This window comes from Chrysemys picta, chromosome 23, assembly GCF_011386835.1.
Source record: "Chrysemys picta bellii isolate R12L10 chromosome 23, ASM1138683v2, whole genome shotgun sequence".
In the NCBI taxonomy this organism is placed as follows: Eukaryota; Metazoa; Chordata; order Testudines; family Emydidae; genus Chrysemys; species Chrysemys picta.
Window position 1 is genome coordinate 387,833 of NC_088813.1, and position 61,372 is coordinate 449,204.

General features: G+C 51.6%; 2 protein-coding genes and 1 long non-coding RNA gene across 21 annotated transcripts in view; 1 reads left to right on the forward strand and 2 right to left on the reverse strand.

Annotated features, from left to right (window-relative positions):
* Positions 1 to 12,520, reverse strand: part of LOC112061039 (uncharacterized) — a 17,086-nt gene extending 4,566 nt beyond the window's left edge. Inside the window, exons 1-5 of one of the 2 annotated variants that reach the window (XM_065576787.1) lie at positions 11,985 to 12,520; positions 10,619 to 10,801; positions 9,850 to 9,976; positions 5,749 to 5,862; positions 1 to 5,630 (exon numbers count right to left, since the gene is read on the reverse strand). The exon at positions 1 to 5,630 is cut by the window's left edge and continues 4,566 nt beyond it. In XM_065576787.1, coding sequence (XP_065432859.1) covers positions 1,707 to 2,990 — 1,284 coding nt within the window. In that variant the 5' untranslated portion in view covers positions 2,991 to 5,630; positions 5,749 to 5,862; positions 9,850 to 9,976; positions 10,619 to 10,801; positions 11,985 to 12,520 and the 3' untranslated portion in view covers positions 1 to 1,706. The remainder of the gene's footprint in view (positions 5,631 to 5,748; positions 5,863 to 9,849; positions 9,977 to 10,618; positions 10,802 to 11,984) is intronic. The other variant, XM_065576788.1, reaches the window with a different exon arrangement.
* Positions 12,521 to 14,636: 2,116 nt separating this feature from the next.
* On the reverse strand, positions 14,637 to 38,526 carry LOC101952482 (zinc finger protein 501-like). Of its 13 annotated transcripts, none has more exons than XR_010594548.1 (7): positions 38,289 to 38,516; positions 31,627 to 31,715; positions 30,919 to 31,045; positions 29,621 to 29,734; positions 27,075 to 28,567; positions 21,060 to 21,235; positions 18,197 to 18,377 (listed from the first exon to the last, which is right to left on the reverse strand). XR_010594548.1 is itself a non-coding variant. In XM_065576770.1 (7 exons), exons 2-7 carry the CDS (start codon positions 31,702 to 31,704, stop codon positions 18,374 to 18,376), a joined length of 1,872 nt encoding a protein of 623 aa, XP_065432842.1. In that variant the 5' UTR covers positions 31,705 to 31,715; positions 38,289 to 38,516; the 3' UTR covers positions 18,197 to 18,373. The 13 variants fall into 13 exon arrangements, 9 of the variants coding, with proteins under 9 accessions (XP_065432846.1, XP_065432847.1, XP_065432842.1 ...); XR_010594551.1 differs by having other exon boundaries at positions 21,180 to 21,235; positions 26,147 to 28,567; XM_065576770.1 differs by having other exon boundaries at positions 21,180 to 21,235.
* Positions 38,527 to 44,056: 5,530 nt separating this feature from the next.
* On the forward strand, positions 44,057 to 52,117 carry LOC103307050 (uncharacterized). 6 transcript variants are annotated; one of them, XR_010594554.1, is made up of 6 exons: positions 44,057 to 44,154; positions 47,383 to 47,489; positions 47,680 to 47,848; positions 47,945 to 50,942; positions 51,551 to 51,621; positions 51,880 to 52,117. It is a non-coding gene; the product is annotated as an uncharacterized LOC103307050 (long non-coding RNA). The 6 variants fall into 6 exon arrangements; XR_010594557.1 differs by having other exon boundaries at positions 47,945 to 50,350; positions 50,877 to 51,621; XR_010594556.1 differs by having other exon boundaries at positions 47,945 to 48,228; positions 50,271 to 51,621.
* The last annotated feature ends 9,255 nt before the right edge of the window (positions 52,118 to 61,372 follow it).

Here is a 61,372-nt window from a genome sequence, read left to right on the forward strand (position 1 = left end):
GCTTTGAATTAGGTAGGGGAATATTAGTGTTGGGACTGCTTGCCCGTTCCTTTACAGAACTGTAACCGCTGGTTTGCAGCCACGCGGTGGAGGCGGGAGAGGGGCAGCCTACAGGGATCGTTCCCGGGGACAGCCGCGAGGGGGTGGGACAGGGGGCAGAGTTCCTGCTTGCCGGATTGCTGGCAGCAGGGACTGACATTGCTTTCAATGTGAAAGGAGGCCAGTGCTAATATTAAAGTTTTAAGCTGCCACAAGTCTATGGCTTACCATGTCTGCCTGCTACACAAATTCCGGTGTCCTGCCCCGCTTCTCAGATCTGCTGTGCAAGACCCCAGGCACTGAATGCGAAGGCCGAGAATTCGACCTTGTCCTGAGTGCGCATGTGATAGGTGCTGTGCATGGTCTTGTTCACAGAGAAAGACTATGTTCTTTGTTCACAACTACATTTATCTTTCTGAGGAATTCACTCCCTTTTTCCCATTCCCACAGCCACATCTGTGACTGTCTCACAACCTAGCCTGGCATCACACTCCCAGAGGCTAGCGCAGATTAGGCGTAGGAAGAAGAGGACACGGGAGGACATGTTCTCGGAGCTTATGGGCTGCTCCCGAGCCCAGGCAGCACAGCAGACCCAGTGGCGGGAGAACTTGTCCCAAATGCACCAAGCACACATGGAATGGGAGGAGAGGTGGCGGCAGGAAGACCAGCAGGCGACTCAAACGCTGCTTGGACTAATGAGGGAGCAAACGGACACGCTCCGGCGCCTTGTCGATGTTCTGCAGGAACAGAGGCAGGAGGACAGAGCCCCGCTGCAGTCTATCTGTAACCGCCCTACCCCGCCACCAAGTCCCATACCCCCCTCACCCAAAGTGCAAAGAAGGAGGGGCGGCAGAGTCCGTGCAAACTCTCACTCCACCCCTGCAGACAGCTCTAGTAGTAGAAGGCTCTCATTCCCCAAAATTTGACAAGTTCTTTCCTTCCCGCCTCACACAAGCCCCCGTCCAAGTTTCACCTCCCAGTTGCATGTGTAGTTGCTAATAAAAAATACGTTTCTGTTAATTACTGTTTCCATCATGTTCTTTTGGAGGAGCGGGGGAAGGGGGTTGGTAATTGGACAGGACAGTCACCTTTGGCAGGGTACATAGGCGGAGGGCAGGTCCAGCAGCAGGGCTCATACACAGTGCAGTCACTAGTTACCCTGGTCAATCTGGGAGGTGGTTTTCATGTTCTGTGGTGGGGGGTGGGTTGCTCTGTGACTTTGTGGCGGGGGAGGGCAGTTACAGATCTTATGCGGCGGTCCTTATCCTGGATCACAGAGCCACGCAGCAGGGGATCTGTAACCGTCCTCCCCCTGCCACAAAGTCACATAGCCCCCCCCATACACACAGTCCCGATCAGGAGGGGTGACAGGCTCCGTTGAAACAACCAGTCCCCCACAGCGGAGCCTGTCAATCATGGAGTTTAGAAGCGTCATTTGCGTGACTACACTACACCCGCTCCCCACCACAGTCTGCGTCCCAGGTTTAAAACATTCCCGCGAAAACAGTAATAAAGAAAACGGTGTTCATTAACAAAGTAGAAGTGATTTTATTTCTAAACGTGTGTTGGAAGGGGGTGAAGGGGGTATGTAACTGGAGAGGATAGTCAACATTAACTGGGTAAAGAAACGGGGGCAGGTTCAGCTTCTCTGTACACTAACTTAAAAGTCACAGGTTACCCTGCTCAGTCAGGAACCTAGCTTTCAAAGCCTCCCGGATGCACAGTGCGTCCCGCTGGTCTCTTCTAATTGCCCGGCTGTCTGGCTGGGCGTAATCAGAAGCCAGGCTATTTGCCTCAACCTCCCACCCCGCCATAAAGGTCTCCCCCTTGCTCTCACAGAGATTGTGGAGCACACAGCAAGCTGCTATAACAATGGGGATATTGGTTTCGCTGAGATCACAGCGAGTCAGTAAGCTTCTCCATCTCCCCTTGAGACGGCCAAAAGCACACTCCACCACCATTCTGCACTTGCTCAGCCGGTAGTTGAAGAGTTCTTTTTCAGTGTCCAGGGCGCCAGTATAGGGCTTCATGAGCCAGGGCATTAGCGGGTAGGCTGGGTCCCTGAGGATGACTATAGGCATCTCCACATCCCCAACAGTTATTTTGTGGTCCGGGAAGTAAATACCTTGCTGCAGCCGTCTAAACAGACCAGAGTTCCTGAAAACACGAGCGTCATGAACCTTGCCCGGCCATCCGACGTAGATGTTCGTAAAACGTCCCCTATGGTCCACCAGTGCTTGCAGCACCATGGAAAAGTAGCCCTTTCTGTTAATGTACTGGCTGGCCTGGTGGTCCGGTGCCAGGATAGGGATGTGAGTTCCATCTATGGCCCCACCGCAGTTTGGGAATCCCATCGCTGCGAAGCCATCTATGATCGCCTCCACGTTTCCCAGGGTCACTACCTTTGACAGCAGTACATCAACGATTGCCTTGGCTACTTGCATCACAACAACCCCCATGGTAGATTTGCCCACGCCAAAGTGGTTCGCGACTGACCAGTAGCTGTCTGGCGTTGCAAGCTTCCAGAGGGCTATGGCCACTCGCTTCTGGACAGTCAGGGCTGCTCGCATCCGGGTGTCATTGCGCTTCAGGGCAGGGGACAGCAACTCACAAAGTTCAAGGAAAGTTCCCTTCCACATGCGAAAGTTTCGCAGCCACTGGGATTCATCCCAGACCTGCAGCACTATGCGGTCCCACCACTCAGTGCTTGTTTCCCGGGCCCAGAATCGCCGTTCCACGGCATCAACATGACCCATTGCCACCGTGATGTCCTCGGCACTGGGTCCCGTGCTTTCTGAGAGGTCTGTGCTACTCTCAGACTTCAGGCCCTCACCGCGGTGCCGTAGCCTCCTCGCCTGACTTATCTGCATCTGCCTCAGGGAAAGGTGGATGATAAGCTGCGAGGCGTTGAGAACGGCCACAACTGCAGCGATGGTCGCAGCGGGCTCCATGCTTGCAGTGCTGTGGCGTCCGCGCTGTCACTGACTAGAAAAGTGCGCGAACTGATTTCCCGCCGGCGCTTTCAGGGAGGGAGGGCGGGAGTGATGGACGGATGACGACAGTTACCCAAAAGCACCCTCGACACATTTTTTTTACCCAGAAGGCATTGGCGGCTCCACCCAGAATTCCAATGGGCAGCGGGGACTGCGGGAACTGTGGGATAGCTGCCCACAGTGCACCGCTTCCAATATCGATGCTTTCCCCGTTAGTGTGGACTCACAAAGTCGAATTACTGTCCTTAGTGTGGACACACACATTCGACTTTGCAATATCGATTCCGAGAATTCGATTTAAGTAAAATCGAACTACTCTTGTAGTGTAGACATACCCTGAATTACTTGCTCCATTATCTTTCCTGGCACAGAAGTTAAACTAACTGGTCTGTAGTTTCCTGGGTTGTTTTTATTTCCCTTTTTATAGATGGGCACTATATTTGCACTTTTCCAGTCTTCTGGAATCTCTTCTGTCTCCCATGATTTTCCAAAGATACCTCCTCTATTAGCTCCTTGAGTATTCTAGGATGCATTTCATCAGGCCCTGGTGACTTGCAGGCATCTAACTTTTCTAAGTGATTTTTAACTTGGTCTTTTTTTATCTTCTAAACCTACCCCCTTCCCATTAGCATTCACTATATTAGGCATTCCCTCAGACTTCTTGGTAAAGACCGAAACAAAGAAGTCATTAAGCATCTCTGCCATTTCCAAGTTTCCTGTTACTGTTTCTCCCTCCTCACTGAGCAGTTGGACCTACTCTGTTCTTGGTCTTTCTCTTGCTTCTAATGTATTGATAAAAAGACTTCTTGTTTTCCTTTATTCCTGTAGCTAGTTTGAGCTCATTTTGTGCCTTTGCCTTTCTAATCTTGCCCCTGCATTCCTGCGTTGTTTGCCTATATTCATCCTTTGTAATCTGTCCTAGTTTCCATTTCTTAAAAGATTCCTTTTTATTTTTTAGATCATGCAAGATCTTGTGGTTAAGCCAAGGAGGTTTTTGCCACATTTCCCATCTTTCCTACCCAGCGGAATAGCTTGCTTTTGGGCCCTTAATAGTGTCCCTTTGAAAAACTGCCAACTCTCCTCAGTTGCTTTTCCCCTCAGTCTTGATTCCCATGGGACCTTACCTATCAGCTCTCTGAGCTTACCAAAATCCGCCTTCCTGAAATCCATTGTCTCTATTTTGCTGTACTCCCTTCTACCCTTCCTTAGAATTGTGAACTCTATGATTTCATGATCACTTTCACCCAAACTGCCTTCTACTTTCAAATTCTCGAGTTCCGCCCTATTTGTTAAAATCAAATCTAGAACAGCTTCCCCCCTTGTAGCTTTTTCAGCCTTTTGAAATAAAAAGTTGTCTGCAATGCAGTCCAAGAACTTATTGGATAGTCTGTGCCCCGCTGTGTTATTTTCCCAACATATATCTCGATAGTTGAAGTCCCCCATCACCACCAAATCTTGGGTTTTGGATAATTTTCTTAGTTGTTTAAAAAAGCCTCATCCACCTCTTCCACCTGGTTAGGTGGCCTGTAGTAGACTCCTAGCATGACATCACCCTTGTTTTTTACCCCTTTTAGCCTAACCCAGAGACTCTCAACACTTCCATCTCCTATGTCCATCTCCACCTCAGTCCAAGTGTGTACATTTTTAATATATAAGGCAACACCTCCTCCCTTTTTCCCCTGTCTATCCTTCCTGAGCAAGCTGTATCCATCCACACCAACATTCCAATCATGTGTATTATCCCACCAAGTTTCGGTGATGCCAACAATGTCATAGTTGTATTTATTTATTAGCACTTCCAGTTCTTCCTACTTATTACCCATAGTCCTCGCATTTGTATATAGGCATCTAAGATACTGATTTGATCTTGCCTCCCAGTTTTGCCCTGACCCTCCTTTCTCTCTGCCATTATAGCCCACACTCCCTCCTATTTCCGACCCATCTCCCAGGTCTCCATGTTCCCCACTTACCTGTGTACTTTGCTCACCTGTCCCCGTCGAACCTAGTTTAAAGCCCTCCTCACTAGGTTAGCCAGTCTGTGTCCAAATAGGGTCTTTCCCCTCCTCGAAAGGTGAACGCCATCTCTGCCTAGCAGTCCTTCCTGTAATAGCATCCCATGGTCGAGGAAGCCAAAGCCTTCCTGGCGACACTGTCTTCGCAGCCAGGCATTCACCTCCACGATGCACCTGTCTCTGCCCGGGCCCCTATCTGTGACAGGAAGAATCTAAGAGAATACCACCTGCACTCCAAACTCCTTCACCCGTACTCCCAGAGCTCTGTAGTCACTCTTGATCCGCTCAGTGTCACACCTCGCAGTATCATTTGTGCCCACATGGATGAGTAGCATGGGGTAGTAGTCAGAGGGCTGGATAATCCTCGACAATGCCTCTGTAACGTCTCGGATACGGGCCCCCGGCAGGCAGCATACCTCTCAAGATGAAATGTCTGGGTGACAGATGGGCGCCTCCGTCCCCCTCAGCAGAGAGTCTCCGACCACCACTACCGTACGTTTCCTATTCACAGTGGTGGCAGCAGACTTCCCAGCCTTAGGGGTACGAGGCTTCTCCTCCTCTGCTGTAGGGGGTGATTCCTTCTCTCCTGTACCAAGAAGAGCATAACGGTTACCTATTACCACGGCGGGAGGGTTCGGCGTAGGGGTGGTGCACTGCCTGCTGCCAGAAGTAACAGGTTTTGAATTGATTTCATGATTCCTCACCTATGCAGGCACCTCTCAGGATCTCTCATTCCTCTGAATCGTGGAGATCTGGGACCCTCGGCTCTTTGTCTTGTTCCAGGGGAGAGATCACAGCAGGTGTGAAAACTGGAAACTCTGTACGGGGAAAGGAAATCAGGTGGGTTCATGGGAGATTTCTCACCAGAACATTATTGTTTTAGCCCCAGCCCATTTTAAAGTAGCAATAGGCTGAGGCTAGTGCCACAGATGCTCAGATGTGTAGGACATTCCGCTTGAGGAGGGATTTAACTAACCCCCTCTCTGCTGGGAAAACATACAGCCCTACAATCATCCCCAAATGGGGCCCTAAAACACACAGAATGTAATTCCAGGGAAACCACCTGCTTCTTTCTGAGACAGGGAGGTCAAGAGAAAAACACAGCGTCCCAGGGAAGCTGGGAACAGTGAGCATGGGCTGGCGGGGGTTAGGGGATGAAGCAATAGGAGGGAGCATGGTACCCAGGTGTATTAGGTGTTAGGAAAGCCCATGTTGTGGCATTAGGGAATCTAGTGAGTCAGGTGTAATGGGAGGGTCCATGAAAATCCCCAGGGGGTGGAGAAGGCTGGGGAATGAGATGCTGTAATTCAGGAGCAACTGACTCTAGTTCCTCTGGTTGAGGAAGAGGAGAATTGCGGAATCCCACTCCAGGACAGGGACAGGCACTAGGCCTGATAGCCAGCGGGGCGGGGGGCTCAAAGAGACCAGGAAGGGGACAGAGGTTGAGCTAGCCTTGTCACTCACTAATACAGCCACTCCTCTTTCTCCCACTGCTCTCAGCCCTCTCCTTGTCCTGGGGCCCCAGAAACACTCGCTCCTATTGGCTCCTCCTTTCCCAAGTCTTGCAGCCCTGCTTGCTACCAGGTGTCCCAAATGTCATGATCCCCAACCATCTTCCACCCCACAATTCCAAGCGTTCCGTGCTCCCGCCTCCCAGGAGCCCCTGACTAAAAGTGTCCCCCACCCCCCATTGCTAGCACCCCCATTTCCTGGAGCACCACCCTCCCTTTACTTCCACCACCACCAGAACAGCTTAGCAACCCACCCCCACGTGCAATTCACACTAGAGACCGGGAAGTATAAACAGTGAAACAAGCAGTTAAAAATGAAGCTTTACTATGAACTCATCTTCTTGCTATGACGTTCTGGAGTGTTACCAGGGGCGGCTCCAGGCACCAGCGCACCAAGCGCGTGCCTGGGGTGGCAAGCCGCGGGGGGGCCTGCCGGTCACCGTGAGGGCGGCAGTCAGGCTGCCTTCGGCGGCATGTCTACGGGAGGTCCGACGGTGCTGCGGTTTTGGCGGCAATTCGGCGGCGGGTATGCCGAAGGCGCGGCACCGGCAGACCTCCTGCAGGCATGCCGCCGAATCTGCATGACCAGCGGACTACCCGCAGGCGTGCCGCTGAAAGCCGCCTGGCTGCTGTGCTTGGGGCAGCTAAAAACATAGAGCCACCCCTGGGTGTTACAAACAAGACCCTGATATCGCCTTCTCTGTCAGGACACTGCTCCACCCCAGCCCAGCTGTGTAGCGAGCCACCTGTAAACAGGGAACTGTATGGGGTAGGAGCTGGAAAGTAGCCCCTTTACAAACGTAGCCCATTCTAGCTAAATGGAGTCCGCTGGTGACAAAATAATTTGTCTGAAATATGGCCAAGGGGCTGGGTGTTCCTTGTGAGTTCCTAGTGGCTTATGTGTTTGCATTTAGTCATACACGCCTGTATTCGATGCCATGGGGAGGCTGTGAGGCATGCAGATGTGAACACTGATTCCCACATGAATTCTGCCCTAATCCCAGGTGCTGAAAACTCTTCCCCTATCAGGAACTGAAAATAGAGAGTCACATTTCCGGGAAGGGTATAATTTCCAGGGTGTCCCCAGCAGTGGATCGGCCCATTTTCCTTATGGATGTGCTGCTCAGTCACCACACATTTGAATACTTGTGTGACATACACAGCTGGCTTGCCACCAAAAGCCATAAAGCCTCTCTTTGCCATTCCGGAAGAACAAGAATTGTTGTGTCCTACAAAATGTGGAATGCTTGAAATGACAGAGAAGGCCTAGGGAGTAGGTCAAGGCTCCTACATGGGCTCCCTTCCCCCAGAGCTCAAAATGTTCTGTCATTTTGAGCAAAATTGTGATTTTTTCAAGTTACCATGCTCGGTGCCCCTTTTCCACTGCAATTACCCAGTTGTGTCCATGGAGCCCCTGGGACCGGAAGCGTCGCTCTCACACTAGACAGAAGTTCAGTTTTACAAAAGATCCTATTTCTCTTTGAGCTTCCACAAGTCCTTTTCTCTGAGCTCATGCACCGAGCTGTATTGTTTTCTTAAATCGCGGAGACAATAATGTTTTGTTTTATGTCTGCTTGCGGGCAGCTCTGCTCGTATTGCCTGTTGTACCTCAGCAGCCCGTGAACACACCAGCAGGCCACGAGGACGCGTTTCCACGATGATTGTCTGGTTGTCATTTTGGAGAAGCCCAACAACCACGTGCATAAAGAGAGAAGGCTCCACGGCAAATGGAGAGGAACAGGCAGGCTGGGATATGGTTGGTTGGACTCAGACCTGCAAACTGCCATGTGGACACTGGAGCCCAGGTATTCAGCGTGGCTCAAAAATGCTTAGCCTAAGGTCACCAATGAGTGTAGATGCTCAAGTGTGGGCTTTGAAACCCAGGGCTGGCAGCCTCGAGGCCCACTAAACCTGGGATTCCCTTGCAGGATACCCATACCCTAAGGCTGTTTTAAAAAAGGAGCATGTCCAGCAATCTCTTCTCAAGTGAATTGGGTAGCTCAAGAGGACACGCTGTGGCCACTGCACCAGAGATGCCCCATGTATCTGTGTGAGCCCTCCCACCGAGAGCTTTCTGACAATGTGGGTCTTATGCTTTTTTTTTTTTTGCGTTCAGCAAATTTCCCCTTAGGAGTTTGCCAGACCTGTCCCTATAAATTATGGTGCCCTACGCAGCGAGAGCACCTGCTGCCCCCTCCCGAGGCGGGGGTCTGGCCCCTCCCAGGGGGGATCTGGCCCCTCCGCGGGGGGAGGGAGGGCATTGCACTCAAGGGCTGCAGGGCCGCAGAGGCAGGAGCTGTGGGGGGCCGCTTTGGGGGGCCCCACATGGGGCCCAGGGGATTAGCAGGGGGCCTGGCACCAGCAGCAGGAAGCAAAGTGAACCAACCCCAGCCGCGTCGCTTAGGTGAAGGCTTTGGGGAAAGGACGCCCCCCGCACTCACTGGCAGCGGGAAGCGGAGCAACGCAGCTGGGAGCTGGTGGAGTGGAGCAGGCTGGGACCGGGTTGCTCCACTTCCTGCCGCTTCCAGTGAGTGCGGGGTCGGGCCTGATCCCTGCTGCCGGCACAGGCCCTCTGCTAATCCTCCGGGCTGCGTCCATCGCTGGGGGAAGAGGCTTGTGGGGAAGGGGTGGAATGGGGGTGGGCCAGGGCGGAGCAGGGCAAAGGAAGTTGTCCCAGGTCCCACAGCTCCCTAGGGATGGTCCAGCCCCTCTCAGTGGGCACAGCCGGGGGATGGGGCTGGCCGCCAGAGCTGGTGCTGCGCATATGCAGCATGCAGCTGCCTAGGGCACCATGAAATTTGGGGAAATTTGGTGCTCCAAATTTCGTGGTACCCTACGCAGCTGCGTATTCTGCGTCTGCGTATGAGCACTGTCAGCAGTCTGGCGACGTATATGCTAGTGGTCTCCAGGGTTTGCAGAGCAGTAAGTGAAGGCAATGCCTCAGAAGGAATCCTCAGCGGGAGGGCAAAGGCATGGTAAGATTTGGCAAGTCTGTGATGATTTGTGTGGCGCAGGCTCTGAGTGCCAGCCAGGTGTCAAACGTCTGTTTGCTATGCAGGATCTAACCCCACTTTTGACCTTAGCCAAGAGAAGTTGTTCGACTTTGTGCTGCACGGCTCAGGTGCCCTGTTCCCAGAGTGTTCTGTAGTGAGGAGGGCAGGGCTCTAGTGTGTGTGTCACTGGTGTATTGGGGTTTTGTTGAATCAGAGCAGAGTCAAGGTTGCATTATGGGAGAGACATGAACCTTCACTCTGCATTTCCCCTCCTAAGCACCGAGGGGACAGGAATCCTTACCCAGCGAGGTCACGTTCTCATAGTTCTCCTGCATGACGTCTCTGTAGAGGGCTCTCTGAGCGGGGTCCAGCAGAGCCCACTCTGCCCTGGTGAAATACACAGCCACCTCCTCGAAGGTCACCGGGCCCTGAAAGAGCAAGAGCCCCCCACTCAGAACCTGCTGCCACAGCCACAGCCCCACTACTCATGGGGGAGAGGAGCCAATCAAATGGAGACACAGTCAGTGGAGTCGAACCCACAACCAGCTCAGTGCATCCTGGAGGCGTTGGGGGAGAGGAGATAAGAGAGAGCCCCTCGTCCTTCCCAGCAGACAGAGAGGGCAGGGTCCACCCTTTCATCACACACCTACATGCCAGAGGCTGAACTGGAGATAAAGCCCCCCTCCCCGAAGCCCAACACCCTCCTCATTGCCAGCAGCTGGATGTCAGGGGATGGGGCATCTTCCCTCAGCCTCACTGGTGGGAGCCCCCTTCATATGTCATAAGAACCTCTGGTTAGTGGGCTCACCCTCCAGCACTGGGAGTCTGGGAAGTTTCCCCAGCCCAGGCTGGTTTGTTCCCTGTTCCACCAACCCCAGGGGTCTATTCCTAGAATCTAGGCCCCAGATTTAACAAGTCCCAGCAGGTTCATCGCACCTCATCCCACTCCATTTCCCCTCCCTGTGCTCTGCCTGCACCCTCCCATCCTCAGATCAAACTCCCTAGTCACCCCCACTTCTTGTGTATTCACTGTCTGCAGGAACCCACCAGCATTTCCTCAGTATCCCTACCCGAGCGAGCTCTGCTACCGCCATTTCCCTTTCCGGGGCAGGCTGGGAGAATCCGCAGTGACACGTGGGTGTTGTTCTGCAGCCTGTCAGGGGGCTGGGGCTAAAGTCAGAACAGACTTTAGATCATTTCACATCACAATTCTTGCTGGCTCTTTCTCTGCAGAGATGTTCTAGACTCTCACGCTGGCATTTAAAAGTGAAACAGAAGCAATATGTTAACATGGCTGTCTTGGAAATTTGTGTTGGCACAAGAATGATTTCTGATATCTTTGAGTTCCCCAAGCACCTGCAATGCACAGTCCATGCATAGAGGGGCCTTATAAACCACTGAATGCCTGGCCCGGAAAGAAGACGAGAAAAGAAGTGGCTGTTGAAATTGTGGTTTCCTCCCAGCAGAGGGCCTTGTAGGGCAGAAGTGTGGAGAAGAGGTTTCCTGAAGCGATGTGAAAGTCTCATAAGTGAACAGAAAGAGATGGAAAGGGAGCGCCTGGCCAAGGAAAGTGAGATGATGCATCTCGTGCAGATGCAAACAGCTGTGCGGGAGAACATTCTGTTGCCAAGTATCAGGGGGTAGCCGTGTTAGTCTGTATCCACAAAAACAACAAGGAGTCTGGTGGCACCTTAAAGACTAACAGATTTATTTGGGCAGAAGCGTCTGAAGAAGTGAGGTTTTTTACCCACAAAAGCTTATGCCCATATAAATCTGTTAGTCTTTAAGGTGCCACCAGACTCCTTGTTGTTATTCTGTTGCCAAAGTCATGACTAGCCGCCCCATCGAGCCACGTCCTGCACCCAGGGGAGAACACGGATAGTGCAATCTCCATTGACTCCACCCCCTCCCAAGTAGCAGGGCTTTGCCCCCGCTATTCCACCCCCAGGAAAAGCAAAGCGTGAGCTAATGGTCCCTCTGGGACCAGCTCCTAGCACCCAACTTTCATGAGTGTCGGAACCCAGCAACACACACAGAGGTGCATTGAGCACTCGGGCTATGCTCAGCCTCTGCTCCATTGCTCCTACCTTTGCACCATGTTACTGGTTAACTTGTTTTAATCAATTGGAGTTAATTTATTATTTTAAATGTCCAACTCTACTAAAAAAATCAGTCTGGAATATTCCCACCAATATGTAACATTCCCAGGAGCAATTCCTAATAAAATCAAAACTGCAACATATTTCAGTCATTTCTTCACTTTCAGCACTTTCGTTTCCCGCCCTTCCACCTTGCTAAGATCCCCCACCTTCATGCCCCTAATTCCTTTACTATTTGGGGTGTTACACAGGGGCATCTTCTCTGCCAATTCCACACGTTCCAGAAAATCTCTCCCTGTCTGCCACCCACCCATCAGCATGGATCTCCCCAAAGCACCTGGCACAGAGCTGTCAATCTGCATATAGTCCAATGGCTGCTCTCTCCTCTCTGTTGACAAGAAATCTGACCAAGTGCCTTCGCCCTTTGCTACAGACCAAGTCTGTGGATTTATTGGGCAGTTTGATTGGAGCCTGCTGGGCTGTCCGGCCAGAGTCAGTAGAGTCTGCAGAAAGAACACTGAAGCCTAACATCTGACCACACCTCCCACTGCACCACGGACAACCTACCCTGATGTGAACTCTGGGGGAGGGGGAGTCTGATTACGAATGACGTTGCACTGCATCAGCAGTACCCAGTGCATTCTGCTCTGTGCCCTTGTGGCTGGGGGCTAGGGAGGGCGAAGGAAAACAAACAGGTGCTCTGACGACACTCAGTTCAGCGCACTTATGACATCATAGTGCATTTATGACACGTCTGTTTTCCACTTATTTTACATAATGCTTTATGGTAGCTCAGCTGCCGGAGCAAAATACTGTAATTCTTTATTAATTGAGTCCCATATCAGATATTCCATCATCTTGCCTGGGATGGACGTCAAGCTGATGGCTTATAATTCCCACATCACCCCCCCCCCATGTTCCAAGAGTTACTGAAAATCAACTCTGACAGCACAGTGAGCTCCTAAGCCAGATCTTTTAATACTCTTGATGCAAGTTATCTTGACTTGCTGATTTAAAAAAAAATCTCACTTTAGTAGCTGCTGTTTAACATCCCCCAGAAATCCTTTAGGAATGGAAAGCATTTCATCAGCATCATCTGCTATGACCACAATATCCAGCTATTTCCCAAATACAAAACAGAAATATTTTCTCTGCATTATTTTTGACAATTCTACCATTTCCATCTAATAATGGACCATAATCATTTTTAGAATTTCTTTTGTTCTTAATATTCTTTAAAAAACCCTTCATAACTCCTCTGTATCATCCTTAACTCTGCTGGCCATAGAGTTCGCCTGGTGTTTCTGTCCTTCCCCTTTCACTTTTCTATAGTTCTTAGCTGCTGATTTGTTTGTATAACTAGCAATTTTCACTTTTTGCATTTGAGAGATGGATTGATTGACTGATTTTATATAGCTGCCTTCAACCAATTTTGTTGAAGCCAGCGTGCCTTCTTGTTCACAACCTCACAATCACAATTTTGGACATTTACTAATGTGCTATTAAACAATGCCCAATTCTCGTTCATATTTTTCTGTTTCGATTCTTCTGCCCAGCTGATTTGGCACAAATTATTTTCAGCTTCATGTAACTGGCCTCTGAAAAGCACCAAGTATACATCTAGATTACTGCTCTGGACTTCGTTCGTTTGCAAATAACAAATGTAGTCAAGTCACAAGGACTTTTACTCAAACTACCACTGAGTTTCAGTTCTGTGATCAATTTTTCTTTCTCGGTCAGGATGAGGGTCTGATATGCAATTTTCCGGCGTGGGATGCCGCAACTTTTGAGTCAGGACATTGTCCTCTGTGATATTTACAAATCCCCCCCGGGAAGTTCCAGCAGCCTCCAGCACGTGTCACTCCCAATGAAGTACCCGCATCCGGCAGCTTTTGTTCTAGCTGCTCCGAGAGTCGCGCACCCCGTTCCCTGGAGCCCCCCTCGGACCCGGCCGCCCCGTTTGATCCGCCCCCACCAGGGCTTGGGCCCCGCCCATCCCCCCGCCCCGCCTTGTGGCTGCAGCAGAGAGCGGGGGGCCAGCGGCTTCAGCAGCGGTTACTGCGCATGCCCCGAGCCCCCCCCCGGAGTAGCCGATCCCGGGGCCGGGCTTCCAGCTCCCAGGCTTCCTCTCTCGGGCTCCGCGAATCCGGGGCTGGACTTCCCGGGTCACACGCTGCCGCCGCCTCCATTGTGAGCCGAGCCCGGGCCGAGCCTGCAGGTGAGGGGGCCCCGGGGGAAGGGCCGGGCAGGGAAGTGACTCTGCCCCAGCGGCCCCTCCGCCCCCCAGCTCTGCTCTCGGGGGGGCTGCGAGTCCCAGAGCTGCTGCCCCCCCCCCCCCCGGGATCTGCCCCCCTCCCCCCATGCCCCCAGCGCCTGCAGGAGCCGAGCCAGCCCCGGGAGAGTGACCGCCCCAGGCCGGGCCAGGGCCCGAGTCTCCCAGCCCGAGGGGGCAGGAGGGAGCCGGGGCAGAGACTGGCAGGGGCAGCAGGAGCAATGGGAGGAGGGAGATTCCTGGCTCCCAGCCCCGCCCAGCCCCATTCCCTGCAGCCCCCCGGGGCAGTGACTGCCCTGGGGAGAAGGGGAGGGGCAGGGAGAGGAAAAGCCAGTTCCTGCCTCTGCCTGGTCCCGCACTGCTGGGGGACACGCTGCCCTGGGGACAGGGTCACGAGGATCCCCCAAAGAGGCACCTTTGATTCTGCTCTTTGGGTGCACAATTTTATCCTTTTCAGTTGTTTATAAAGGGCTGAACGTCACTGGATGGATCTTGGCTCTGAGCCCGTCTGGCAGCAGTGCCTACGTTCATCTTCAGGGTAGAAAGCCTCTGTCCAGAGCAAATTTGTTTTGGAAACAGATTAAAAAGCACCACTTAGCCTCATTTTGAGCAAGGGGGAAACAACCCTTTTACCATTATTTTTAAAAAGTGTTATCAACTTTTGAACTAATTCGGTAGCAGAAGGATTTAGGCTGGTAACTTTACATTTGACGCAGAGAGAATTCCTAGGTCAGACAGTCTCGTCTCTCAGCTCTGGTTAAAAACGACCTGTGATGTGTGTGTTTTCTGAGGGTTCAATAACTCTCCGTTCTGCACACACACTGATTCCTTCTTCCATTTGGTAAGTTTTGTTTATTAACTTAGGGTCTGATTTTGCCAAACACTTCCACACATGGGTGTCTTCAGCCATCTGAGCGGCATCACTGACTTTATTAAATCTCTGTTACTAGCCAGATCTACAAATGTCTCACAGATTTATTCCCGGTGGCAGGGGCAGAGTCTGTGCTATAATCACATGACCAAGGCCAGGAACTTTAATTACAGGACCCTAAAAGTACATTTCCAAATCCATAGTCAGGCAGCGGAATAAGTGGCCTGGTCTCAATAACTCTGGACATTCAGAACCGAACCCCGGCATTGCAGGCTCAGCATTTGTGAAACTCAGGCCACGTATTGAGATAACTGACTGTTGGGCCCTAACTTGATATTGCTCATTTGTTTGCTTGACCCCAAGTAGGAGTTCCCATTTCCAGACCTGACATGATCTCCTGGCTGGAGTGAAGGGAGGAGCTGTGGGTCCCCAGTCTCTGGGGAGAGGAGGAAAGAGAGATACTGAGAGATGCCCGCAGAGGTAAGGAATTGGCAAAAGTGGCTCAGAATCCGTGTTTTACACCTTCATGGCAAATGCCAGTTCTGAGTTTTCACCAATCCTGTGTGCCCAGGTAGAAACAAACTCTCTCCTAACTATTCAGATGGGAATGAGGTGCCAGAATTGGTTCCCTCCTTTCTCTCTTTGGGGAAGGATTTGGGGACAGTTGTTCGGTGTGTTTCCACTTTCCCACTCCCCTTTTGGTTTGTCCCCTTTTTTCTGCAGCAGAGGGCGTGACGTGAACTGGATTATCTCTGTGTCTCTGGGACGGTGAGTGAGACCGAGGAGAATCCTCAGCTGGGAGTCCGGAGCAGGAGGAACCACACAGGACAGTTTGGGGAGATCGTAGGAGACTCAGCCCAAGCCATGCGGGCACCAGGGAAAAGAGCCAGGGCAGAGACTGAGTGAATCAGCTCACCAGAGCAGAGGGGTTGGAAAAATCAAAGAAACTTCCCAGCAGAGAATCCCCACTGGAGACAGACCCAGTATGTTTGGTGACTGTGGGAACAGCTTCCCTGGGAGTTCTGCCCATATTACTCAGCAGACAGTCCACATGGGAGAAAAACGCTATAGATGTGCTGAGTGTGGGAAAAGCTTCTCTCAGAGTACAACGCTCATTAACCATCAGAGACTCCACACAGGAGAGAAGCCCTACATGTGCCCCACGTGTGGGATCAGCTTTGTTCAGCTCTCACAAGTTGTTAGACACCAGAGAATCCACACGGGAGAAAAGCCCTATACATGCCTGACCTGTGGGAAAAGCTTCCAATACAGTTCAGCTCTTACCACACATCAGAGAAAACACACTGGAGAGAAACCTTATAAATGTCCCGAGTGCCAAAAAACATTCAGTGACAGTTGAATCTTTAGCAGGCATCGGCGGGTACACACAGGAGAGAAGCCCTTCAAATGCTGTGATTGTGGGAAAAGCTTTGGGGAGAGCTCAGACCTTCTTGTACATCAGAGAGTACACACGGAAGAGAAACCCTATAAATGCCTTGAGTGTGGGACAAGTTTCAGAGTACCATCAGCACTTATTGTGCACCAGAGAGTACACACTGGAGAGAGGCCCTATAAGTGCCTGACCTGTGGGAAAACATACCGGTGTAGCTCACACCTTACTAAACATCAGAGAATCCACACAGGCAAGAAATCCTTGAAGTGCCCTTACTAGGGAAGGGCCAAGTGAATCCTGTGAACCTCAGAGCATCAGGCCAGGCTGGAGTGGCTGTGTGGGACGTTATTGACATGAACTGGGAACATATAGATTATTGTTGCAACCAAGGTCCTGTAGTGGCACCAAATATTCTATAAAGGGGGTCAGATAAGGTGTCTAAAACAAGGTTATGGTTTGCTAGTTATGATTATGCTATCTGTATGCATGTGCCATTTTAGTATTTAAAGTTGTAAGTATTGGCTCTATACTGTCTGTATTTCAAACTTGTGCAATGCTTCTGGATGATACCCCAGACAATGTGGCGTCAGCACTGCCTAGCCTGCTTGATGGTCCATTAAGGACAATCAGCTATACAACTGACCCACGGAGAGAAGGCAGATACACCTTGTGACTCAGCAAGGTATGCAGGAACCTGCCTATGGACTGAACTCTAAGGTTTTTTTCTTGCCATGTGTCCGAATGCTTGTCTTTGCAACAAAGAAAGAAAGGCCACATCACAAGAGACTATAAAAGACTGCTGCATCTCCTCCATCTTGTCTTCATTCCTGCTTCTTGCCTGTGGAGGGACTTTGCTACAAACTGAAGTTCTAAACAAAGGACTGAATGACCCATCCCAGCTGGGGATGTATTCCAGAGACTTGATTTGAACCTGCAGTTTATTCTAACAGTGCTATAAGCCTAAACCAAGAACTTTGCTATTACTGTATGTAATTGATTCCATTTAACCAATTCTAGCTCTCATCTATATCTTTTTCCTTTTATGAATAAACCTTTAGATTTTAGATTCTAAAGGATTGGCAACAGCGTGATTTGTGGGTAAGATCTGATTTGTATATTGACCTGGGTCTGGGGCTTGGTCCTTTGGGATCAAGAGAAAAGAAAAAAGGTTACTGGGGTATTGGTTTTCATAACCATTTGTCCCCATAATGAGTGGCACTGGTGGTGTACTGGGAAACTGGAGTGTCTAAGGGAATTGCTTGTGTGACTTGTGGTTAGCCAGTGGGGTAAAACCAAAGTCCTCTCTGTCTGGCTGGTTTGGTTTGCCTTAGAGGTGGAAAAACCCCAGCTCTGGGCTGTAACTGCCCTGCTTTAAGCATTTTGTCCTGAATTGGCACTCTCAGTTGGGTCCCACCAAGGGCACCATCGTTACACTGTGTAATGGGGATATGCAATTGTTATAAAGCAGAGAATAAAATCCCATTCCTGGAACAGACTTGTGTAGAGCAGGAGGCTGGGTTAAGATTCCCACACGGTGATGGGATTTGATTATGATTTTTCAAGACTCTCTGGATGTCCCCTGATCCACTCCTACATTTAAGTTAATTCCCCACAGGAGAGTTGGCACCATCCCAGAGCGCTGGGCAATTCCCTGAGCTGAGCTCTCCCACAGGAGCTGATCGCAGACTCGGGGTGATTCTAACGCTGGGCGTGTCCCTACCTGTGTGGCTGGAAAGGGGGGGTTGAGAGCCTGACACAGCAGCACAGAGTCGGGGGGGGGGACCCAGGCTGGGGGGACAGGCACACTCAGTAGCACCCCAGCACATCTAGTGGCACCCTAGAAATGGGGGCTCAACCCATCACAGCACTGCACATACTTCTCCCCCATTAAAGGATGAGAGAACCAACAGGCTGCTTATTACACCACTGATAGGTGGGAGTGCTCACACACTGTGGGGTTGAGCACGGTAGAAGCACCCACACACCATAGAAATGATCTTATCTTACGCTCTGTGACCTCTCATTTCTACTTGATAGTACGTTGTTTAATAAAATGGATACATTCAGGAGCAATAATGGTCTCTAGGAGGTTTGAAATCCAACGTCCTGACCTTGGGCTTGGGATGACGGTTTATTTGTGACTTTCCTGCTGCGCAGGAGGAGGAATAACATGGGTCTTCTCAGATTCATTCATCTGCAAAGGAGAAGAATGTGAGAATGGGCCTTCATGGGATGCAGGGAGGGGGTAGCTAGGAGCTGATGGGACTTTCAGCTGTTTGTTCCCTGTAGTTACCATGAATTCATAGATCTAGAAGGTTTAGCTCAGTGGTTCTCAACCTGCAGCTTGTGGGCCACTTGCAGACTGCAGCCCAATCAGTACACAGCTGCAGCCCACGTGACACCCTCAGGGCCATACGGGATCAGCGGTTCTCAACCAAGGGTCCGTGGCCCACAGGGTGTTCGTGAGCCCTTTCAAGGGGGCCATGGGGCCCTGTGGCTGAAGCCCTGATCTCTGCTGCCCCCTGCAGGGCTGAAGATGGGAGGTGCGGGGCTGAATCCCTGAGCTCCGGTGCTCCCTGTGGGGCAGGTTAGCCCTGAGCACATGGGCAGAGTTGGGGACATGGAGGGCATAGCCCCCCCTCCCCCCCACTGCAGCGCAAGATCACGGCAATCCTGGGGCAGCTCCACACCTGCCCCTCCCCCACCCAGGTCAGAAGCGGGAAGCTGGAGCCAGGCAATGGGGGTCAGCTGTGGCTCTGGCTGGTGCATGGAGTAGGCAGCAGGATCCTGCCTCTCCAGCTGGTGCCCCAGATTGAAGCTGCTCCTCCACTCCCAGCCCCCTTTACTCCCACAGAGGCAGCTGGTTAGAGCTGCCCAACTCCGTGGCTGGCAGACCCCTCCGGGAACAGTGACCGCAGAGGAGTCCTCCCAGCACCATCCCTAATACCCCTTTCCCTACACCCTGAGCTACGCCCTCCCTGCACCACCCTCTGCCCCCACACAGCCCCTAGCTACCCCCTCCCTGCCCCCTGCGCTACCCCCTGCCTCCACACAGCCCCTAGCTACCCTCTCCCTGCCCCCTGAGCTACCCCCTGCCCGTACACAGCCCTTCGCTACCCCCTCCCTGCCCCCTGCCCCCACACAGCCCCTAGCTACCCCCTCCCTGCCCCCTGAGCTACCCCCTCCCTGCACCCTGCGCTACCCCCTGCCTCCACACAGCCCCTAACTACCCCCTCCCTGCCCCCTGAGCTACCCCCTGCCCATACACAGCCCTTCGCTACCCCCTGCCCGTACACAGCCCTTCGCTAACACCTCCCTGCACCGAGCTACCCCCTGCCCCCACACAGCCCCTAGCTACCCCCTCCCTGCACCCTGAGCTACCCCCTGCCCCCACACAGCCCCTAGCTATTCCCTCCCTGCCCCCTGAGCTACCCCCTGCCTCCACACAGCCCCTAGCTACCCCCTCCCTGCACCCTGAGCTACTCCCTGCCTCCACACAGCCCCTAGCTACCCTCTCCTGCACCCTGAGCTATCCCCTGCCCCCACACAACCCCTAGCTACCCCCTCCCTGCACCCTGAGCTACCCCCTGCCCGTACACAGCCCCTAGCTACCCCCTCCCTGCACCCTGAGCTACCCTCTGCCATCATACAGCCCCTAGCTACCCCCTGCCATCATACAGCCCCTAGCTACCCCCTCCCTGCATCTTGAGCTGTTTTCAAACTTTTTGAGCTAAGGTCCCCACCTTTGAGTTATAATTTTTGGTTGCGCCCCTGCCCCCACCCCCATGCCAGACAGGTGGGTGGCTTGCTGAGGTGAGTCAGAAGGTGGAGGTGGCTCTGCCTCCCTTGACCCTGCTATCCAGGGCTCAAGCCCCACTGGCCCTGGCCCTCCCAAAAAGACATCAAACTACACCTATGCCCAAGGCCCCTCTGCCCCCAGCCCCTGAATTTGTATAGCATGGCGAGGGGGGGCCTCAGAGAGAAAAAGGTTGAGAACCCCTGGTCTATATGTTGTGTGGCTGCTGCCCACATAACACAGAGAGAGCTGCCCCCAATGGTAACTAGCTTGAGAACCACTGGGTTAGCTAGATGACTGAGTTGCTGATTGTTAGCAATGTTCCCTCTCATTATTTGCATCCGTGTTTAATGAATTTTGTTATGTGCACCAATATGAAGCTGGGGGGTGGGGCTGAGGGGTTTGGAGTGTGGGAGAGGACTCAGGGCCAGGGCAGAGAGTTGGGGCATGGGGGGCTGAGGATCTGGCTGGCGGTGCAGGCTCTGGAATGGGGCCTGGGATGAGGGGTTTGGGGGGGCAGGCTGTGGCAGGGTGTGAGGACTCTCCCCAGGCCTCTCTCATCACAGTAGCCAGGGGCTGGGGGAGAGGTGTCTCTCCCCATCTGCACAGTCCTTGATAGCCTGCTGCGCGGCCAGGCAGCTTAGAGGGAACAGAGGTTACCAGGAGAGTTACACACGTCCACTGTGATGGGTCTGTAGTTCTCCTTTATGACACACGTATCCTCTCCAAAGCCCTGCCCTAAGAATGTGAAATGGAATGAGGCAGGCTCCCCACTAACAGCTGGGCAGGACAAAGGGACAGTTCAATGAGAGGCGTAGGTGGAGGAAAGGGGAGGCCCAGGGCAATGCCACTGTCTGTGGAGCCCCGGGGCCAGGGACAGTTCCTCTTCTCTCCCCACCCCTCCTTGGCCAGAACTTGCAGGGGGGCAGGGACTTGGGGGAAAGGGTAGAATGGATGCAGGGCGGAGCAGGAGCAGGGAGAGGCGGGGCAGGGTTGGGGCCTTGGGGGAAGGGGTGGGGTGGTGGTGGGGCACCCAGAGGCCAGAGGGGAAGTTGGTGCCTATTGGGCAGGTGAGGCTACCTGCACGTATGCTGTAGCCATGAGATCCAGAAGGGGGATGCGACCAGGTGACTCTGCCTGGGAAGCTAGACAAATACAGGGAGGAGGAGCAACGGGTAGGGCAGGGAAGGGGTCAGGCACCTGAAATGGGTCAGTCTCGGCTGGCTTGGAGGGTGGGGAAGGCCAGAGCCCTGGCTCTAAGAAAAGAAAGTATGGGTTAAAAAAACGTTATACCCACAGATATGGAGTTCTAAGGGCAGTTTCATAGTAGACATGGTGAGCATCAGAGTTGCAAAAAGTTCTTTTCAGAATTAGTTCCATAGGTTCTAGGCCAATGTCCATTATCAGGGTGCTCCAGACTGGAGCTGGAGATCTCAGTCATGGACTGAAACATCCCCTGATGAAGCTGAAGCAGATCCGAGATAGCAGGATGCCGGCCCAAGAGTTCCTTTTATAGTTCTCTGGAAGCCTCCTGACATTCAGGTGTTCCTTGGGTGCAGCATTGTGGCTTTGAAGTAAAACCTCCTATTTCCCCTGTATACACAGGTAACTGTTCATAGACAGTTTACTACAAACTTCAAAGAGAATTACAGACAATGATATTGTTACACCAAAACTTCATCAAAATGTTAAAATTCTCTTTTGATCTCTCAATCAATAGACCACAGTGACAGATAGGAACCGTCTGGTGACACTGTTAACCTCAAACCAGGGGTGGCCAACCTGTGCCTGCAAAGGAGCCATAATTTGCTAATGTACATTGCCAAAGAGCCACACTATTATGTCAGCAGCCCCCATCAGCTCCCCCACCCCACCTGCCAGCCGCCCGCCCATCAGTGCCTCCCCTCCCTCCCTGTGCCTCATGCAGCATGCAGGACGCTCTGGGGGTGAGGAGAAGAGGGAGGGCACGGCAGGCTCGGGGAAGGGGGCGGGAAGGGGCAGGGCCTTGGGGGAAGGGGGGGAGTGGGGGCAGGGCCTGTGGCAGAGGCAGGGATTGAACAGTGAGCATTGGAAAGTTTGCACCTGTAGCTCCAGCCCCGGAGTCGGTGTCTATGGAAGGAGCCGCATATTAACCTCTGAAGAGCCGCATGCGGCTCCGGAGCCACAGGTTGGCCACCCCTGCTCTAACAAGATATAGGTAAACACACACGAATACAACCACTATCTTCTTCTAATTTTCTAACAATACAAATCTATATTTCACAGCTCTAGTTTATCTAACATGGAATGGCCCCAATTACCATTTACACACTTTTGAATACAGTGGTCTATAAAGCAGGGGTGGACAAACTTTTTGGCCTGAGGGCCACATCAGGGTTCTGAAACTGTATGGAGCGCTGGGTAAGGAAGGCTGTGCCTCCCCAAACAGCCTGGCCCCCACCCCCATCTGCCCCCTCCCACTACCTGCCCCCTGCTCCAATTAGCATAACAAAAGTGGTGATGGTATCATAATATTTAGACACATAAAAATATAGTTAGTTGTAGTTTTAAGGCTTTTTACAAGTATTACACAGGGATAGTTTAAGGTAACGTGAGCTAGAAATCCAAAATGGCGGCCGCAATAATTTAACATAAGAAAATCAAATTGGAGAACTTAGGTAGAGTTGACCAATAGCATGCAGGCAACTGGGGTGAAGTAAAGTTCAGCAGGGTGAGATTAAATTCACTCCCAGAGGTCAGTCAGGTAAGAAGGAGGTTCCTGCCTGGGTCCAGCACAAATGACAGGTAAAGCTGATTGGCTGAACAGGTATCACCCCACCAGGTGGGCACTATGGTAATAACTGGTATTGAGAGAGCAATGAATCAGAAAAGGGTCAAAAAATCCTATATAAGGTACAGAGCAGACAGGCTTCAGTGCGGGTGTGTAGTGAGCAGAAGAGATAAGAGAGCAGAGAAGAGAAGATCAAGAGAGCGGAGCAGATAGAAGCAAGAAAGAATCCTTCTAGAGCTGAAATCACCGAGATGAGTCAGAAGGAAAGTACGGAATTGATTAAGTAAGGAATAACTCTCTTGATTATAAGGAAATAATTGTTAACAAAGCTGAATGCCTGCATCCGAATGGATTTTACCCCACCCAGTCTATGACTGATCACCATTCATAGTACAGGCGAATCTCATCTTACACGCATTTAACATGCGCAAATTCAGCTTTGCGCAGTCAGCAAAAACAAACAAAAAAAATAACAATTTAAATACTGTACCTGTAGTGCGGGCGATTCCACCCGCCATTACACTCAATGTAATTTTGACTATACGAGATTTTCGCTTTACGCGCTGACAGCGAAACGTAACCCCAGCGTAAGATGAGACTCGCCTGTATGTTATTACTTAATAATGTCATGTAATGTGTAATATTTCAATGCTGTTTTATATGTGTGTGTAAGAGATCTGTATGTTACATTGCAATAGGTTTGGTAAAATATTGCAACATTTTATAAAGGCTTTATAAATATGTATAAGAGGTCTATTGTATTGTGCAACATTGTATCTGCTACATGGGTCATGTAGTGTAGCTTGTGTTGCATTGTATTTTCCCTTAATGAGTGTACTTAATTGATTTGTTTAAATAAATGTTATTTGTTTTCAAAGTATTACTGTTTGAGCGTCAATCCTTGGGAAGGGCTGTATCCATATCTTCCCAGGAGTTCACAGAACTAATCTGTTCTGAGGAATCCTCTGACGGTTAGAGACTAACTCCTGGATAAAAGGTAGGCAATTCCTCTAGGCCGGGCTGCCTCCTGTTACCCATTGAGATGCACCAAACTGACAACGGTTTGCGGTTATGGAGAGGCCATTATTAGGGTGCCTTGGGTTCAAATTTTGGGGTAACAAGATCCCTAGTCCTTTAGGCCTCCCACAAAGGCCCCTGCTATTGAGTGGATCAGAATATAGAAGATGGTTGGGGTCAGTCTAGACTAGGAAAAACAGGGGAGGGTCAGAGGAGATTTGCTAGTGAATCCCAACCACTTTTCCCACCCAAGAGGCCCTTGGAGGCTGATGCTCCAGAGTAGAGATGGGATCCCAAGACCTTTAGGCCTCCTACAAAAGACCCTGTAGGAATCAGTCCTTCTCAGTGGTGCTTTCTGAATGCAGAGGAGGCAGGGAAAAGAGGCAAGTGATAAGAGGCAGCATCTCTCTTCCTTGTATTGTCCGCTGTGATCCCTTATGATTTCCCCAGGACCCTGTGCTTCCCACATCCACCAATCCTCCAATTTCCTCCCCAAAACCCAGTCCTCCTGGTCCCTTCACATTTGATGCCCTGGAACCCAGCACCTCGGGGGATTTGGGGAGGGGAAGAGTTGCCATCCCCAGGGACAGTCTCCCTGCAGGGATCAGGCTCTAGGTAATTGGGGGAGCCCAGCCCAGAGATTGCTGGAAAATGGGGTGTAGGGGCAGGAATCCAGAGTGAATGTGGGGCCTGGCCCAAGTATCCCTCACCTAGTCTCCGTGGAAGGGGCATCACATCAGGGAAGGAGGGGGGGGGGGGGGGGGGAGACTTCATCCAGGCAGAGGGAGCTTCTGGAGGAGTTTCTCTCTCCCTCCTCCCAGCAGGTTAGCTGGAGGCAGGAAGGCCCCTGAGCTCAGCACCAGGGCTGCAGCAGGGAGGAAGGGCTGACTGGGACTTCTCCTCTGCTGGGCTTTGCTGAGATATGACGTTATTGATATAATCTGGGACCATATAGATCATTGTTGCAACCAAGGTCTTGTAGTGGCACGCAAATCTTGTATAAAGGGGGTCAAATGGGGTGTCTAAGACAAGGTTATGATTTACTGGTTATGATTATGCTGTCTATATGTGTGTATCAATTTTGTAGTTGAAGTTATAAATATTGGCTCTATACTGTCTATTTCAAACTTATGCTATGCTGCTGAGTGACATCCCAGACAAACTGGTGTTAGCTCTGCCTAGCCTGCTTGATGGCCCATTAAGGACCATCAGCTATACAATGGACCCATTGAAAGAAGGCAAATATGCCTTGTGACTCAGCAAAGTATGCAGGAACTTGCCCATGTGACTCCAGACTCCATTTTGCTGTAATTTTCCACAGTAAGAACAAAGAGGTGTTCCTACACCTGGAAAAGACTATATAAGGCTGATGCCTCATCTCCATCTTGTCTTCAATCCTGCTTCATACCTCTGGAGGAACTTTGCTACAAGCTGAAGCTTTGAACAAAGGACTGAGGACCCATCCCAGCTGGGGATGTATTCCAGAGACTTGATTTGAACCTGCAGTTTATTCTATCGCTGCTGCAAATCATAGAATATCAGGGTTGGAAGGGACCTCAGGAGGTCATCTAGTCCAACCCGCTGCTCAAAGCAGGACCACTCCCCAACTACTTTTTTTTTTTTTACCCAGATCCCTAAATGGCCCCCTCAAGGATTGAACTCACAACCTTGGGGTTAACAGACCAATGTGCAAACCACTGAGCTATCCCTCTCCCCTTGCTGCAAGCCTGAACCAAGAACTTTGCCATTACTGTATGTAATTGATTCCATTTAACCAATTCTAACTCTCATCTCTATCTTTTTCCTTTTATGAATAAACCTTTAGATTTTAGATTCTAAAGGATTGGCAACAGCGTGATTTGTGGGTAAGATCTGATTTGTATATTGACCTGGGTCTGGGGCTTGGTCCTTTGTGCTCTTGTTGCCAAGAAGGCTAACGGCATTTTGGGCTGTATAAGTAGGGGCATTGCCAGCAGATCGAGGAACGTGATTGTTCCCCTTTATTCGACATTGGTGAGGCCTCATCTGGAATACTGTGTCCAGTTTTGGTCCCCACACTACAAGAAGGATGTGGAAAAATTGGAAAGAGTCCAGCGGAGGGCAACAAAAATGATTAGGGGTCTGGAGCACATGACTTATGAGGAGAGGCTGAGGGAACTGGGATTGTTTAGTCTCCAGAAGAGAAGAATGAGGGGGAATTTGATAGCAGCCTTCAACTACCTGAAGGGGAGTTCCAAAGAGGATGGAGCTCGGCTGTTCTCAGTGGTGGTAGATGACAGAACAAGGAGCAATGGTCTCAAGTTGCAGTGGGGGAGGTCCAGGTTGGATATCAGGAAAAACTATTTCACTAGGAGGGTGGTGAAACACTGGAATGCGTTACCTAGGGAGGTGGTGGAGTCTCCTTCCTTGGAGGTTTTTAAGGCCCAGCTTGACAAAGCCCTGGCTGGGATGATTTAGCTGGGAATTGGTCCTGCTTTGAGCAGGGGGTTGGACTAGATGACCTCTTGAGGTCCCTTCCAACTCTAATATTCTATGATTCTATGATTCAAGAGAAAAGAAAAAAGGTTACTGGGGTATTGGTTTTCATAACCATTTGTCCCCATAACGAGTGGCACTGGTGGTAATACTGGGAAACTGGAGTGTCTAAGGAGATTGCTTGTGAGACTTGGCGGTTAGCCAGTGGGGTGAGACCGAAGTCCTCCTAGTCTGGCTGGTTTGGTTTGCCTTAGAGGTGGAAAAAACCCCAGCCTTGGGCTGTAACTGCCCTGTTTGAGCAATTTGTCCTGAGTTGGCACTCTCAGTTGGGTTCCGCCAGAACTGCATTGTCACACCTGAGCTCAGCACCAGGGCTGCAGCAGGGAGGAAGGGCTGATTGGGACTTCTCCTCCTCTGCTGGGCTTTGCTGAGACCAGGCAAAGCCAGAGGGTTCCTGACCAGCTCAGGGTCAGCTGCTGCTGGAACCTGCCCCCAATGGATACCTGGGAGCCAAATGCCCCTGCTGCGGGTGGGAATTAGGAAATGGAATTTTTACTATGGCCAGCCCTAGTCAGGGCAGTGAGAGAATTTCTCTCCTATGTGGAGAAGTCTCTGATGCGAGCACCAAATGAAGCTTCTGCCACATTCAAGGTCTTTATTCTGTGAGTTATCACATGTGGAATAATGTGTGAGCTCAGACTGACTTTTTTCCTGCAGTTATTGAAGCTTTTCCTACCATCCAAGCACTTATAGGGTTTCTCTCATGTGAATTGTCTGATATGAAGCAAGGTTTGATCTTCGAATAAAACTTACCCCACAGCTGAGGCACTTACATGATTGCTCTCCTGATGCTTTGAGCTCTCACTGAAACTTTTCCCACTCTCTCCTGTGTGCACTCTCCAATGGGTATGAAGATTTGAGCTCCGATTGAAGCTTTTCCCACAGATCAAACATTTATAGGGTTTCTCTCCTGTGTGGATTCTCCCATGGTTACTAAGGTCTGAGCGGCGACTGAAGCTTTTCCCACAGTCCAAGCATTTATATGGTCTCTCTCCTGTGTGGATTCTCCCATGGTTACTAAGGCCTGAGCGGTGACTGAAGCTTTTCCCACAGTCCAAGCATTTATACGGTCTCTCCCCTGTATGGATTCTTTCATGGCTAATAAGGCCTGAGCTCTGACTGAAGCTTTTCCCACACTCCAAGCATTTATAAGGTTTCTCTCCCGTGTGGGTTCTCTGGTGTATAAGGAGGACTGATGGTGCACTGAAGCTTTTCCCACACTCAAGACATTTATATGGTCCCTCTCCTATGTGCACTCTCTGATGGGCAGTAAGATTTGAGCTCCCATAAAAGCATTTCCCACAGTCCAAGCATGTATAGGGTCTCTCTCCCATGTGGATTCTGCTATGGTTAATAAGGCCTGAGCTCTGACTGAAGCTTTTCCCACAGACCAAGCATTTATATGGTCTCTCTCCTGTGTGGATTCTCCCATGGTTACTAAGGTCTGAGCGGCGACTGAAGCTTTTCCCACAGTCCAAGCATTTATATGGTCTCTCCCCTGTATGGATTCTCTCATGGCTAATAAGGCCTGAGCTCTGACTGAAGCTTTTCCCACACTCCAAGCATTTATAAGGTTTCTCTCCCGTGTGGGTTCTCTGGTGTATAAGGAGGACTGATGGTGCACTGAAGCTTTTCCCACACTCAAGACATTTATGTGGTCCCTCTCCTGTATGCACTCTCTGATGGGCAGTAAGATTTGAGCTCCGATAGAAGCTTTTCCCACAGTCCAAACATTCATAAGGTTTCTCTCCTGTGTGAGTTCTCTGATGTATAATAAGGGTTGATAGTACACTGAAACTTTTCCCACACTCGAAACATTTATAGGGTCTCTCTCCTATGTGCACTCTCCGATGGGTAGTAAGATTTGAACTCTGATTGAAGCTTTTCCCACAGTCCAAGCATTTATAGGGTCTCTCTCCGGAATGGATTCTACCATGTTTAATAAGATCTGAGCGCCGACTGAAGCTCTTCCCACACTCCAAGCATTTATATGGTTTCTTTTCCTTGGGATTTGTCTGCTGGTCTGTGGTTTCCTGGGGATCCTTGCCTCCTCCCCCACATTCAATTACTTCATTCACTTTCTTCCTTTGGCGGTTTTCCAACTTTCTCTCCGACCTGTGCCGATGATTCCAGGCTTTTCTCTGTTCCCAGTACTGGGAAAAATTCCCTTGAGCTCTTCTCAAAAACCTCCCCTGCAGTTCCACTTGGTCAGGACCTTCCTGCTGTGGATTCCCCTCCTCGTTCTCATTCATTGTCTCATCACCTGCTGGGGAAGAGAGAGAAAGTCCAGGCAGGAGTCATTGCCTGGGCTGGTAGAAAGGAAAGAATGTGTGATGGGGTCAGCACCCGCCTCTCGTGGGCATGTCTGCGTTCTTTATCCTCTGGTGACCCCTTTCAGTGGTTCTCAGTCGGTTTCTTCAACAACTCAGCCCTCTGGCTGAGTCACACAGTGTCTGCGCGTGAACCAGAACAGGCCCCTTCCGGGGTACACAGTCCACCAGGCCTAGCCCAGTACCCCCCTGGTGCTGTTTCTCTAGCCCTGCCTGGGCTCAGTCCTAAAGTAGTCTCAGCCCTGGTAGGGGGCTGTATCCCCAGGGCTTCCCCCTTGGAGACACTATTTTCCTGGGGTCCTCCCCAGGCTCAGTCCTCACCCAGTCCCTTCAGCCAGACAGGAGCTCCTCAATGCTCCTCTGGTCGCTGCTTGCTCGGTCCTTTGCTCGGTCTGAGCTGCCAGCCAGGAGCCTCTCACTCCCCCGGTCCCTGCCCCCACTTAGCTGTTGTTGTGCTGCAGTGCCTTCAGGCAGCTGGGCACGGACTCCTTTTCCTTCAGCTCCCAGTAGCCGCTCAATCCAACAACTCTCTCTCTCTTCTCTGATCTGCTGCTCCTTTTTATATGCCCCCCCGGGCCCTGAGTGCTTGCTTCTTGTGCAGCCACTCTAGCCTGCTCGGAGGATCTCTCTACTGCTCCCTTCCTGGAATGGGTGTGGCAGAGCCCCGAGCTCTCCAGCAGGGGGCCCTTGGGCTTAGTCCACCCCCTCACACAATGACTGTTGGGGAGACTGAGAAATTGGATTCTGCCTCCACGTCCCATCCAAACACTCCCAGGGAAGTGAAGTCAGGGAGAAAACTCCTGACAGGGAACAGGGTGGGTGGGAAGCCATGAGTGATATCTGCCATGATGATACGACACCTGCTGACCAGCGCCTGACCTGGGTGAGATGAGGCAGAACTGAGGGGGGCTCACACCACATTTTGAGGATTTTCAGCTTTTTCCTCCATTTGCCAGATAGTTTCTGTGTCAGTGTCACTGACTCCTCACCTCTGCGGGTGCCTCTTGGGATCTTCCTTTCCTCGGAGTCCTGGAGATCCGGGACCCACGGCTCTTCCCCTGCTTCCAGCCAGGCGATCAGGGCAGGTTTGGGAATGGGGAGTCCTGCTCAGGGGTGAAATCAGGCATGAGCAGAGTGCACTGAGGATTGGGGCAGGATTTGTCACAAATTGAGTTTAAACTGACCCCATGATTTGCTGGGGGGTTGTGGGGTCTGAACAGATGGGAACATAGTCACTGAGCCCCTGTGGGAGAGGCAGATCTCTGGGGGTGGGGGGAAGTTGTCACTCCCTCCCTACGAGTGTTCAGGATCTGTGTGTTCTGGGGGACTTGCTGAGGCACACAAAGCTCTGATGTTAAATCTATTGACTTGAATTTATGGGCTAGTTTATTACGGCTCACCAATGGTCTGACCAGAAAATATTTAGGGTTTTGTCCCTAGTTAGAAAGAGTTCAACACCATGAGAGGATCCTCCACTTGTGTGGCAAGGACATGTATTCTGAGGAGAATATCAAAATATGAAGATCGTTACAATAAATGCTATTAAACACAGAATGACAAAGTAGTAATTCAATTCTATGGCACCTTGGGGTAACATTTCTATTCTAAAAGACTACGCAAACTAGCATACTCACACCCTTCCCTGAAGACCTGGGAGTGGGAGACAGAGGACCAGCCTCAACTCTGGCATGCCTGATGAATTCAATGGTCCAGACTTCCCCATTTGGTAGGGATCAGGGTTGAGTGTTAAGTAGCTTTGCTATATTGAGCTGATAGCTTGATAGAATATAGGAAAGAATGACCCCTCTGCATGGTTGTTTACCCTCGTATAGGGTCCTGGCCCCATTCTAATCAGGGCCCAAACTACGAGGCCCAAATATCATTTCCCCATCCAGATAAATCTTCGGGTACACTTACTCTTAGGCTAACATATTATGACATTTGTTGTCAGAAGGGGTCATGGTCAATGAAGTCTGAGAACTGCTGAGAAAGGATAACGTACCGCTTCTGCACTCATGAGAGCTGGAGGGATGGGTGTGAATTAGCATGTCCATTACGTTCACACAGGAGACTGGATTAGATGACCTCTTGAGATCCATTCCAGTCCTATGATTTTATGACTCCCCTATCCCATTGGAGGGGTTTGGAGGTGAGTGTCTCTCTTATACTGGAGCTGTGGACTATATGATCCATTCCCCTCTAATCTAACTGACCAGGGAAAAACCTGACCAGATGCGGAAATACAGGCCCCATGGCTTCAAATAGCTGAGGGGACAGGAATCCTTACCCAGCGAGGTCACAGTCTCATAGTTCTCCTGCATGACGTCCCTGTAGAGGGCTCTCTGAGCGGGGTCCAGCAGAGCCCCCTGCCCCGCGGTGAAATACACAGCCACCTCCTCGAAGCTCACTGGCATCTGAAACAACAGGTGCCCCCCACTCAGAGCCTGGTGCCCCAGCCACAGCCCCACTATTCATGGGGGAAGAAGCACAACACCAGGACAGCTCTGGGAGGGCCAGAGGAGCAGAATCCCATCCCCACCCTGCTCACAGTGGCCAGAAGGCTGCAGGGAACAGAGAGAAGAGGAGAGCTCCTTGTCCTCCCAGCAGATGGAGGAGGGCAGGGTCTTCTCATTTCCTACCCACCTACTAGGCACAGGCTGATGTGGGAGGCAAAGCTCAGTGCAGGGAACAGGGACAGGAATCCCAGCACCTCCCATTTGTGTTTCACTGCAGTCTCAGCCCAGGGGGTTCAGGCTCCAGCATTTTGCTGCTTTCCCAGCCGTGTCTGAGGGGGATCGGTTTCCTTTTTCAGAAATGGGGGAATGTTCACCCCCCCACCCGCAACAATGAGCCTGTTCATAAAAGAGCCCCTAGGCTGAGCATGTCCCAGCAGGTTTATCACACCCTGTCCCCCTCCCTGCCTCACCTTGTGTATTTCTTGCCCCTCCCCCCTCTACCTCAACCCTCCCCAGCAGCTCCCCCCAAAATCCCCTACCTGAGTTGGATCCACCACAGCCATTTCCCTGCCCCAGCCCCTAGGAAAATGGGACGATCTGGAGCGATCTGGGGTCATTATTCTGCAACCTGTCAGGGTGAGAAGAGCAATTGGGGAGGTTTCTGAATTAGCGTTATTCCATTTCACACCCCAATTCCCCCTAGGCTCTTTAAAGAACATAAGAATGGCCCTACGGGGTCAGACCAAAGGTCCATCTAGCCCAGTATCCTGTCTTCTGACAGTGGCCAGTGCCAGGTGCCCCAGAGGGAATGAGCAGAACAGGGAACCATCAAATGATCCATCCCCTGTCGCTCATTCCCAGCTTCTGGTAAACAGAGGCTAGGGGCACCATTCCTGCCCATCCTGGCTAATAGCCATTGATGGACCTATCCTCCATGAACTTATCTAGTTCTTTTTTGAACCCTGTTATGGTCTTGGCCTTCACAACATCCTCTGGCAAGGAGTTCCACAGGTTGATTGCGTTGTGTGAAGAAATACTTCCTTTTATTTGTTTTAAACCTGCTGCCTACTAATTTCATTTGGTGACGCCTAGTTCTTGTGTTATGAGAAGTAGTAAACAATACTTCCTTATCTACTTTCTCTACACCAGTCATGATTTTAGACCTCAATCATATCTCCCCTTAGCCATCTTTTTTCCAAGCTGAAAAGTCCCAGTCTTATTAATCTCTCCTCATACGGAAGCCGTTCCATATCCCTAATCATTTTTGTTGCCCTTTTCTGAACCTTTTCCAATTCCAATATACCTTTTTGGAGATGGGGCGACCACATCTACACGTAGCATTCAAGATGTGGGCATACCATGGATTTATATAGGGGCAAGATGATGTTTACTGTCCTATTATCAATCCGTTTCTTGATTATTCCCAGTATTCTGTTCGCTTTTTTGACTGCTGCACACTGAGTGGATGTTTTCAGAGAACTATCCACAATGACTCTGTGATTTCTTTTTTGAGTGGTAACAGCTAATTATTTTATATGTGTAGTTGGGATTATGGTTTCCAATGTGCATTACTTTGCATTTATCAATATTAAATTTCATTTGCCATTTTGTTGTCCAGTCATCCAGTTTTGAGAGATCCTTTTGTAGCTCTTCACAGTCTGCCTGGGTCTTAACTATCTTGAGTAATTTTGTATCATCTGCAAATTTTGCCACCTCACTGTTTACCCCTTTTTCCAGATCATTTATAATTGTTGAATAGGACTGGTCCCAGAAGAGACCCCTGGGACATAGGTGCCAACTCCATGGGTGCTCTGGGGCTGGAGTACACAAGGGGAAAAATTGGTGGGTGCTCTGCACCCACCGGCAGCTCCCCATCCTGCCCCGCCCCAGCTCACCTCCGCTCCGCCTCCTCCCCTGAGCGCGCCGTGGCTCCACTTCTCCCTCCTCCCTCCCAGCGCTTCCCGCCACGAAACAGCTGATTCGTGGCAACAAGCGCTGGGACAGAGAGGAGAGGAGGGGGAACGCGGCACGCTCGGGGAAGAGGTGGGTCCCGGGTGAGGATTTGGGGAAGGGGTCCAATAGGAGCAGGGAGGGGGCAGAGTAGGGCAGGGACTTTGGGGAAGGGGTTGGGATGGGGCGGGGCAGGAGGAGGCGGGGTGGAGCCGGGAGCGAGCACCCACTGGGGCCTGGAAAAGTTGGTGCCTATGCCCTGGGGGCACCACTATTTACCTCTCTCCATTTTGAAAACGGATCATTTATACCTACCCTTTGTTTCCTCTCTTTTAACCAGTTACCAATCCATGAGAGGACCTTCCCTCTTATCCCATTGCAGCTTACTTAGATTTTCAGAAAGCCTTTGACAAGGTTCCTCACCAAAGGCTCTTAAGCAAAGTACACCATATTCATTAGATCCCCGTTGTCCAAATGCTTGTTTACCCCCCTCAAAGGATTCTAGTAGATTGGTGAGGCATGATTTCCCTTTACTAAAACCATGTTAGGTTTCAGAGTAGCAGCCGTGTTAGTCTGTATCCGCAAAAAGAAGAACAGGAGTACTCGTGGCACCTTAGAGACTAACAAATTTATTAGAGCATAAGCTTTCGTGGACTACAGCCCACTTCTTCGGATGCAGTCAACAATTGGGCTGTAGTCCACGAAAGCTTATGCTCTAATAAATTTGTTAGTCTCTAAGGTGCCACGAGTACTCCTGTTCTTCTTAAAACCATGTTGACTCTTCTCCAATAAATTATGTTCATCTATGTGTCTGACAATTTTGTTCTTTATTATAGTTTCAACCAGTTTGCCCGGTACTGAATCAGGTTTATAGGCCTGTAATTGCCAGGATTACCTCTGGAGCCCTTTTTTAAAAATTGGCATCACATTAGCTATCCTCCAGTCACCTGGTACAGAAGCTGATTTAAATGATAAGTTACAGACTACACTTAGTAAGTTCTGCAATTCCACATTTGAGTTCCTTCAGAACTCTTGGGTGAATACCATCTGGTTATGGTGACTTATTGCTATTTAGTTTATCAATTTGTTCCAAAACCTCCTCTAATGATACCTCAATCTGGGACAGTTCCTCAGATCTGTCACCTAAAAAGAATGGCTCAGGTTTGGGAATCTCCCTCACATCCTCAGCCATGAAGACCGATGCAAATAATTCATTTAGTTTCTCTGTAATGGCCTTATCGTCCTTGAGTGCTCCTTTAGCATCTCATAAGAACATAAGAACGGCCATACTGGGTCAGACCACAGGTCCATCTAGCCCAGTATCCTGTCTACCGACAGTGACCAATGCCAGGTGTCCCCGAGGGAATGAACCTAACAGGTAACGATCAAGTGATCTCTCTCCTCCCATCCATCTCCACACTCTGACAAACAGAGGCTAGGGACACCATTCCTTACCCATCCTGGCTAATAGCCATTAATAGACTTAACCTATGAATATATAACCCTGTTATAGTCCTAGCCTTCACAACCTCGTCAAGCAAGGAGTTCTACAGGTTGACCGTGCGGTGTGTGAAGAAGAACTTCCTTTTGTTTGTTTTAAACCTGCTGCCCATTATGGGAACAAGTAAATAACTTTTCCTTATTCACTTACTCCATATCACTCATGATTTTATATACCTCTATCGTATCCCCCCTTAGTCTCCTCTTTTCCAAGCTGAAAAGTCCTAGACTTTTTAATTTCTCCTCCTATGGGACCCGTTCCAAACCCCTAAACATTTGAGTTGCCCTTCTCTGAACCTTTTCTAATGCCAGTATATCTTTTTTGAGATGAGGAGACCACATCTGAATGCAGTATTCAAGATTTGGGCGTACCATGGATTTATATAAGGGCAATCTTGATCGTCCAGTGGCCCCACTGGTTGTTTAGCAGGCTTCCTGCTTCTGATGTACTTAAAATTGTTTTTGCTATTACTTTTTGAGTCTTTGGCTAACTGTTCCTCAAATTCTTTTTGGCATTCCTAATTGTATTTTTATACTTCATTTGCCAATGTTTATGCTCCTTTCTATTTTCCTCAGTGGTAGAGTGAACTACCACTTTTTAAAGGATGCCTTTTTGCCTCTCACTGCTTCTTTTACTTCGTTGTTTAGCCACAGTGGCTCTTTTTTGGTTCTCTTACTATGTTTTTTTAATTTGGGGTGTACATTCAAGTTGAGCCTCTATTATGGTGTCTTTAAAAAGTTTCCATGCAGCTTGCAGGGGTTTTACTTTTGGCACTGTACCTTTTAATTTCTGTTTTACTAACTTCCTCATTTTTGTGTAGTCCCCCTTTCTGAAATTAAATGCTACCGTGTTGGGCTGCTGTGGTGTTTTCCCCACCACAGTGATAAATTTAATTATATTATGGTCACTATTACCAAGCGGTCCAGCTATATTCACCTCTTGGACCAGATCCTGTGCTCCACTTGGGACTAAATCAAGAATTGCCTCTCCTCTTGTGGGTTCCAGGACCAGCTGCTCCAAGAAGCAGTCATTTAAGGGGTCAAGAAACTTTATCTCTGCATCCCATCCTGAGGCGACATGTACCCAGTCAATATGGGGATAATTAAAATCCCCCATTATCAATGAATTTTTTATTTTAATAGCCTCTCTAATCTCCCTGAACATTTCACAGTCACTATCACCATCCTGGTCAGGTTGTCAGTAATATATCCCTACTGCTATAGTCTTATGGAATTATTATCCAGAAAGACTCTATGGTACCATTTGATTCATTTACGATTTTTACTTCATTTGATTCTACGCTTTCTCTCACATATAATGCCACTCCCCCACCAGCACGACCTGTTCTGTCCTTCCGATATATTTTGTACCCTGGTATTACTGTATCCCATTGATTATCCTCATTCCACCAAGTTTCTGTGGTGCCTATTACATCAATATCCTCATTTAATATGAGGCACTCTAGTTCACCCATTTTATTTAGTCTTCTACCATTGGTAAATAAGCACTTTAAAAACTTGTCTCCTTTTAGCTGTTTGCCATTACACAATGTAATTGAATGGGAATCTTTTTATTTGACTGTTTTTGATCCGACCCTGCCCGTATTTTATCATTTTCCATTCTCTTGTCCTCACTAGGACATAGAGATTCTCTATGAATAGATCCTCCCCTAAGGGATGTCCGAACCATGTGCTCCTCCACACCTGTCGGCTTTCCCCCAGCCCTAGTTTAAAAACTGTTCTACAACCTTTTTAATGTTAAGTGCCAGCAATTTGGTTCCATTTTGATTTAGGTGGAGCCCATCTTTCCTGTATAGGCTCCCCCTTTCCCAAAAGTTTCCCCAGTTCCTAATAAATCGAAACCCCTCCTCTCTACACCATCGTCTCATCCATGCATTGAAACCGTGCAGTTCTGCCTGTCTAACTGGCCCTGTGTGTGGAACTGGGAGCATCTCAGAGAATGCAACCATGGAGTCCTAAAGTCAATCTCTTACCTAGCAGCCTAAATTTGGCCTCCAGGACCTCTCCCCTACCCTTCCCTTCCCTATGTCATTGGTACTTACATGTATCACAACCACTGACTCTTCCCCAGCACTACATATAAGTCTATCTAGATGTCTCGAGAGATCTGCAACCTTCACACCAGGCAGGCAAGTCTCCGTGTGGTTCTCCCAGTCGTCGCAAACCCAGCTCTCTGTTTCTAATGATTGAACCGTCCATTACTAAATACCTGTCTCTTCCTAATAGCTAGAGTTCCCTCCCCGGAGAGGTATCCTCAGTGCGAGAGGAAACCACAACATCATCTGGAAGGAGGGATCCAACTATAGGATGATTTCCCTCTGCTCCAGTTGGATGTTCTCCTTCCCTGGAACTTTCATCCTCCTCAACAGCACAGAGGCTGTCAGACCGGGGGGTGGGACCATTCTACTGTGTCCCTCTATGTACATCTCTGCCTCCCTCAGCTTGGCCACCTTGGTCTCCAAAGTCCATACACAGTCTCTGAGGGCCAGGAGCTCCTTGCACCCCATGGACACATCCGCCATCCACCCATAGGGCAGGTAATCATACATATAAAGACTAAATTTTAAATATAATATATGGAGATATACCCATCTCATAGAACTGGAAGGGACCCTGAAAGGTCAGCAAGTCCAGCCCCCTGCCTTCACTAGCAGGACCAAGTACTGACTTTTGCCCCAAGATCCCTAAGTGGCCCCTCAAGGATTGAGCTCACAACCCTGGGTTTAGCAGGCCAAAGCTCAAACCACTGAACTCTCTCTCAACCTCAATTGTAAACAGGCTGTGACAGAGAGGAGATATTTGCCTTGTAAATTCTGAGCCCTTCAGGGGAAGTCCCCTGCTTACCCACCCCCATGTCTAGGGGAAAAGATTCCTCACTGGCTGCTGGGTGGGGGAGCTGCCAATTGCCATTGTATCTCTCTCCATCCCCCACCCTCCTCCTGCCCTCTGGCTCTGCCCTCCCCAGCCAGTCTCTGCTTGTTCCATATTCTCCCTCCAGCTCCCCCACAGCCCCCCTTTTCTTCCCTTTATCGGACACTCAGAGTTTCCCTCTAGTCCAGCTCTGCTCCCCTGAGCCCCAGAATTCTCCCCCTGCCCCGATACCTGTGTGTTCCCCCAGCCTCCCTCCAGCGCCCCACATCCCCCGGCCCCCTCCCGCCCCCTGCATCCCTGTTCCCCAATTCCTGCCCTCTCCCAGATCCCTGGTCACCCCCTCCTACAGCCCTGTTCCCCAATTCCTGCCCCCTCCTACAGCCCTGTTCCCCAATTCCTGCCCCCTCCCACATCCCCGGTCACCCCCTCCTACATCCCTGCTCACCCCCTCCCACATCCCTGTTCCCCAATTCCTGACCCCTCCCACATCCCCGGTCACCCCCCTCCTGCCCCCTCCCACATCCCTGTTCCCCAATTCCTGACCCCTCCCACATCCCTGGTCACCCCTCTCCCTCCCCCTCCTACAGCCCTGTTCCCCAATTCCTGCCCTCTCCCACATCCCCGGTCACCCCCCTCCTGCCCCCTCCCACATCCCTGTTCCCCAATTCCTGCCCTCTCCCACATCTCCGTTCTCTCCCCTCCCCCCCCCCAGCTCTCCCTGTCCCGGCCTCCCCCGCACACCCTGGGGCTGGCGGCAGCTTTCCCGGGCCCAGGCATCGCAGCCAGCTCGGCGGGGAGCAGCCTGGGGCCAGACCCGCTCCCCGCAGCCCGGGGCACCGCTCCCTGGGGGGTCCCTCACCTTCCCCCCGAGCGGGGCCGGGCCGGGGGCTCTGCCTGGGGGCGGCTCCCGGGGAGCAGCGGGAAGGGCCCGGCCGGAGACTCCCCGCTCCCGGCTGCAGCCCGGGCTCCGGGCTCCCCGCAGCAGCCGCCGGGCTCGGGGATCGAGCCGGGACCCGGAGTCACCGCAGCGGCTGCGAGTCGCTTCCCGCTGCCGGACTGAGCCCAGCGCCGCCGCCCAGCGGCTCCTGGGTCCTAGCGCCCAAGGGATTCACCGCAGCCCTGCCCCAGCTCTGCCCCCGGGTCCCACCGCCCACCCCCGGGCTCGGGCAGCTGCTCCCAGCTAAGGGGCGTTGGGCAGAGAACCCAATGTAGCCCTGGGCGAACAGAGAAGAGACGGTCCCGGGGAAGGGGGGTGTCTATGGAGACTGGGGATTGTCCCAGAGAGAGTCCCAGGGCGATGGGGTCCCTGGTCCTGGAGAGGCAGCGCAGAGCTAGAGCTGCAGGCGAGTCGTGGCCGGGTGACATGGACTCTGGGTGTGACCCGCTTCGGGAACAGACCGGCTCGGGGAGGTCTCTTGTCTGCACACACACCCCATCTGCCTACCAGCCCTGGGCCGGAGCCACCAGCTCCGCTCCCCTCATTCCGGGGAGCTGTCAGGTTCCTGGAGTAACTTGTGGGGCAGGTGTGACGACACGTATAGCAACCCTCCCGTTTTGCAACTGGATGAACCTATCCCTGTGCTCTAGGTAAACCCCCTTCATGCCCCCTCAGGGATCCCCTCTGCCCCCTCCCGGCTGGCTCCCTACCGGGCACTGACCGCAGCTCCCTGCCTGCATACCAGCCGTGGCCCCTGAAGCTCTAGCTAATCTGGGTCAGGGGCTGGTGCTCTGGCCACCCAGGTTTGGCCCCATTGACCCCCCCTATGACAAGGGGCAGTGGTGTGGGGGACAAATGGAGTGAGCTGTGCTGTGACCTGGTGCACGGGGGTCACCTTGCCACTCGCTCAATTTTGCCCTCAGCCCCCCCAAGATGGGTGCAGGCCTGGGACAAACTGCAGTGGGGCAGCCAGCACTGCTCCTTCTTGCCAGTGCCATGGGGCAGTAGCGGGTTTACCATGGAGCCACTTGCTCCATGGAGCCGGGCCCACACTCCAGGGGGGCCCCGACCAGGCCCACTCTTCTCCGCTCCCCGCTCTCTCCTGCGGGGGGCAGAAGCTTGGTGCTCCTGGCACTGAGGCTCCTGTTGCAGTAGGGCAGCCAAGCTCCCCCTCCCCTGCCTCTTCTCACAGCTTGCTCCCTTCCCGCCCTCCCCCTCTCCGCCGCTGATCAGCTGTTTGCCAGCAGGAGGGTCAGGGAGGGGTACAGCCGCAGCATGCTCACCTGGGGAGAGGAGGCAGAGAAGAGGCGGGGGTGGGGCCTTGGGGAGGGGGGTGGAAGGAGCAGACCTACTCTGTGACTGCAGAGCTGCGCAGCCAGGCTGAAAAAAGAAGGTGCTGCTCAGCTCCCCGGACTTTCCAGCTGGACACCCCCTTCTGGGTCCTAGTGCTGGTTGAGCTCCCGTCTGTGTGCTGGGAGCCATCCTTCATCTTGTACAACAGTGAGTGCCCACGGTGGGGCAGGCAGGGCAGGGGGACAGAGGCAGTGGGGAAAGAAGGGGGTGGGATGGGGAGGAGATGGAGTGGTGGGGAAGGGGCATGGGATGGGGACGAGAAGGGGATAGGGCAGGGATCGGCAACCTTCGGCACTCGGCCCACCAGGGTAAGCCCCCTGGTGGGCCAGGCCAGTTTGTTTACCTGCCGCGTCCACAGGTTCGGCCGATCGCGGATCCAGGCCAATGGGGGGCTGCAGGACGAGGGATGTGCTGGCCGTGGCTTCTCGCAGCCCCTATTGGCCTGGAGCAGCAAACCACGGCCAGTGGGAGCCGCAGTTGGCCAAACCTGTGGACGCAGCAAGTAAACAAACTGGCCCGGCCCACCAGGGGCTTACCTGGTGGGCCATGTGCCGAAGGTTACCGATCCCTGGGATATGGGAAATGGGGGCCCAGCATGCGGATCCCCTTGGCAGCAGCTGGGGCACCCCTGTTAAGCAGGCCCATCAAACCCTCACCCTGACAAGCCCCACCTCCCCTGCATCTTTACCACCCCGATGAGCCCCCCCAGACACCCTCCCCACTGAGCCTCAACCACCTACACCCTCACCCAAATGAACCTTGTAGATAAATCTCTGTATTAAGCATCTTCACATAACTTTCATATGACTTTGTATTATGCCTCTTCATATAACCCTGTATTAAGCTATTTTCATACAACTTTGTATCAAGTCCTTTGATATAGGAACTTATCAGATCCCTATGTAAAAAAACTTATAGAAAACTTTGTGTTAAACCTTGGTATAATGTTATAGCCCCTAAGGATAGTTAAAGTAGAAGAAAAATGTCTTTTTCCTAGGAGTAGACTAAGATTCCCCTCCCCACACTCCCTTAATCAATTGGCATGTTGAATGAATGAGGTGTGAATGAGCAAGGCCTGGAAGGCAGCACCTCCATACAGCTAGTTGGAGAGGGGATGGAAGCCAGTTCCAAGGACAATCAAACTTGTCAAGTGGGCTCACTAGAGAAGAGCAGACATATTGATGGCCTCGGGATGGGGGTTGGGGGTTAGAAGCGAGCACCTTCTTTTGGAAACACCCTCTTTGAACAGTATTGGGACAACACTCAGAAGGAAGCAGCACAAAGGACCCACGGGGAAAAGATTTTGAATCTGGTACAGATTTGCATGAGAGGGAAGCTGTTATCAGGGCCGGCTTTAGCAAGAGCGGGGCCCGATTCCTGGGGGCGGGGCTTGCTGCAAGCCCCGCCCCCAGGAATCGAGCCGAGCCGCACCGTGGCGGGGGGGGCAAACGGGGGGAGACCCGAGCCGCGGGGGGGGGACGGGAGGAGACCCGAGCCGCGCCGCGGGGGGGGACGGGGGGAGAGCTGCGCCGCGGGGGGGGATGGGGAGACCCGAGCCGCGCCGCGGGAACCGCGCCGCGGGGACCGGGCCGGGCCGGAGCCGACCCGAGCCGCGGGGGCCGGGCTGGAGCCAAGCCGGGCCAGAGCCGCTGGGGCCTGCGGGAACGGGCCGCGCCTCCCCGGAGCCCTTCTCGCGCCCCCACCACCCCAGCTTACCTTGTGCTGCCAGCCCGCCCCTGCTTCTTTTCAGACTTCCCGCGAATCTCTGATTCGCGGGAAGCAGGGGAGGGGGCGGAGCGTTCAGGGGAGGGGAGGAGGGGGAAGTGAGCTGGGGGCGGGGTGGACAGCTGCAGCGCGGGGCCCTCTTGGCGCGGGGCCCAATTCAGCCGAATCGGCTGAATCGGCCTAAAGCCGGCTCTGGCTGCTATAAATGTGAGGTGTCTTGCAGAGGACCCTGGGTCTTGTCAACATGGGAGCATTGATCCAGGTTGGCAGAAGCCCAGCTCCACCCCTCCCCTATCTAACTCACCTGGCCAGAGAAGTTAAGGGGAGCAACTAGTTGGTAACAACAAGACGGAGTGTGTTTGTGTGTGAGTGCATGAGTGTAATATAGATCATATGCATATGATACAGTGTTGATTGATTCATGTATTACCAATGAATGTGGTGTTTGCCTTATTCCCCCTGAAAAGATCCTGTGCAGTACTTTAAGTACAACAACCCCACCTCCCCTGCACCCAGACTCCCCCTCACCCTCCCCGCTGAGCTCCAACCACTTTCACTTGGTATCCCCCCCCCCGCTGACTCCCATTGCCCCTGCACCTGACACCTCCTTGTGCATCCAGATCCCCCACTGAGCTGCCTGCACCCAGACTTCCCCCCCCCCCCACAGAACCCTCTTACCCCCATCTGGAACCCCCACACGAAGTCCCTCTGCACTGGGATCCTGCTGCCGGGCTGAGCCTCCCTGCCCACATCTGGTGAGCCTGGCCCAAAAGGGGCAGGGCCCCAGGGTGGTTCTGTGGCAGGCCTGGCCCTTGTGCTGTGTCAGGGTCAGGTTCAGTCTCACTGCCAAGTCCCTGTCACACGGGGGCGGGGGAGGCTGCAGGATGATCTCCCACCTCCATGCAGCCAGTGGCCTGTGCTCCCCACTGCCATGGTGGAGCTTCCACATTTATTATTTTAAAAAAATCAGAATTTTAAAATATGATGCACAGAATTTGATGCAGAATTCCCTCCGGAATATGGGTGCTGTGCAGCTGTGATGGTGGGACTGTGAAGGGGGTGTTGGACAGTCGGGGATCTGTGAGTGGGGGAGCTGGGCAGGGGGTATGGTGTGCAGGGTGCTGTGTAGTTGTGGTGGGATGTCAGTGGGGGGGGGGTCTCTAGGCAGGGGGTGCTGGGCATAGGGATCTGTGGGGGAAGTCTCTGGGTGAGGGGGCGCTGGCATAAGGGCAGGGTACTGGGCAGGGGGCAGTGTGGAAGGGGCACGCTGGCAGCGCAGGGCTGGGCGGGCCAGTGTGCGTCTAGCAGTTGTGGGTTTGTAAACAGTGCCCTTGTGCTGGGCTGAGTGGGGCCACTCCTGCTGCACTGTGCCTCATTGCCCCCACCCGGCCCCTCGCTCTGCCGACCGCCCCCCATCACATGCCCTATTTCCCCAATGGGGGCCCACAAATATGTTTGGTGCCGGGCCCACAAAAAGTTAATCCGGCCCTGCCATGGGGCAGGCTCCACATACACTAACTTGCCTCTGCCTTAACTCAGCCCTCATTGCACTTGATCTATCCGGGGCTGGGTCCTGCAGGGGAGTTATTCAATTGCTGCTGTGTCTAGACAGGTCTAAGCTCCACATCAGGAGATCCCATGGCCCAGGGGTGAGAGCAGAGATGAAAGTAAGCCGGTGCGGTCCGGTATGGCGTACCGGCAAGCAGGGCCGGCTTTAGGCCGATTCAGCCGATTCGGCTGAATTGGGCCCCGCGCCAAGAGGGCCCCGCGCTGCAGCTGTCCACCCCGCCCCCAGCTCACTTCCCCCTCCTCCCCTCCCCTGAACGCTCCGCCCCCTCCCCTGCTTCCCGCGAATCAGAGATTCGCGGGAAGTCTGAAAAGAAGCAGGGGCAGGCCGGCAGCACAAGGTAAGCTGGGGTGGTGGGGGCGCGAGAAGGGCTCCGGGGAGGCGCCGCCCGTTCCCGCCGAGCACACAGGCCCCAGCGACTCTGGCCCGGCCCGGCCCCCGCGGCCCGGCCCCGCAGCACGGCTCGGGTCAGCTCCGGCCCGGCCCCCGCGGCGCGGCCCTGCTCCGGCTCGGCCCGGCCCCCGCGGCGCAGCCCGGGTCCAGCCCCGCACCGGTCCCCGCGGCGCAGCTCCGGCCCGGCCCGGTCCCCGCGGCGCGGCTCCGGGTCGGACCCAAGCCCGGCAACCCCAGCCGGAGCGCGGCTCGATTCCTGGGGGCGGGGCTTGCTGCAAGCCCCACCCCCAGGAATCGGGCCCCGCTGCTGCTAAAGCCGGCCCTGCCGGCAAGAGCCAGTACGCTGTGCCGGACCGCACTGGCTTCCGTGGCAGGGATTTAAAGGACTCGGAGCTCCCCACCGCTGCGGGGAGCCCAGAGCCCTTTAAATTCCCCCCCCCGCAGCTCCGGCAGCCGGGCTGAGACCGGGCCTGGGATTTAAAGGGCTCAGAGCTCCCTGCAGCCGCCGGAGCCCCGAGCCCTTTAAATCCCCACCGCAGCTCCAGCTGCCAGAGCTGCAGTGGGGATTTAAAGGGCCCGGAGCCCTTTAATTTGCCCCTGAGGCTCCCAGCCACCTCTGCACCTGGGAGCCCCAGGTTGATTTAAAGTCCCTGGGGCTCCCAGCCACAGCTAATGCCCCAGGGCTTCTAAATCTTGAGAGCCCCCGCCTCTTCCGGTTGAGGCCACGCCCCCAGGGCTCCGGGAGTATGGGTAAGTCCTGTAAGTTACTTTCACCCCTGGGTGAGAGCACTGGGAGCCCTCCTGTTCAAATCCTTTCTCCCCATCCGCCACAGGGGGGAACTGAGCCTGGGCCTCCCACATCCGGGTGGCTGCTGTGACCCCTGGGCTACATGCTTAATGAAGGGATCACCCCACACTCCCCTCCGCTGGCTGTTTTCTGTGCAGCTTGACGTCTGCCTGACCCATTCTCACATGAGCACAGGCACCTGAACCAGCTGGCTCGGGCAGAGGGGTTCCCAGCGGTGCCTTCGCAGGCAGGGAGAGGTGCTGGGAGGCTGCTCAGTGCACCCAGGTCTGGGGTTCACCTGGCTTCCACCTGCCTCCGTTCCAGGGAGCCTTGCCTGTGTCAGCTGGGGGGGGCAGCCCCTCCCCCCTCCTACCCCATGGGCTGGGGGAGCTGCCATTGTATCTCTGCCCATCCCCCTCCCTTCTCCTGGCCTCTGGCTCTGCCCTCCCCAGCCAGTCTCTGCTTGCTCCATAGTCTCCCTCCAGCCCCCCCACAGCCCCTCCCCCACATCTCCCCTTTTCTTCCCTTTATCTGACACTCAGAGTTTCCCTCTAGTCCAGCTCTGCTCCCCTGAGCCCCAGAATTCTCCCCCTGCCCCAATATCTCTGTGTTCCCCCAGCCTCCCTCCAGCGCCCCACATCCCCCGGCCCCCTCCCGCCCCCTGCATCCCTGTTCCCCAATTCCTGCCCCCTCCCACATCCCCATTCACCCCGTCCTCCCCCCTAACACATCCCCATGGGCCCCTCCCGCCCCCTGCATCCCCCCTCCCCCATCTGCCTGCCCTCTCCCACATCTCCATGGCTCTGTCCTGCCCTCTCCCCCATCTCCCTTCCCCCTCCCACCTCCCTGTTCCCTCCTCCTGCCCCCTCCTAGCTCCCATCACCCCCCCTCTGTCGCCGTCCTGGCCTCCCCCCCCCCCGGGCCCGGGCTCTACCCCCTCCCCCCCGCAAACCCTGGGGCTGGCGGCAGCTTTCCCGGGCCCAGGGCAGGGGATTGCAGCCAGCTCTGCTGGGAGCAGCCTGGGGCCAAACCCACCCCCCGCAGCCCAGGGCACCCGGGGGGTCTCTCCCCTTCCCCCCGAGCAGGGCCGCCCTGGGGCAGGGGCTGGGAAGAGAAAGCGCCCCCTCTCTGAATGCCCGCCTGAGGGTGCACTGAGCATGCGCAGTAACATCTGCCCTGGCCGCTGCCCTCACTCTGCCCTCACTTGGTGTCAGACTCTGCTTCCTGGTCTCTGTAGGGGCTCAAGGGGCAGGTCGCTGGGGGGGTTGCGGGGCCTGAGCAGGGGTCAGAAACTCACTGGCCCGGGGGATCAAGCAGCTGTAGATAGCAGCAGAAGAGGGACTGCTCTTAAGCCCAGGGGGGAGACGCTGCCGGACGGGGCAGAGGGGGTGACGCTTACCCCGGTGGGATGAGCCACCTGCCGCATTTGCAAAGATGGGGCGGGAGGGTTATTTCCCCTTCCAGGATGCTGCATGTCAGCGCTGTGGCTCCCCGGGGCTGGGGTCTTAAAGGCACCAGCGTCCCCATTCTAAGGTGACCAGATTTCCCAATTTCATAGGGAAAGTCCCGATTTGGGGGGCTTTTTCTTATATAGGCACTTACTACCCCCACCCCCGTCCCAATTTTTTACATTTGCTATCTGGTCACCTACCCCATTCCCAGCCTGTCCCTGCCTAGACACCGCAGTGCCTCTGTCTTGTGTAACGGGCTGAGGTGCCACATTACTGCTACAGGAGACTTAATGCTGTGGAATATTGTACCTACACGCCCACTCTCAAGAGTCTCTTATCAGTTTATATGTCTACATGAAGTCACTGCAGCTCCTCTCTCTCTTACGTATTGCTGAGGTGCTAAACTCCCTCCCAGAGCCTGCACCCCCTCCTGCACCCCAAACCCCTGCCCCAGCCCAGAGCCTGCACCCAGCACCAAAACTCCCTCCCAGAGCCTGCACCCCCTCCTGCACCCCAAACCCCTGCCCCAGCCCAGAGCCTGCACTCCTCCTGCACCTAAACTCCCTCCCAGAGCCTGCACCCCACACCCAAACTCCCTCCCATCCCAGAGCCCGCACCCAGCACCAAAAGTCCCACCCAGAGCTTGCATCCCAAACCCCCTCCCACACCCGAACTCCCTCACAGAGCCCCCCTGCACCCCAACCCCATGCCCCAGCCCAGAGCCTGCCCCCCACACCCAAACTCCCACCCAGAGGCCACACCCCCTGCCCCAGCCCAGAGCCCACACTGAGCACTCAAACTCTCTCCCAGAGCCTGCACCCAAACCCCCTCTAGCACCAAAACTCCCTTGGACTCGTTCTGGACACCACCAAAAAATATACAAACCTGCTGCCTCTGGGCATATTTCTTCAGCTTTCCTCATGTATTGTTTTTCCTAATCCACTCCTGTACTTCTTTGTGTTTGTTTGTTTTTCTATCTTTCTTTTTCTTTTTCTTTTTTAAAAGTGGACATTACCTTCTGATTGTGTGGCTGTTGTAACCGTATTACATGGTGTTCTCTGCTTATGACATATGGGTTTATTGAGAACATTTAGTAAGAAACCTGTGAAGTATGACTGTAACTGGTACCCTTGCATATAGGTCACTCGGATCTGGGACTTGATAGGACTGAATTTAATAGGACCATTATTAACAAAGGATGGATTAACAAAGTAACAAAGGATGGATACCAGTATATACTGACAGCCACAGATTATTTTTCAAGATGGGTGGAAGCCTTTCCACTTCGAACTAAGTCAGCATATGAGGTGGCAGAAATCATGTACAAAATGGTTCTTTGATGTGGATGCCCATGGTGGATACTGACTGATTTTTTTTTCAGGTTATTTTTACTATTTATTCAACCTCACTATCAGGTCACAGATAGTTTGCAGTGAACAGGGGTTTCATCGCCCTTGTGATTTTTTTATTAAAGGCACATTGTTGTTGATAACTGTTTGAGAACAATCACCCTACTTTAAAAAAAAAAAAACCTGCTGTGGGTCACCGTCAGAGTTGCTATAACATTTTTTGATGTTGTCTTCATATCCACCAAAAAAACCACAACTTGTTTCCAATAATAATATTAAAGATGGGATATTCCTGTTGCTAATTATACATACAAGTAATGGCACATAGCAAAGGAACATTCCTTAAGACAAGTCTGTATGTAAGTTTATGGTGTAACTTATTTCCTTTCAGTTTAACCTGTATATTTGCAAAAGATGGGGAATAGAATGTAGCTTCACCAGCCCGTAACACCCACAAACCAATGGCTTAGCTGAAAACACTAATAAATCCATCAAAAGGTAAGTGAATGGGTGAGAATATTACAGTACTGACGGCAAGTTGCTTGTACCATGCCACAAGATGCAACTCACTTCAAAGTCTTTGAAATCAACGTGTTAAATTGAAAGTCTTTGATTATGTACAATCTGTCTCAGTCAAGACTGTACATGTGCTTTTTTCCATAAACGAATCAATCATCATTTGTTACAGAGCGCTGAAGAAGATGGTTGATGACACTGCAAGTAACTGGAATGAATTCCTTGAGCCCACTTTGATTTCTTTGCGAACTAAAGTACACGCAACAACAAAACTTTCACCCTTTCGACTAATGTTTTGCAATGACCCAGTGTTTCCAGAAGAAGTCTCAGAGAATGGCATGGTAAGTGTATGTAAGTACCAGCAGCTTTCATGTACATATGGCATTCGGTGTGTCTTCATTTTACAAATACAACCCCTTCTCCATTTGTTTACAAAGATTCCAGATATCAATGAATTTGGGGAAGATTTCTGCAAAGAGTACAGGACAAATATGAAATCTAGACCAGTGGTCTCCAAAGTGGGGTGCGCGCACCCCAGGGGTTGTGCAAGACGATCCACTGGGGGGGCGTGGCAGGAGGAGCGCCGCTGGAGAAAAAAAAAAAGGGCGGCCGGAGGAGCGCCACCCTAAAGTTGGCCGGAATGCCGCCCCTTACAGTGTGCTGCCCCAGGCACGTGCTTCCTACGCTGGTGGCTGGAGCCGGCCCTGTGAGGTATCCTGAGGTAAGAGTGGGAGTTCCACAATGCGGAGAGGTTGACAGTGCTGCCCCCTCTCGTTCGTTCGCTTTCAGCGTATTGCGACGTATCACAGTTTATGTGTGCCCGGTTAAGTGGATTTATGGATTATATTATCTAGTTTTAACTAAACTAACCCTCACAAAATGGACAAGTGGCTTAAAAAGATTCCTGCAAAGAAACTGCAGATTGAAGATAATACACCTCTACCCCAACATAACGCTGTCCTCGGGAGCCAAAAAATCTTAACGCGTTATAGGTGAAACCGCGGTATATTGAACTTGCTTTGATCCGCCAGAGTGCACAGCCCTGCCCCTCCGGAGCACTGCTTTACCACGTTCTATCCAAATTCGTGTTATATTGGGTCACGTTATATCGGGGTAGAGGTGTACTAATAATGCAAGCACAAGCAAACAACAAGAAAATGGCAGAGCTGGCAGTTCTCCTACTCCTAGTACGAGCTCTTCGTCAGCCACACTATGAGGTAAAAACAATGATGATCTAATCAGATCTGACAAGAGGTCGGCCAAAAAAAAATGACTTCTTTAATAAAAACAATGTTTTATGGAAAAACTGTGTAAGTGTAACCACTGATGAAGCGGCTGCTTTGACTGGAATAAAGAAAGGATTCCGGGGTAAGGTTACAGAGATAGCACCATATGTGAAATTCATTCACTGCGTCATTCATAGGCAAGCTATTGCAGCAAAGAAGTTGGAGGCAGAAGTGCACAAAGTGCTACAGAATGTCATTGATATGGTTAATTTTATAAAAACAAGACCTTTAAATAGTAGAATCTTTACAATACTTTGTAATGAGATGGGGAGTGACCATGAAAATCTTTTGTACCACACAGAGGTTCGCTGGTTATCTCGTGGCAAAGTGCTTAAAAGAGTTGTTGAACTTAAAGATGAGTTACGCATTTTTCTTTTACAAAAAGACAAGTGTTCCAAATTTGCTGACCTTTTCTGTAATGACAAGTGGCTGTCAGTAGTATGCTACCTAGCAGATATTTTCGAAAAAATAAACACACTTAATCTGTCCCTTCAAGGTAAAGGTTACGTTTTAACAATGAGTGAGAAAGTAACTGCTTTTCGAAAGAAACTTGTGCTATGGACAGAGCATTTTGAAAAACGGATGTTTGGAAATGTTTCCATCGTTATGTGATTTTGTTGCCGAAAACTATGTAAGTTTGTCACCTATAAAAACTCTCATATCTGCACACGTAAAAAACTTGGAAACAGAATTTTCTAACCTGTTTAAAAATCTTCCAAACAAAGAGTTTCAGTGGGTTTTGAACCCATTTGTTAAAAATATAAAAATGCAACACCTTCGGATTAGTTTGCAAGAACAACTGATTGACATCAGGGAAGATGGAAATTTACTAGCCGAATTTCAACAAAAACCTTTGCATAATTGGTGGATGGGATTGAAAAATGAGTATCATGATTTAGTAAGTGCAGCCAATGATGCACTTCTTCCATTTGGATCTACATATGTTTGTGAGGCATCTTTTTCAGCTATGACAGCCATTAAAACCAAGATGTGAAATAAACCAGACCTTCGAATCGCTGTATCACAAAGTGTAAAACCAAGATTTTCAAAAATAATGAAGCATATTCAATCACAATGCTTTCACTAAAAATATTATTAATATTTTTAGTGAGAGAAAGAAGGTTTTTTGTACCGTTAATAAATATAATTAAAAATAAAAATATTGTTTATTTCATCTTATCTCATCCTTTTTTAATTTATATTTTTGTGTATGTTTTATAATGTACATAATATATTAGTACAGTAGTACATATATATAATTTATACATAAATAAATATACATATATTGGGGGTGCGTGCTCAAAATTTTTTATTGATGGGGTGAGCAATCAAAAAAGTTTGGAAACCACTGGACTAGATGATCTCCTGAGGTCCTTTCCAATCCTGATATTCTATGATTCTATGATATATGAACTTCATTATGTTCTTTATGTGCCAGAATGAATAATGCATTAATATCTTGAATGACTGTCAACAGGTACACGCCATCTTGGCAGTAGTTTGGCAGTAGTTTCCACTGTCATTCTCTCAGGCAGAGCAAAACAAAGGAAAGTGAAGGTAAATACTTACAAGCTTTCAGACACAACCGGAGCAAACACATTTTCATTCAGTCAGTCAAACACTAGGGATGTAAAAGTTGAACCGGTTAATCGATAAGCTTGATGCTCATTGGTTCCTGTTACCGACTAAACTCCCCTCCCGCACATGCCCGGGTCCAGCTCTCAGCCCCGCATACAGGGCTCTGCTGCCATCCCTGGATACTGGGCACTGGTGGCAGCAGAGCCCCATGTGGGGATCACAGGCAAGGGGAAGGGGGTAGTGGCTCCCCCGCTCCTCTGGTTCCCCATTACACATTTAACCCATTGAAAACCAATTGAATTTCAATGGGTTAAATGTTACTTTTTTAAGCCACTATTTACATCCCCATTAAACACAGTGTGAAACAGCAAATACAACGTTTGATGTGGAATGAGTAATAGTAATCCACATAATGAAATGGGAAATACAGTCTAATCTACGTTTCATGGTTTGCTTCACTGGAACCTATAATTGCATTTCTAATTTTGTTTTTTAATGAACACAGAGTGGAATTCTTCAATATGATATATTATTGCTTCCTTACCACACACCAGGTCATTGGGATCTTGCGGTAAGATGTTTTCTATTGTACTTCGGGATTATGGGCACTAAATGTGGTATCATATCACAGATTTGCAACACAGCTGGGTAGTAGTGATATAATTTCCTGTGTTGTGGGTTTTCAGTGAGTTCAGTGCATGCAAAGGAAAGTGGAATTTTAATGTAACTCTTGATATTCCAAAAACTGAGTTTAAAAAAAAATGCTACTGTGAAGACTCTACTGTGAAGATAACAGGTAGAATGGAATTATGTCACGTAACAGACAGTTATCTTAATACCCTTAAAGTGGGGTATCTCACAGGTTTGGTTCTGTAATGGTGACTCTGCATCAATATCTTTAAGTACCAAAACATTTGAATGGGGTGAATGGTTGTTACTGATGGACCAGTGAAATGAAATTGGATATTTTTATATCCAGCTGCAGTAAAGTAAAACTCTGAGAAACACAGTTGACGGTACTGGTATAATTGAAAATATGACTCTCAAAAAGAAAAAAATAAGTGCAAACCAGTGACTGAATTAAAATAATTGACAATCATAAATACCGGTAAATCAAGATACATTATAGAGCCTTGGTCATAACAATCATCATTTCATTGTACTATACTGATTTTTCAGAAAGCGTGGAAGACTACTGCATATACTGCAACTTTGTCAGTTGTGAAAAAGAAAGTGAAGATTGCATAATGGTAAGAAACATAGAATTCTATCAGAAACACATGCCATATGTTGGAGCAGATAAGTAAGCAGAATACAGATCCAATGCAATAACCTGCCTAAGGATCAGGATTCTTGTAAAAATTCCACAACAGTAAACATCTTCATCAATGCTGATAGCATTAGCTAAGATATGCCTTACATGGGGAAGGAATAGCATGAGTGAATGGAAATTAGGTGTAACATTATAACTTCTGTGATTTCATTTTCTCATTTGTTACTTATCAAAGGTCAAGTGTGACTCTTGTAAGAGGTGGGCACATATGCCTTGCGTTCCAGAAGGAACCATTCAAGAAATCATCACTGATGAGAAGAAAGAATACAAGTGCAAAAAATGTGCATAGTTCAGCTCATTACCAAAATTATGTTGTGTAAATGGTGATTTTTAAAAAAACATCTTGGAACAAGAAGCAAACTGTTTTTGTTTATATACCAGCTTATAATAAAGTTTTTAAAATGTGAAAAAAACTTCTCAGTATTTTGTCTAAGTGTATAATGCAAGTTGTGTCAAGACAAACCCCCATCCATCCGAATTTGCGTACCCTTGGACCAGAGGATGCAAATGGCACTCCTGGACTGGTGACAGGTGCATGGGTAGCAAAGTCTGATGGATAGGGATCCACATTGCCACAATTTGCTACCCTTGGAAGTACCCGTTTGAAGGGGTCTGGCCTGTCCTCCATACCCTCAACTCTCACCTTACCTTAAACGTACTCATGGACAAAATGAAACAGATAAAAATGCAAGGGTGTCTCAGCACACCCTTACTGGAAGACTGCTTGCTTTCTCATGCACACCCTGCAATAATTAAATGAATTGTTTGGGCCACTCTGGTGTCAAGTTAGGGTCAGGTCTGTCAGTTGTAAATTACTAAGGTGGCTGCAAATTCTGCAGGGTGTCAAGGCAAACCCTCATCAGTCCGATTTTGCTACCCTGGACCAAGTGATAGCAAATTCTGCCTGGTAGCAAAAAGGCCAGACTGATGTGGCAGTAACTGCTACTGGTAGGAAAATTTGCGGGGTGTGGATTTTGCTGCTACACGTTTGATGGCGAGAAGCGCTGGGAGGTAGGTGGAGGAGTGGGGATGTGGCACGCTCAGGGGAGGGGGAGGAAGTGGGGTGGGGGGGGAGTTTGGCTGCCGGTGGGTGCAGAGCACCCACTAACTTTTCCCCGTGGGTGCTTCAGCCCCAGAGCACCTACGGTGGCGGGAGCAGGAGCTGAGTGGGGATCACGGGATGGATCAGACTCTGGCCCTGTTGGCCCAGCCCCTGATCCTTCCTGCTGTGGGGGGGAGGACAGGTTCCCCCTCGGGGCTGCTGCTGCCCCACACCGACAGGTCCCAGCCAGCTCCAGTCCCAGCCCTGAGCTCCCTTCCCCCCCCCCACGGCTGTGAAGCTTCCACAGCAGGGCGGGGGCTCACGGTGCCACTGAGGGTCTCTCGGGCTCAGGTGGGTCCCTGCCTACTGCCCAGCGTCCCCGGCCCCGCGACCCCCCACCCCACGTTAAATACATCTGAAGTGGTTTTAAATGTTAGCCAAACTAATTGTTTATCATTCTCTGTATTTATTATTGCTGCACAATAAAGCCTCTAATCAGCTCTAACAAGTGCACATGTGCATTAATGCATGACACAGGGCAGCACCGACGTCTATTGCCCATTGTGCCCACACAGCGTATTTAGGCAAGTTTTCAGTTGCAGAAGTTTGGCCTGTATTTATTTACTTCTGAAAAACACCGAAAGTTAGATTCTGTGTGAAGACATCAACTATTATAGAAACCACATTACAATGTTTACTTTGTTTACTATGTATGGGATTATAATACACATTTCATAGGAAAGATCCAAATGAGAACTCTAGCCTGTGTCCTTGCACATAGGTTGTTAAACCCTGGGAATTGCTGGGAGCAGATTTAATCGGGCTATATGCAGTGATGAGCTCCCAAAATCCTAAGAACCGGTTCCCTACTAGGTCCTCAGTGGCGCCTCGGTGGCACTTTGGCGGGGGGGAGGGGGTCTTCACTCGCTCCGGGTGAAGGACCTGCCGCCGAAAACCCAGAACGAGTGAAGACCCCTCCCCCGACCGCCGAAGTGCCACCGAAGACCCGGTAGGGAACCACACGGTGAGCACAAGCCCCACGTGCCTGTCTCCCCCCCACCCACCCATCCATCCAACCCCAACCCACGTCCTGCCCCCAACTGCCCCCCTCAGAACCCATAACCCATCAACCCCCCCTGCTCCTTGTCCCCTGACCACCCCCTCCCGAGACCCGCCACCCTAACTGCCCCCCAGGACCCCACCCCTTACCCAACTCGCCCCGCTCCCTGTCCCCTGACTGCCCTGACCCCATCCACCACCACCCCGACAGACTCCCGGGACTCCCATGCCTACCCAACTCCCCCCGTTCCCCGTCCCCTGACTGCCCCCCCCCAGAGCCTCTGCCCCCTCCAATCGCTCCCTGCCCCTTATCCAACCCCTCCTCCCAGCCCCGGCCCGGCCCCCTTACCAGGCCTGCACAACTCGTAAAGCGGTGAGGGCCATATTACTGCAAAGAAAATAGCTGAGGGCCGAAACGCCCTGGCCCCGCTGAAACCCCCCCCCCCCCCCCAGCGCTGCCCAGCCCCTGTGTAAGCAAGCAGGACTCACCTCGGCGGCACCTCCTGCTGGTCTTCTCGGGAATTAGTTCATCCAGCCATTGGAGCGCCCTCTGCAGGCCGGTGTCCCACTGCCGCTGGCTCTGTGTCCCTCCTGGATCCCGGTGCCCTTTGATCTGGGGTGCTGCACCCTGGCAATACCCCCACACTCTGGCTCTTGGTCTCCTCTGTTTGGGGAACCCCCAATCCTCTAATCCCCACCTCACCTCCGTATAAGGCTACTGCCAGTCACCAACTAGCCCCCGCGCCCTGGGGTAGACTGCAGTATAAGTTACTCATCACAGGCAAGGTTGGGTTTGGACCTGCTGCCTCCCTCTATAGCTGGGCTGCCCCTCTGCAGCCCTGGTACTGGTCTTAGGCCCTTAGCTAGGTCCGCAGCTTGGGGGTTTTCCAGGCTGAAGTTCCCCAGCTCCTCTAGCCTTCCCCAGCCCTGCTCCACTCCCAGTATCCTGCTCAGCTCTCTCGCAGCCAGGCCCTTCTCTGTCTGCAAGCAGAGAGAGACTTCCTCGGGGCCTCTGGCTCACAGCCTTTTTATACAGGACAGCTGGGGCCTGATTAGGGAAGCCGCTGCAGCTGGGCCATGCCCCAATCAGCCTAGCTTTTCCCCTGCCACAGCCCTCCCCCAGGGCTGTTTTTAAGCCCTTCAGGGCAGGAGCGGGGTAACCATCCTGCTACAGCCCCCCGAAACACATCCCCCGCCCCAGCGCTGCCCGCCCCGCAAAAACAAACCCTCCTTCCCCAGCGCTGCCCCACCAAAACAGCTGTGGGCCGAAAAAGGTTTTTTGGGGGAATGGGGGTGATACTTTATTAATTTTTAAATTATTTTAATTTTTTTTATGAATCGTGGAAAAACAAAAAACACCTGTTCCATTGAAAGAAAACATTGGTACTTTTCATAATTACTTTACAAATTTAATGAGATATTTACATTTCTTTTCGGCAACAAGCTTGTCTTATTCAGGGGTCATATTTGAAGTAGATATTTTCATAATGTCGTCTTCCAAATGGCCGTCAGTCAGAGAAGAACGTTGCTTGTTTTTATTCATGTTCATGATGGAAAATGTTTGTTCACATATGTAAGTGCTTCCAAAAATGCTGAACGTTTTCAGTGCAACTTTGATAAGATTCTTGTATTTTTCATCGCCCAGACTTTTGTAGAAGTCCCACAGGCTGCTCTCTCTGTGCTTATTTCAGTAAACTGCCGAACATTGAAGTTCAATAACCTCCAACTGCAAATCTAGTGGCACTTCCTCTGGCTCCATAGAAAAGGGATCTTCAATCAGCTTCAACTGGACGTCATCGTCTTTAGACAAAGTAAGTCTTCTGTCAAATTCTTCAATCAAAAGATTGATGTGCTTAGGAGAAAAATACACAAACTCGGCATGTTTGTGCTGAGGGATATGCTGTGCACAAGTGGGAAAGTGACACATTTCACCTTTTGACAGCTGACTTCTGAAAAGTTTCAATTTCATTTTGAAAGCTTTCACTGCTACACACATTTGAAATGTAAGTTGATTTTTTTCCATGAAGTTGAATGTTGAGATCATTCAGGTGTGCTGTAATATCGCAAAAGAAAGATCTTGATTCCAGGACTCATTTTCAAGTTCCAGGAATTTTATTGGCCCATTTTCTAGGAATTTTGCTACCTCCTCTTTCAAAGCAATGAAACGCTCGAGCACTCTTCCTCGACTCAACCACCTGACTTCTGTATGGTAGATTAAGTCACTGCACTTGGCATCTTCCCCTTCAAGAAAGACTCGAAATGTCCTATGTTTTAGTCCTCTAGAACGGATGTAGTTTATAATGGAAACTACCACTGACATTACATGCTCAAATTTTAAGACTTTGCTACACAAAGCCTGCTGATGTATAATGCAGTGATGTTTGGTTATTTGTCTCCTGATAAATTCTTCAAGAAGAGTAACTGCTCCAACATTTTTTCCACACATAGCTGGAGCACCATCAGTACAAATGGCCACCAAGTTTGTGAAATCTAATCCCGATTTATCATTCATGCACTTTATCATTTCACTGGAGATTTCTTTTCCAGTTGTGCGACCCGTCATGGAGCACATGCCAACAAGTTCTTCAGTAATTTCAAAGTTTTTATCAATACCTCTAATAAAAATAAGAAATTGATGCTTTCATCCATAGCTAGGGAGTAAAAGCAGAATTCACTGACTCTGCTTTAACTGATCACTTAGATTGGTAGAAATGTCAGCTATTCTTCTCTGTACAGTCATGTGTGATAGACTGACATTCTCAAATATTCCCCTCTTTTCTGGACATAACTCAGATACAGCAATCAACCTACACTTTTTTTTAAAAACTCGCCTTCTCTGAAGCATTTCCCAGCAGCAGCAATTTCTTTAGAAATTTGAAAGCTTACTTTAGTAATCGTATCGTTCTCAGTGCTCACGTTCTTGAAAATTTGCTGTTCTCCACTAAGGTTTTTAGCTAAACTGGCTGCTTTAATTATTTTTTCACTTGGGTTCAATTTGGTGAGATTGGGATGTTCAGTTTCAAAGTGCCGCCAAAGGTTGTATTCTTTCCGAACGGTTAACATTTCGCAACACATGAGGCACAGTATTTTGTCTTTGGAAACACTACATAAGTATTTATTTGTCCATTCAGTGTTAAACTCTGTGCTCTGATTCTATTTTTCTTTTCACTCATGGTAGGCATTATGAAGCTCAAGATTTTGTTTCACACACAAGGGAAACAGTCACACACAAAGAGAGGAGCTATCTCACGGCACGTGGCACACTAGCAAGGCACTGACAGCGTGTGGAAGCCTGTAGAGGGGGAAAGAAACGGCGTAACCAGATCACAGCAGTAAAATAGGACCCGCCCCCTCCCTGCTCGGCCCCACCATTACACCCCTCTTTAACCCCCAGGGGTCACTATATTACTGCACACAGCAGTACCAAAAATTAAAATACTGAAAATAGATGCCTGCCACCAACTCACCGCTCCCTCCTCACCCCCCCAAGTATAAAGCCTCGCCGCCACTACCTGCCCACCCGCTCGATCCGTTTGTCATCCCCCCCTGAAATAAGGGGAGGGGAAAAGGGGGACAGTTCGAAGGGATTTTCTGGGGCTATGAACTAAGCCAGGGAGGGGAAAGGAGCAGAGTGAAGGGATTGGATGTGACTGTCCAACACACAAACACAGGGGCAACAGGGAGCCCTGGGTGTGGGTGGGGGCAGTGTGATAGGGGCGCGGGAGGGATAAGGTCCCTGGACCAGGGAAGGGGGCAGCAGTCGGGGCAGGGCAGGTGCAAATCACTCTCTCTCACACACACAGAGGGCCGGCTTTAGGAAGTGCGGGGCCCAATTCGAACATTTTCAGCGGGGCCTCAGCAGGGATGACTTGCTTTTTAAAAAAAAAAAAACTCATTTCTTCCATGTATTATTTACTTTCCATAACTATATAAATAATAAAATTTATATATTATGTACATTGCGTTATATATGCTGTTTGGTTATTAATGAGCTCCATTTCACATGTGTGGGTCCCTGCCACTCCCTGGGGGTGTGCTAGGGTGACCAGATGTCCTGATTTTATAGGGACAGTCCTGATTTTTGGGCCTTTTTCTTATATAGGCTCCTATTACCCCACCCTCACCCCGTCCCGATTTTTCACATTTGCTGTCTGGTCACCCTAGTGGTGTGCGCGTGTGGGTCCCAGCTGCTCCCTGCCCCCCTCATTGAAGCAGATGTGCAGGGTTACTGCCCTGGGAACTGCAGGGCACCAGTGGATATGGGGCTGTCTGGAGGCAGGGCAGGGGCTGGCTGCGGCAGGGTAAGGGGTGCGGGGCTGGCTGGAGACGGGGGTATGGGGCAGGCTGGCTGGCTTCGGGCAGGGCCGCAGGGGGGGTGCGGCAGGGGTTGGCAGGGCTGGAGACAGGAGTGCGGGACTGGCTGGCTTCAGGCAGGGGGGTGCGGCAGGGGTTGGCTGGAGACAGGGCAGGGGGGTGCAGGGCTGGTGTGGGAAGGGCCGCAGGGGTTGGCTGGAGACAGGGCAGGGGGTGCGGCAGGGGCTGGCTGTGGGCAGGGGGTGCGGGGCTGGCTGGAGACGGGCTGGTGGGGGCGGGGCTGGAGGCATGGCAGGGGGTGCAGCAGGGGCTGGCTGCGGGCAGGGGGTACAGGGCTGGCTAGAGATGAGCTGGCTGCGGGCAGGGGGTACAGGGCTGGCTAGAGATGAGCTGGCTGCAGGCAGGGCAGGGGGTTCGGGGCTCGTGCGGGCAGGGGTGTGTGTGGGGCTGGCTGGCTGGCTTCGGGCAGGGCCACAGGGGGGTGCGGCAGGGGTTGGCTGGAGACAGGGCAGGGGGTGCAGCAGGGGCTGGCTATGAGCAGGGGGAGCTGGCTGCAGGCAGGGCAGGGGGTGCAGCAGGGGCTGGTGTGGGCAGGGGGTGCAGGGCTGGAGGTATGGCAGGGGGTGCAGCAGGGGCTGGCTGTGGGCAGGGGGTGCAGGGCTGGCTGGAGATGCGGTGGGCAGGGCAGGGCAGGGGGGGCGGGCAGGGTGTGCAGTAGAGGCAGCTGGAGCCCTGGCTCTTTAAATACCCCACGAGCCCCCCGCTATCCCAGGGCTATTTAAAGGGCCTGGGGCTCCAGCCCGTGCTGGGAACCCCAGGCCCTTTAAATTGCCCCCTAGGGAAACCGGGCCACCCCGGTATGCCGTACTGGGGCTTGGGCGTGGGGCCCGATTAAGGGGACTTGGTTGAATTGGCCTAAAGCCAGCCCTACGCGCGTGCGCACACACTCTCTCTTCCCCCCTCCCCCTCGGGATTTCCCGGCTGCCCATAGACAGTTCAGTTCCCCCACCCCCCATCACTACGGAGGCCGCCCTGGGAGCAACCAGCACAGTAGCCACCCCACCCCCAACCGAAGAGCGGGGTGGGGGGGGTGTCTCAGCCCCAGCTGCGGCTCGAGCCCAGGCCGGGCGCCCCTCCCCTCGCTCGCACTTACCGGCTCTGCCTCATGCCCAGCGCTTCCCGCCTCAGCAGGCCCTGGAAGTGACACACCCGCTGTACGCCAGGCGGGGGGAGCGGGAGACGGAGACATGTGTGCGCGTGTGCCCCGCTTCTGGCCGTCCGGGCAGTTGGAGCGCGGTGCATGGGGCTGTGAGGTCGCCCCCCCCCCACCCACCCCCCCCCCGGCAGGGGGAGAACTCGGCAGCTGCTTCTGACCGTCCGGGCAGTCGGAGTGTGGCGCACGGGGCTGCTTCTGACCGGCCAGGGCTGTGAGGTCATTCTTCTCCCCCACCCCCGACAGGGGGCGAACCCGGCAGCCGCAATTCTGATCGGTCGGAGTGCAGCACGCGCGGGAGGGGCTGTGAGGTCGGCTCCGCCCCCGGGCAGGGGGCGAACCTGGCAGCTCCTCCCGCCGCTTGCCCGCAGGCTGCATAGTGAGCCCACGTGGGCCGCATGTTGTGCTGGCCTGTGTTAATATTTTTCATGTTACAATAGTATCAGATGATGACCCAGCACATGTTGTTCATTTTAAGAACACTTTCACAGCAGATTTGACAAAATGCAAAGAAGGTACTGTAACCCTTCTGCCCATCTAAGTTGGCAGCAACAAGGGCCAGGTTCAGTATCTAGGGGTTCCGTTTCAATAACACAATGCAAAACCGGCTCGAGCCCCCACCCAGTGACCTGGGACAATTACATACCACCCCCTGGGTACCTCTAAGGGTACGTCTTCACTTACCGGAGGGTCCGGCGGCAGGCAATCGATGTTCTGGGATCGATCCCGGAAGTGCTCGCCGTCGACGCCGGTACTCCAGCTCGCCGAGAGGAGTACGCGGCATCGACGGGGGAGCCTTCCTGCCGCGTCTGGACCCGCGGTAAGTTCGGACTAAGGTACTTTGTAGCTGAATTTGCATACCTTAGTCCGAAGTGGGGGCTTAGTGGGGACCAGGCCTAAGAGGCAATACTTCCCCTCTCGCAAGCACAGAGTCTGAGTGTAACAGAAAGTGTTTAATAACATGAGGTAAACAATATCAGCATTAAATTGGAAAAAATACCACAAACAGGATTCATAACACAAACCATGAGCAAAAAACCCACCCCAGCAAATTGGGCTGTGTCCTTTCCCTTTGGTTCTTGAATCCAGCAACCCAAAAATCACCCAGAGTCCCCAAAGTCCAACACCCCCAAAGTCTCTGTCCCTGGCCAGTGCAGCCCCAGACTAAAAGGGGGGGGGCGGCACGCAAGGTGTTAAGGGGCACCTTACGTGATCCGAGGCCGGCTAGCTGTCTCTCCATGGGGCTCCTCAGCCTTCACCACAAGCCAGTCCACTTCCTGCCGTCCCACAAGCTGCTCCGCTCCGCTCACCGACCTGTGAGCCGCTCCAGCCGTCCCCGCAAACAGCTCCGCTCACTGTTCCTTGGGCCGCTCCAACCGGCCCCGCGCCGCTCCTCCAGTTGTCCCCACAAATTGGTCCGCCAGCTGCTTAGCAATGTAGCTTCAGGCTCCCCCACTCATTAACACAGTACTCAGTGATCTCAGCTCTTAATAACTTTAGCTCTTTTGTGATTTCAGCTCTTAGCAATTTCAGCTCATAGTAGGGGAGCCCCAGTGCTAGTGCACCATTGGCTCAAAATGAATTCAGCTCAGCAGCCTGTAACTAGACTCCTAATAAAAAGAAGAACAGGAGTACTTGTGGCACCTTAGAGAGGAGATATCTCCTCAATATATGTTCCATTCTATATGCATCCGAAGAAGTGGGCTGTAGTCCACGAAAGCTTATGCTCTAATAAATTTGTTAGTCTCTAAGGTGCCACAAGTACTCCTGTTCTTCTTTTTGCGGATACAGACTAACACGGCTGTTACTCTAGACTCCTAATGGAATCAAAGTTAGCTCTGACATTCAACAGTGGAGAGAGGAGGTAGTGCAATTAGTGTTTCAAACCCTCAGAGGAGGCCCATACTATCAGGTACAAATACCTGTCCCCATCCTCTCTCCATTCACTGGGTTTTGTAACCCATGCCCCTTGTCAAGCAAGTGCTACTTAGGTAATGTGAAGGACTCACTCAGTCCTTCTGTCATACAACAGTTCCACTG

Coding starts and splice junctions, on each gene's coding strand:
- LOC101952482 (XM_065576767.1), bottom strand. CDS start 31,704: ATGACCCCAGATCGCTCCAGATCGTCCCATTTTCCTAGGGGCTGGGGC. Junction 31,046..31,626: donor CTGTGGTGGATCCAACTCAG/GTAGGGGATTTT, acceptor CTGTTGTTTCAG/ATGCCAGTGAGCTTCGAGGA. Junction 21,236..27,074: donor AGCATCAGGAGAGCAATCAT/GTAAGTGCCTCA, acceptor TTCTTTTCTTAG/AGCCAGGGCTCTGGCCTTCC.